This window comes from Lemur catta, chromosome 8, assembly GCF_020740605.2.
Source record: "Lemur catta isolate mLemCat1 chromosome 8, mLemCat1.pri, whole genome shotgun sequence".
NCBI classification, from domain to species: domain Eukaryota; kingdom Metazoa; phylum Chordata; class Mammalia; order Primates; family Lemuridae; genus Lemur; species Lemur catta.
Genome location: NC_059135.1, coordinates 33,214,161 through 33,286,249, shown reverse-complemented (window position 1 = coordinate 33,286,249; position 72,089 = coordinate 33,214,161).

The window sequence follows — 72,089 nt, the reverse complement described above, 5'->3', positions numbered from 1 at the left end:
TGTATTACGAGTTCCTTTTTGTACTATTTAACTTTTCTCTTTGATTCTGATTTTGAACTCATGGTCTTTTATAGATCAAATCATTCCCATTAATCATAGTACTGCTAATAATTTAATATTTAAATATAATTTAATAATAAGTATTAATATTTGAATTATCACAACTTTTCAATGAGAGCCCCTTAAATAGGATTCTGTGACCTTTTATCACTGTCCCTATTATTCATCACATTATCCTTATTTCCTGGTACCTATAGGATGTTCCCAACCCATCCACAGTGTTTTCCTCCAGCCCATCAGCTCTGAGTTCTCCCTCCTTCCTATCTCATGCTGAGCTACTGACCACACTTGCACATAATCTCTCTGGTCACCCTCGTGGCTGTGGGCAGTCCCACTCTGCTTGCTGTCTGTCCAGCCACCTTCCAGGGCAGGATGTGGAATGGCTTTGCCTGCAAATCCCGCAGCTCTCCAAAGTCATTTTCACTGGCTCTGTGGGAGCCTGCATCTTTTGCAAGACTTGCATTTCCCTTTGCAATCCATTTGCAGTATTTAGCGCTATATTGTGCAACATTTATAACAGCAGACTAACCGGGGCAAAACCAATGAACAAAGACTTGACTTTATGTTCATGGATGGACCCAGCCGGAAGGGCTACTGGTAGTGGGGACTACTTTTCATAAGATATCAGATTACTATAATAGTAAACCTTTCATGTTATGATGACTTTTGCTTTCCTAAGCAATCTGGCATCTTCAGAAAATCACACAATTAATGCTGGGGTAACAAAAAACTGTTATATTAAATAAATCTAGTGGACTAAATTTCAAGACTTCCAACCTAACCCACTACTCAAAATATAAAATGAATAATTGACCTGACTGGTCACTGGAAGGGGGTGAGCAGCATCCTTTGCTTCTTCGGTCTGAGACTGGCTGTTGCCCTGATTGTGAACCTGGAAGGCTCACGACCTTCTGGGGTTTCCCATCTACACCTGGGCTCTCCCTGCTGGCGCTCACCCTTTACTGCAGACGGTAACTCTTGACCTTTGCATCTTCTGAAGCACGTGACCCACTGAGTAAGATGTCAGCTATAGGAGCTATCAGGTTCTTTTTGCTTCCTGGTATTGTACCGGGCCTGCTGCCAGTCATTACACAGAAAATGTTACTTTTTTGCCTTGTAAAAGGGGAATTGGGAGGAAGGTTTCCATGAGAGGAGGAAGTGGAAACAGGCTACATTGCCCAAAAGACTTTCACCTTCAGAAGTTCCGATGGACCCTAGTGCAAACTTCCTACCTCTCTTGGTAGGTAGTTTGGGCTTTGATAATCTGAAGAGCAACTGAGCTGTGCCCCAGTGCTGGAGTTCCTAGAGAGAGAATGTTCCCTCTCTGGAGACTATGTTTTTCCCGTAGCTCATGGCAAAGTGGTCCCCCATGGGTTTCTTCTTGGCAACCATCTCCAAACTCTGCATCCCATTGGTTTTGCCCTAATTGTTACTTATTTAAGATACAAGAAAATGTAATCCTTATGCACCATATTCCATAAATTTAACTTAACAAAAATGTTGTTTTGTAAGAGCCTTTTGAAGTCCAAGTAAACTTTGGAATTATTTTTATGAGACTTTAAAAATCTTTCTTCTTAGGGGCAGGAAGTTACATTTTGCCAAGAATAAATGAATTCAAATAGCAAAGGGATTGGGCTTGACTTGAGATGCCAAACCCACAGTGTTTCAGTGGCTTCTTAGCTGGGCCAAGTGCATTTCCCAAGTCCTGAGAGTGAGGGCTGGTATCTAAAGTTTCAGACTAACGTGTTATTACTTATAAATAATTATTTTAGTATGCTGGTTGCTCTTAATGTAACAGATTTGGCTTCTTTTTTGAACCAATTTGATTTTACAGGCAAAGAGACTATTGATTCATAAGTCATATCTTTATTAGTGTTTGTTCAAGTCACCTGATTAAATTAATTAATTGAATTGAATTTCCACTCTGGTATTTCCTTGAATATGCTTACCTTCTTCCCTCATATTAATTTAAAATAATGTAATGGTCTTTTTTTTCCATAACCACATTCTGAAACATTTTCTAGGCGTGTTTCCAAAAAGGAAAATTATGATAAGCAATATGATTAATGTTGGGAGCCATGAAAAATTCATGGAAACTTCAAAGAAAGCATCAAAATTATGTCATATGAGGGCTCATCATTTCCAAAGAAGTTTTTGTAAAAGATGAATGTAAAGTAAAATTAATAGCAAATTCTGTAACCATTTTAAGACAAGTAATTGACATAAAAACAAAAAGCATTTCACCTGCCACCCTTTCCTCCACGTGCTAGCCCTTCATCGCCCAGCAATAGAAGCTTCTCCAGTTTTATCTGCTTGTTCATCGTCTCTTACTGCTAGCCCTGAATTCCCACCATTCGTTCTGTTTCAGTCTTGGTTACTGTTGCTGTTGTTGTCTTCACCATTATTTTGTGTTACCACTGCCCAGGCTCTGTGATACCCAGGCCCTTGCTCTCCAAAGCTTAGGCCCAATGGCCCATGTTTTTCTTGAGCCCTCTCCCTCCATCAGTCCATGGCATCCTGTCCTCTTCCATGTCACCTCATTCTAGCCCTACACACTCCTCAGGCACTGCCTTCCTCAGGTCCCACCTTGTCCCAGCCAAGTGGCCACCAGATCACTAGCTCCAGATCTCCTGACCACCCACACGGAAAGATGGGAGATCTCACCTTTGGCTCCAGCTAGGGGTGTGCACAGATATCTTCCCTCTCCCCTGCAGCCTTTCCACTGGTCAGTGGTCAGGGTGGCAGCTGGAACCTAGGCATCTGATACATGAAAAACCACTTCTCTCGAGGTATCACTCAGGGAGGGCCCACCCTGTGCCAGGCGCTGGAACCAGGTGCTTGGTAGGCAAAGATGAATAAAAAAGGGATTGATCATTATAATGGGGTGCAGTGCAAAGAGGCCTCTTAGAAGAGACAGTGGTGAATACTGCTGCACGCGGTTGGCTGGGAGGCTTCCCAGAGGAGGTGATGCTTACACTGGGTTTGCATGAGATGGACAGAGGAAGACAGCAGGAGAAGATCACTCCAGGAAGAGGTAGCCACCTATGCAAAGGTGTGCAGTAGGATACAACGAGGGTGTGGTTGAGGAAATATAAGTAATTATGTCTTGAAAAAATGTTAATGGCAAAGAGAAGTCACAGTGAGGGCTACCCAAAGGTTTAAAGCAAGGGAGTGATGTGATTCCTCCGGTAGGAGGATGCGGAATCAGGCTGGAATCAGGCTGACCAGAGAGGAGACTGCCATAGGCAGGCAGGGGGGACACAGGCTGGGGAGTGACAATGAGGAGATAGAACAAGGCAAGTTCGGTGTAATGAGTGGTGAGTGACCCACACTGACCTTGTACCTTGCAGGGAGCAGAGGGTGAGTACAAGCTCCTGTGGAATTAGATGATCCCATGCAGAGATTTATCCAGACCTGGAGACGATTGTAACCTCTTAATCCTCATCTAACTACTGCTTCCCCAGAACACCATATCCTGTCTCCTTGTCAAGGGTATTTTGACTTAACTCTATGAGAAATACACACATATATACATAAAGCACATACCTACATATGCATACAGAATATATGTGGAACATATGTAAATATATATACACACACAAACACACACACACATATATATATATATATATAGAGAGAGAGAGAGAGAGAGATCAGAATGTCAGGATTCTCCAGAGAAAGAGAACGAATAGCATATATACATTAATATGCAGAGACAGATAGAGAGATTTATAACTTATCTCAAGGAATTAGCTCATGCTACTATGGATATTGGCATGTTCAAAACAAGCTGTAGAATTCACTCTTGCTTGGGGGAGGTCTGTCATTTTGTTCTATTCAGGGCTTCAACTGATTATATGAGGCCCACCCACATTACAGAGGGTAATCTGCTTTATTCAGTATATTGATGTAAATGTAAATCACATTTCAAAAATACCTTCACAGCTACGTTTAGATTGGTGTTTGACCAAAAAACTGGGCACTGTAGCCTAACCAAGTTGACACATAAAATTAACCATCACAGACCCTTTGCTTTATTTTTTCTGTGCTCCTGCACAAAAAAATGGATTCTGAGTTTACCTTGGTAATTTTGGACTTACTTCCAATTTCAGACTCTCGGATTCTAAAAGAATAAAGATGTTTTCCCAAGAATGAAGAGATTATTTGTGTATTTGCTTATAGCCCTATATTAAATATCTAAACTGCACTGATTAATCACAGGCATTTTTTATCCACACTCTTTTCTTTACATATTTATTATGTGCTATCCCATTAATAATTAATGAAGTAAGAATTGTCCCCATTTGAGTGGTGGTGATATGACCAAGGTCCCTGGCTAGTCCGTGGCAGCATGTAATAGAGACACTGGTTCCCTGCCTTTCTGACAAATGCTCTTACTCTACCTCACAGCTGCTTCTGCTGCTTCTAGCTTCAAATTGCTTCTCTTTGTTCTCAACCATTGTCAGTCTTTCTTATGACTTATGAGGTATTTATTTTGTCTTTGTGTCTTCTGGAAGCTTTTGAAATAGCCCTTATTTGTCAGTTTGCCAGTCTTCTTGTCTTTAGAGTTAAGTTTAGTGAATTCACTTGGGGAATTTAATGATGCTTTTGGGAGAAATAAAGTCCATGCCCCAGATGAACATGGTGATTTATCTGAGTACAGTGTGAATATAAATCGGGTGGTTAGATTTTGATGTATGGTATTTGAACTAAATGTCAGTAATGAGAGATAGGGATAGGCTCAGATGGTTTGTGATATAGATGCCAATTCATATTTTATGATATCTACACCAAACAAGGAAATAATCAAGGTGGATGCCTTGTTAGATCTGAATTGGGGAAATTAACTTTAATGTGCAATGTGACCTTTTGTACTGTAATTGCCAATATACTAAACTAGCCTGCATGAGGTCATGTTTCGGCAATTTGCTTATATTCATTCATTTTTTTGATGGAAATAGCAATGATGGTATTAACAATTAGTACATCAAAAAACTGTACAGATATAGTCATTGCAGATGACATACTTTATGGTTTGATTTGTAAAAATATTTTACATGATTTTTTTTCAGTGAAAATCTGCATAAAAATTTCTTAAAGCGTACTTGGGAAGAGAGACCTTTTAGAACTAAAATTCTGGGAGATTAACAAGTTAATATGAATAACTATTGGTTATGAAAGCAAAACAAAAAACTTTGTCTATAATCTGCAGGGAAAACAGCTCAAATATTCAAGGAGTCAAATGGGTATTAACATGTTTATTTAACATTTGAAATTTCATAACATAATATATATTTTAACCAAGTGTTATTTTTATGTAACCAAGTGGTATAATTTATGTAGCAAACGGGAGTTTGATTTCTGTTGAGTGGTCTCTTTCAATTGTCAGGGATTGAATGAGACGCCATGGGGTGGATTTCTAAAAAATTCCTTCAACAAACTTATCCCAAAGTGGACACAAGAGGGCGCCAAGCATGCAGTAGCTGATGGAGATTTAATGGACGAAATAAACTCTGGCACTTAAAAATGAAGCCATGTTTATTTTATTCTGGATAATATATTATGCACCTGCTTGTTTTATTTTTTAGACTGATTCGTGTCAAATGACTTTCCAGAAATATGACATGTGTACTGGATCCAGGCAGAACTAATCTTTCAACGTAGAAGTAGGACTATTTTGTACAAACTATATTCCATGATATAATGAAGTTTTACTTTATTGTACTCACTCTAAAGGGAATTAAGAGACTGTAACAAGATATGGCACATACTTTTTCATGCCTTTTGGCTCTGTAACTCACTAAGAAATAGTTTTTGGTCATGGGATAGTTACTATACATGTGTGCATAAGTGCACACACACTAAAATTCCTTTGTTAGAGACAAAGAGTAGTGAATTTGTTTAGAGGGCCCGAGACTTCTGGAAAAAAGAGGACACAAAATGGTACCTGAAGAAACTAGAATTTGCAATGGCAGAGGGGGCACTTAGGCATTTTTGCCTTCCTGTTTGGCTTGTATATTAGTTTGCTAGGGCCGCCATAATGAAGTATCACAGGCTGGGTCACTTAAACAACAGAATCTATTTGCTCACAGTTTTGGAAATGAGAAGTCCAAGATCTGGGTGTTGGCAGGATTGGTTTCTCCTGAGGCCTCTCTCCCTGGCTCACAGATGGTCACCTTTGTCCTAAGTCCTCACACGGTCTTTCTTCTGTGTGTGAGCAATCCTGGCATCTCTTTATGTGCCCACGTTTTCTCCTCTTACAAGGACACCAGATAGATTGGATAAAGGCTCCCCCTAAAGGCCTTAATTTAACTTAATCACCTCTTTGAAGGTCCTGTCTCCAAATACAGTCACATTCTGAGGTAATGAGGGTTAATTCTTCAACATATGAATTTTTGGGGGACATGATCAAATCCTTAACACCTTGGTTTCTTGTGTGAGTTTAATACGGCGCTGGGAGGGTGGTAATGGTCTCCCTTCTGAGTGTGTTTTTTGACCAGGTTGCAGTGAAACAACCACCGTGCCCTGCACACATCAGATATTCAATATACATTTGTTGAATGAGTGAATTTCTGCGTTGAGAAGCTTACACGTTTTAGTCTGCTTAGGCTTTCCCGCTATCTCCAATTGCCTGACAGGTAGTAATTAACTGCTGAAAGAAAGGCATAAATACTTCCTTTTAAACATTGACGTTATGTCCATCTGGTGAAAGAAAAGGATAGAGGCAAATAAGGAGAGTTCAGGAAATGCTAAAATTTCTTTGAAATAATTTCATTGAAAATTAACAAGTTGATTATTGTGAACACAGATTCCAATTTACACATAATGGCCAATCATCTAGCTTTCCTGGCCTTTGATGAAACTCTTCCTACGCACAGTGATCTGCTTCTTACTCCACCGTAATGGTTATCGAGGGCTTCTTAGGTTAATTTGCCTTTCAGACTTTCACCGCTGAAAGATAATACATTTAACTCAATTATAGGCGTTCGTCTGGTTCACGGTGCAATTTCTCCTGCCCCGGCAGCGCCCCCCCAGCACTTCTGCTGCGGGGCCCACCCCCCATTTGGGGTGCGATCGCCGAGGCCGTTACAATTGGTCAACTCCCACAGGGTCTCCAAAACTCGAGCCAGAGGCCAGCAGGGACAGTTAAAAATCGGGGACTCCTGTTCCCAGGAGTTGCTCTGCTATATCAGGAAGAATTTCTGGCCCCAGGAGACAGAGGGAGGTGCCCTGCGTGGGCCGGCTGCGAGTGGGTCAGGGGGCCGGCCTCAGTTTCCACCTCGGCTGCCTTGCAGGAGCCCCCGGACAGCAGGCAGGTGGCTCAGCTCCTCTGGGCTCCAAGGGCCTGACTGGCGGCGCAGAGGGGAATGAGGGACCCCCAGCTTGCTCACTCCTGATAATAATGTTCCCTCCCTTGAAGCATATTTTCGTTTTTCCAAGCAACTGATGAATTATCTATTGATTTTTCTCGATCTCACCTTCTTCCATTGGGGGCTGTGAGCTAAAATATCAGGCATTTAGTTGCCTTTGGCTTTAAAACAAACACCTCACCCTTCCTGCGTCTTCAACTTCATCCTAACCTTTCGAAAAAGATTGTTTCTTCCTCTTGTCTCTTGGACTTCTCTTTTTCAGGCTGCTGTGATAAAGTTCTTGATACTTTCTTTTCTCAAAAGACTTTTTAAAAATCCTTTATGTTGGCAGGGAATTAACTCATGAATAAATGGATAATAATAACGGCTGACATTTTTGGAGCGTTGACTATTTGGCAGGCACGAAGCGGAGGGATTTGCTCGCATTATCTCACTTGATCCTCTCAACAGCTTTGTGAGAAAGCCCACTTCACAAACGAAGAAACCAAAGCTGCGAGAGTGAAGTAGCTCGTCCCAGGTCATAGGATTAGGAAGCAGAAATGTTTGACTTTCAAGTACAGGAGAAAGGAAATGGGTTTGGAATGAAAGTCCGTGCCTGAAACACACACACAAAGGTGGAGGGTCAAAAGCGAATGTTTATTACTTTCCCTTAACAAAGGTTAAGTACCCGTTGTATGCTAATACCCTGAGGGTAACAAAAGGGGCTGGAGCTACAGACCCTGCCCTTGGGGACATTCTTAGTCTGGTTCAGCGGCTCCCGAATTCTGCTGCACATTGGAACGGTCTGGAGATCTGTAAATATGTATATTATGAATGCCTGCTAGACCCCAGAGATTCATATTTATACAGTGCACATGGGAGTGGGATGTGGACATAGGGGGCTTCAAAGCTCCCCAAATGATTCTAGTGTGCAAAGTTTGGGAATCGCTGGTCTGGCTGGAGAGTGAAGCTGTAATACATTGAGGTTCGTGAAGCAGGAGGTAAGTCCATGTGGCATCGTGTGGCTGAGTTATAATTTCCACAGGAATTTTCATAATTCCTTTGAAGTCAGGTCAGCAAGCCCTCCAATCTGCTCTTTTTTTTTTGTTTGTTTGTTTTCCTCACTTTGGTCTGGAGAGCACATTACTTTGATTTACAGCCCCCACCCGCACCCCCGTAGTAATCGGTGTTTTGGTTCCTTTTCTTCTAGCACAAAGTTAAATACTCAGCTTCAGTTCACCTGGGTTTCTGGGGCCCCATCCTCTGTGCTCCCCATCCTTCCCCTGTATTCCCTCACCAGCAGCCTCTTTCCCTGTTCCAGCTTTTGTTCTCCATTTTCACTTCTTTTTTTGTTCACTTAAATTTTCTAGTCATTTACTATCCCTAATCTGTCACTCATCTATCTTCCTGATTAAAATTTGACAAGCTCAGTACTTAAAAAAACAAAACAAAACTATTTTTTGAAGGGGAAAAAAAAGCTCCAATATGTTTTGTGCACTGATTTGATTAGGAAATTTACACACACTCTGCCCTCCTTTCTGCAAACTTCTCTTCCATTCACCTGTGTCATTTCCTGTGCCTTTGTTCAGAGCCGATCACCAAATTATTTTCAATTAGTATCCGTTGATCACCCACCTACCTTGTCCAAAGCACTACCATTTCTCTTTCTGTGGTAGTTTTTACATCATTCCGAAGATGCAGAATTCCCTCTGCATGTTACCATTACTCCATTTGGTGTTTAACTGTACTGAACATATTGAAAGGTTGAAAGAGACATTACTATTTTGGTTATTTATCTGTTGCCGAATGTACATGAAAAGATGTAGCTTTTCTTCCAACATTCATCAACAGCAGATAGTATTTTATGGCTATAGAGATTTTTCAAAGCAATTACAGCTATTCATTTCCATTTTACTAATTGTTAAATTTTACTAATTTGGATAACATTAGAAATATATAATGGTGGTTTAAATAAGAAGCCATGAGGAGATACTGAGGGAAAAAGAAATACTAGAAAGGGAGTATAGAATTAAAGTATGAAATGAATTCCAAGTAAATGTCACCAATAGAGCTGGGAGCACAAATACAAGAGGAGTAGAGGCACATACATAGAACTATGTACATATAGAGAAACAATTCTTAGGATAAGACAAGTCGTCAGGCATAGGCTAAGATTAAGATAAAGTACCAGAAATTAAGATAGGAATGAAGAGTGGGAAAGAGAAATAACAGCTAGAAACAAAGAGTTTACTATTTACAAAGGTGTGTACATCAAAGGAAAAGAAACACAGGAGTTAAGTTGTCCTGATCCTAGTTATAAAGGCACAACCTTTCACTTGTTAATAAAAACCACTGTAATTTGAAAACCTGGCTGAAGATTATTCATTCTCCGTATTATGAACTTTCAGCAGTTTGACAAAAGTAGAATGTAGGAATTGCTTCATTGGAGCCAGAAGATGGCACTATTGTCAATGTTTGCAGGCAAAATACATTCTGTCTTGTTTTTCAAGCTGGTTTCTGTATGGTTCAGCCCAACAGAATGTACTTAAAGGAGAATTATGTGTAGATTTTTGTTATATGGGTTTTCTATAAAATGCAACAAAATATCCCAACCAATCTGAAACTCAAGGAAGATTATACATGGTCGATGTTTTCAATCCATATACCTGTTACTTACCTTATGGCCAACATGGTTGATATTGGCCTTCTATTTTGGTTGGGTGTTTAGTTCATTTTCCCCTTAAAGAGCAAAATCCATTTCTAACTGATTAAGGGTGAGTGATAGACTAATTGTATTACATTTCTAAGTTAGTGTATTGGAAATCCATAGAAATAATTGTGTTGTTGTTTCAGGATGTTAAAAACCTCTGCTCTGGTTGGACATCCCCATGTTTTCCAGCTGTGGTTGCTTACCTTACTATAGGAGGATGTATGCATTTATTATCACCACGTTTCAGACAACAAAGAACTGTACAGGGAAAAACAATTTGATTTCATTTAGAATAAATTCGAAATAAACATATTTCTTGGTTTGTTCTTTCCAAAATTTTGAAATAAATAAGTATCAAGCAAGTTAGACTTGAAGAATAATTGCTGGACCTAAACGGGAGACAACAGTGAAACTCTCACACTAAATCTTTTCTTTCTTCTAAGTGTGTGTGTTGGGGATGCTGGTAAGGAAGAAAAGAGGAGTGAGGCCAAGGTCAGGAGTGGGAAAGTGGAAAGACCGTTTAGCTTTTGGCTATTTTAATTTTATACCCAATCCTGAATTTAACCACATTCTTTGATTAAATGGCATTCAAAAGCTATATTCTTAAAAATCACATGTTGCTTAAAAAGAATATATTTGAATATAACTTTAAGAATTAGCCAGTAATTAAAAAATAAAGATATATTATGCCATGTTTTTTAAAAAACTTCTTAAAAACTGTATTTGGTATTCTGTAAAATTATTAATCCAGGTAAATTTCCTGCATTTATTCACACAGGTGGGTACATTTCATCACAACCACATATGACTCAGACTTCTAAAAAGTAAAAACATGACATTTTTGGTTAATAATTATTTCAGCAACATTTCCCAAGCATCTTTTATATCATAAACAACGTGGATCCTGATTCAGCTCTTCTGGATTCCATAATAACAGATGGATTGCGAGACTGTTTACTGCTGCTTCCCACAAACTTCCTCTTTGTAAACTACTATATTATTTATGAATCAGAAAAGTTTCAAAGAAGCCTCCTATCTGATTACTGCTTGCTGATGAACTTGCATCAGAGAAACTTTTAGTCCAATTATACCAGTTTGTTACAAAGAACTGTTATTATTTCAAAGTCTGAATTTGTTAACTGGTTACTGTGCCTGCTTCTCTGTGCCATTTACTCACAAAGACCTTGTCAGACAGATTACAGTGACCCTATCCTCAGAAAACAGGTAATAGTGAATATATCAGCACTAAAAATGTTTTATAAATGGTATTTATAAAACCAGACACTTTGAGATATATTTAAAATGTCCTTTACAAATTATTGTAAATAATTTTGGTTTAGAATAGTTTATATTTGTCTTCATGGAAAGTTGTGTCTACTTTTCTGCAAAAATGCAGTAATGGAGTTTATAGACATTTTTGGTCACTGAACTTGACACTTAGAATTGTTGGTTTGAGTGTAATGCAGGAATAAATGTGGAAAAATGATGAAACTGAAATGTACCTCTTTAAAGTTTAATTGATCCTTCCTGATTTTACAATTTACTTTAGCAATAGAAGCAATTTTCTTTTCTGTGTGTGTGTGAAGTGGGCACAAACATACTGACACCGATAGGCTTTTAATTAGACGCAAAAGAAGATGAGACAAAATGAAACCAAACAAAGCAAAAATGTCCCCTAAAATGAAGCCCTGCAGATAACCCTAACCTTGCCTTATGATTTCCACCCTCTGTGCTACATAACGCTGTGCAACATGATTATGATGAATTCATCATGACTTTGATAAGAAACATATTTACAGAAAAGTGTGGTCAATTACAATTGTTCTTGGGCTGAATCTGAGCTAGGGATGTGTGTGTGTGTGTGTGTGTGTGTGTGTGTGTGTGAGTGACAGGGCCGGTTGGTTATGTCATCATCCTATCAAAAATATAATTGTAAATATGCCGATTGTGAACTGAGCAAGTTCTCGCCCTGCCCCTAGATGCCGTCCTCGCTGGGGACTCTCGCCGCCTGCATGGGAACCTAGTGCCGAAGCAGACCAGCTGCAGGATCCCTGGGTGCCGAACTCAACCAGGAAGAAGCCTGTGACAGATGCTTCTGCATTTTATGCAAATAGCAACTTCATGGATCAGTTTTCCTCCCCTCTGTGGAATATAAGCATCTGGAAAATAGAATTCCAAGAGCCTTAGCACATTAACAAATGAACAGAAATGACCAAACAACACAGGTAACAGGACTGAACTAGAATGTCATGGAAGAATATGTTCATTACAGCCCTAGTTTTATTGTAATTTTTTCCTACTCACACTATGTGCTTTTATCACTTCCTAGTACTTTTCTTTCCATAAATTTGTAGTAACTGAAAAGTATATTTATTGTCTATAGCTATTTCCCAGCTACTGTATCATAGTTTTAGAGTACCATGGGGTATGTAGTCAGAATAAAGAAAGCAACACGTTGGCTGAAGATATGTTTAAAACAATTCTAAACAAAAGGAAAAACAAAACCAGAACATTCTTTCCCAGAAAAGTTTTTTTTTCCCCCAAAGTAGAACTAAGTTTCAAAGCTTAAGCTGTAGATATATTTGCAGTCAAATAATTACTGTATTTTTATATTACTGTGCCACTTAACATCTACTTATGAAAAATCATAAGCTTTATGATTTAAGATGTAGCAAACATTTATATATATTCTGACATTCAGCTTCAGCTTCTAAATGGAGATTACTACTATTTCAATAGATAAATAATTTTATAGTACTCATACATTTCTAAGAAGGCTTTCACATTATACCTAATTTTATGTAAATGTTATTCAGATTTCAATCCAAGAGTTTTGTAGGGGAGGTTAAAGGGTGTTTATCTTGATTTGTTAAAATGTACCATTAAAATTAAGCAGTGACAAATATTATGACTTTTTAAATTGTTCTAAATGGTTATATTTGTTTATTAGGTTTGTGTTTATACAAAATATTTTAACTCTTTAAATGTAACCTAATTTGATGGATTGTTCATACAGGAGCTGTAATCAGGAAATAGATCTGGTAACCTCATGAATTCAAAAATTAGCTTATATTCTTAATAAACTCCCTTTTATTGTTTAATAGAATAAAATAGTATGTATCACATTTATAAAAATTAGTGAAGGTAAAAATTAATACAAAAAGAAAGTTTAAATTCTTTTATTTTCTAAGATGCTATCCTTTAAGTAATTATCATAAAGATTTATGCTTAAAATATATTTCTTGGATGCACAGTTTAATGTTTGGGAAAAACATTCTTTAGAATAATTATAATAAAAATACATGCAAATTGACAAAGAACATTTCATTCGTTTGTTTAAAAAATACTTCTGAAAATGATATTTTAAGGAGGAAAAGAAAGCAATCAAAAATGTCTTTTCATAAGAGTAGGACAGTTATATTCCTCTATATTACTTATTAAAAGTAATCAGCTAAGATAGAGTATAGATAAGGCATGGCTCTAAATGAAACCTTAACTGAAAATTCAAAAACATATTTCAGAATCAAGTATTAATAGAATAAACTTAATTTTAGTTTCTCATAAGTGCAGCTGCCTTTCTATTTAATTATAGGTTTTCAACAGTAGTGATTTTTCCTTGACCTACCTACTCATTCTCAAAAGTCAGAAAATTGCTTCTTTTTAAAAACTGACAATGGCACGGTATGTTTCCAAAGAAAAAAGACAAATTGCAGAAAACCATTAGTTTAAGCATATTTAAATAGCCAGGAAGAAGTTCTAATAGAAAACTTGGTGAAATATGAGGAAAAGTTATCAGTTGCTTTTATTGCATGGTATAACACAAATGTTAAGAAATTATATTATTGTTTTCTTCTTCTCTAAAAGTAAAATAAAAATGTGTTGTATAATTATAAAAAGCCCAATGCATTAAAGATGACTTGTTTCTTGCTCTTTGGTAAAAGGAATTCTTTACAATTGTAAATTTATGGAGATTTCATCTGCAGCCTGTATAGCAGACGAACAGAACAAGGTATTTTAAAAGAGAAAAATTTAGCTTATTAAGAGATGTGAAATAGGATAGTAAGATAAGTCAGGAGCAGAGACTTGGCCTTTGAAAATGTAATGAGATTGACGCTCAAAAATTACCGACAAATAGAATAAGAAAACATATTTTTTGATTTAAATTGTTAAATCACAGTGAAGAGTGTAAACACTCAGGTTTTTTCTGAGTGAAAAGATAATCTTTCTGATTTAATAAGTAGACCTCTCAACCACAGAAGAGAGAGGATGGGATTTTTTGTTTATTTGATACAGAGATTTTATATACTATGTTTTTAACAAACCGTTTAGCCTCCTTTTGTGGCCTGTGAAGAATTGGTGAATTAGAGCCCTGAGTCATTGATTGATTACAGAAAGAAAGATTTAATAACCAATAGACAATTATTCACTACTCAATTTTCTTTTGTCAGACTCAAAAACTTTCTTGTATGTATGTTTTGAGATTCCCCCTGATTCTTTAGATGGAATTAAGAGCAAATTACATAGAAATGAATTAAACCTGGCACAGAATATTCTTTCTAAATTTCAGTTATTAATAATTTCCTTTTCACTATTTGTGGTACCAGCACAGATTATGTCTTCACAGCCAAAACGTGGTTTCCATACTCAGGTTAATTAAAAGGGCCAGGTTATAGAATCTGAACCACTGGTACCACCAGGGTCTGTTGAGAACAGTACCTCCAGCCAGGAAGTCAAAGGAAACTTTCAATAAAAATCAGAGATGTCAAGACATTCAGTGCTTTGATCTCTGCTAATTTTGATAGATTTGACATCAATTGGATGACCTAAAACCGCCTTCCAAATGCAAAAACTCGGGTTGCCCTGGAAGTCAGAGGCTCACATTACTGTAAACTTTATGTGGGGATACCATTGAGGTTTAGCTTAATTTTTTTCCCCCACGGTTTCAAATGATTGTTATATTTTGTAATTTACTTAGTAAAATGTCTCTTTTACAATCTATTGTTGCTTATGAGCAAGGTCCAAATAAGGGTGGTATTCAAGCGCTCAACAGCTTCCTCATAGGCTATGAATTAAAAACAAAAACTTGTGGCTAAAAAAAGGAGACGGCTTAACATTGAGGGAGAATTAAGATTTAGTCAGGTGAGCAGTGGTGAGTCTGCCTGTGACAGGTCATCATGACATTCATTCCTGGGAAAAAGGATCCTTTGGAGTAAAGGAGACCATGAAAATCTAAATTAAAAAAATATACATTTACACCCAAATTCTTGTAAATTATCGACTCATAAAAGGCTGACCCTATGTGTCATAGTCAGTGACTACAAATATTCTTACCAGTGGATGACAATATATTTTATTGTTCTTATGAACAGTTGAGCCATAAAACAAAGGCATAATAATTTTATACACTTTTTATGATGTCAGGAATTTTATAAAGGAAGTCCTCACAAAGCAAGGTAACCATGGACTTAATGCAGTAATGTTTACTTAATTTGTCAAGGTATAATAAAATGAAAATGAAAAATAAGCCATAGGTCTACTAGACAGAGTATTAGAATGTATTTTAAGGATCCAGGGAACCAGTTCCAGGTCTGACAGAACTCTCTGTGTCTTAGTTTCCTCAGGTGTAAAATGAGAATTTAGGGTTAAATGATCTCTTGGGTCTTGGAAAGCTCTAAAATTCTACAACTTTGAAAGTAAGGAATAAAGTGCCCTTTGAGTTCCCTTTTTATTTAAAAAGTGTTGCTCATAATTTTCAGTTAATAGATACTATATTAGCTTTCTGTGATATATGCCCAAATTTTTGTAAAAAATTTTAGAGAATGCATTTTGCAATGCACAAAGGATGCAAATTAAATGTCACCTAGAGAATTAAGAGTAAAATGACTATTGAGAATAATGGAATTGCTGGAATGAAATTTATAGTTATTACCACAAAAACAGATAAATGTTAAGAAGTCATCACTCACTGAACAACAGGGATTCCAAAGGAAGGATACACTGCCTCCTTTTTCCTCTCCTACCAAATAAAGGCCAAAGAGACAAGAGAAGACAATGAAGGGGAAGGTGAGAGAGCGACCAAGGCGGCCTTTTATCTCTCCATACAAGATTGACCACAGGTGTCCCATTTAGGATCCAGGGGATTGTCACCTCTTGCATGCTATATTTTGTGACCACTAAAAATATATAAGCACATTATTAAAATGGCAAGACAATGAGGTAAGAATTTGAGTGAGTATGTGCACAAGCAGTTAAGTCAGGGAAATGCACAGGTCGCAGAGACTGAGAGTCGGAGCCAGAAGGTAAAGAGGAAGTTGGGTGGTAATGAACAGAAAAAGGTGAGCCGGGCAAAAGGGCTGTGTCATAGAAATTACTCAAGCAGTAATTCATCACAGTGACATCTTAACTCTCCTTGCCTTTAGTCTTCTTTAAAAAAAATTATCCATAGCCACTAAAGAAACCTAATTTTACAGATGTAGTCCTGCTGTGAAAGCCATAGTTGCTTAGGAATATCCCAATTGACTTCTGTGCCTGGTACTGTAAACTATTAAGACCTGTACTGTGACATCATTGGCTGTTGGTGTCTGGTGGGCAGCTAGACGTTAGTAGATCTGCACCATCAGCTTTCATTACTATCTTCTTTGTTTGCTGGGAAACACTGGCTGTCAACTGAGTGCTCTGGTGGACCATTGTAGCTGAAGTCTAGCTATGATGGATTGCCTTAAACCCTTTCCATTGGAGCAGATGTTTTACAACAAGGCTGTAAGCCTGGACTAGAATTCTTGGTAGCCAGTGTGTACTTTGCTGACTCATCCAACGAAAAACGCTCTAATGAAGGGCTCTCAATTCAGCAGTCTGATAAAGGCACCATGCAAGGGTGAGATTCCAAAAATTTACCAATCAAGAAAGCAGGGACCTTGATTATTAAGGAAGATGGGTTCTCTAGACTGGATAGTAGACTTCAGCAGTATGGGCTAGTAGCCAGCATCAAAATCTATTTATTTCTAAAGAATGTAACCTCAAAAGTTAAATATGAGATCTTGGAAGAATCCTTTAATTTTAGGAACAGCTATTATTATTATCATTATTACTATTATTTAGGTTAATATTTATCTTGATACAGTAGTCTCACAGATGGTTTTCTTATAAAAAAATCAGAATTTGGGGTTAATTTCTGAGCCATGTAGGAATATTTCAATTTATAATTCTATTCTTCTGTTATTTATTTATTTGTTTAGACTTTATCATGCTTAGAAAATTAGGAGCAAATGCTGCCATCTCCTCTCTCTCTTCTCTGAAGCTGCTCTTGTCCTTCCCTCAGCCTCAAAGTCACTTGCTCATTGCTGGCCATGTATGGTGTGTTTGCCAACTGGCTGTGTGATCTAGAGATGTAGGTGTTTAACTTCCCTCATCTTTCCAAGTTATTCCCTTATTTGTCTAAGCTTTCATCAGTTTGGGGTTCAGAATATACTTTATTTTCAGGAGTCTTTTAAAAGCAGACGCAGAGGTTTGGATTAACTTTATAAAGGGAAAGAAAAGGATATTATTTGGTGGTGGTAAAATTTTTGTGAATTAGGTCTCATTTACCCGTTTGTTTGAATTACAATTTCAAAAAAGCTTTAGGTTCATTTCAAAATTTTTTTTAGATTGAAAAATTTCTGTACATTAAGCTTTTATGTTTTTCCCTCTAATCCATCCTCCTCCTCTATTATTGACCTATAAACTAAACCAGCACTTAAAGGCAAAAGCACAGCAACTATGTCTCATGCAGTTGTCACCTTGGAGACAAACAATTTAGTTTCTATTATATAAAATTTTATAAAGTTTAATACTTTATCATCATGACATAGTAGCTTTAATTTTTTACACATTTTATGATATTGGCTCAATTTTTAATTAAGAAATAAATATGAGAAAATCAATTTTGTTCTTTCATAGTATCCAAATATTTGTAGAATCATAATTAGGATGTGAAAAAATAGCTTTTTAATTTGAAGTTTCTTCAGGAGTCAGAGTGGGTTAAAAAACTAACTTATTCTTATATGTTACATTAACCATAGAAATGTGGCTTTGAGGACTGGACACAATGAATCTTTCCTAGATGGTAAAACTGTAATTAGGAAAATAATAAAATGCTTTTAACAGCATGAGCTATTTCTGGTTTTCTCTATTTGATAAAGCTTCTTTAAACTCCAGGTTGCTTTGCTCATGATTGAGATCATCTTTAATGTCACTGAGATGACCTTTTAATAAATCTGTAAAAATTTGTTAAAAATAGCAACAAAATTTTGTGAAATTTAGTGGGCATTCTGTGATATTCATATGCACATTATATGTTTTTATAAATATAAAAGTAAGACATAATCAATACTTCTGGACTTTAATCATGATTTACAATATAATTTCCTTTTGTGGATAGAAAAAACATTGGCAAAATTTAGTGTAGGAATTTGGGGAGGAGGCATAGGGTCTATAAAACTGGGATCTTGGATATAGGATTATATTAAAATTGCCATTCTCATTTTAGTCAAGGACTTAACTTTTTATTAAATTTGATATACACTCTTATTTTCTCTGGTATTAAACACTGCTAGGTAAGGTAAAAATGGTCCTCAAAATAAACTCCTAAATGCAGTTGCCTTACACCTACATGATAAATCTTGAAAGAGAAAAGTGGCCCAGAGACCTCTTTGTGTGAAGTATCTCAACATATTGCTGCCTGTTATATTGTACCGAACACATGCACTTCTGTTTAGTAATATTTTGGGGAGCTGAGATTTAGGGAAGAAAAGACTGCAGCATCTTTGCAACTAATTCTAAAGTTTTATAGGGTTATTTATTTATTGGTACTGTGATGAACATGCATTATTTGTAATAACATTTTCAGTTTAACATTCCTTTTTTATTTAACTCTGATTTTCAGACCTTCGAGTTTTTCTTTGCTTTAGCTTGGGAAAACCAAATAAGTGCAAGTTTCCTCCAAGACACCTCATGAAAACATTTTTTTTTTAAATAAAATCAAGAGTGAAACGAGTCTATATTTATTTGGAAGATCATCTGACTACTGCTAAATGGAGTATCTCAATCTGAAAGTGAAATCTGTTTCACTGCTAAAAATTGCCAAGAGTTTTTTGACTGAGATTTGGGAATCTGCAGAAAATGTAAAAGTTTTTTTTTTCTACAATAATCTGTTCAGTGAACAAGCTGTGAAAAATAGTTCTGTATTTTGTCCATGTGATGCAGCAGACGGTAAATTTCCATTTTAAAGAACGATATGAGTAGCTTCTGGCACCCATATCTATTGCCTTACTCAAATCTACTTACACTGAGTTACAACAATGCAGTTTATTATTTCTTTAAAGCAAAAAATAACAAGGGATCTTATATTCTTTTTTTTTCTGCCATAGTGCAGCTCTGTTCCTTTATCTGGGATCAGTAATGTGAGGACACTTCGAGGCCTTATCAACTATGCCTTAAAATATCACAATCATATTAAGAAGATACCATTTCCCTGCATCTAATGCTTTGCATTTGAAGAGCATTAGAAATAATTTACAATTTCTTTCTAAACATATTCATTTGAAGTAGATGGTCCCATAATGAACAGTTATTATAAACTGTTAAAGGAAAATTTTTTTAAAAAAAGGTATAATTATAATTTTCATGCAAACAAAATGAACATGTGTTAGGGATTTTATTTAACTCATTAATTAATGTGGAAAGCAGTAAGATATTACAACCCACTCCAAGGACAATTCAAATTTGCATTCACATACATAGATGCAGATAAAGAATGCTGAAATAAATTTACAAATAGATACAAAGCTAGTCGATAGTTATAAGGCAATAATGAATTGCATTCTACAGGTCACACCTTATTTGTATGTCTATGGATCAGAATAATTTGCATAATTATTAATTTTCTATAAGTCACAGGGATGCAAAATAGCTCAAAGACAATGAAAGGCAGAGATAGCATGGTAGTATGTGCCAGACAGGACACTTAATAATCTTTTTGGTTTATTTAAAAGTCTTACTTAATTTTTAACCTAAAGAATCATCTAAAAAATACTGTGCACATTTTAAACTCAAATGAATAATTTTGTTTTCTGGTTCACAGTCCCCTTTTAAATCAAGTGCCTACAACAACGTCTAGCACATAGTAGGTGGTCCATACATTTTCTTGAATGGATGGAATTTTTGTTGTGTCTTCTGAGCGTTTTCCTAATAATCCAATAGTCCAAATGAGTATGTCATTTTGTCCCCAAATTTCAAGGATGTCAGAAAGATTCTGAAAGAAACTTGGGGCAGCATCAAGGCTTTGGTACAGACCTTTCTCTTACCTTTGATCTTTTTACAGTTAATAGTGCATCATCTAAGAGAGCATGAGATAAATAAAGGAAACCATGGGTTAAATGTCCACTCTGTTTCCAGTCTCCCAAGGCAAGGATGTGAACTCAGGTGGGCGAAATTAACATCAAACTGGCTGTGGGGTTAGTGGCCTCCCAGGGCCAAGAAGTCTTACCTTTCTGAAGACCCTCGTGTACCATGCTGGCTTCTGATTGTTGCAAATCATATGCTGGTCACTACTTGGATTTTGATAATATTAGATTGTTCCTGGAATTTGTTTTTGTTCAGCCTCAATTTATCCCAACTAGGCAATGACCCAAGGAGTATGGTTTCAGGCTTATTGGGAGGGCTCTGGAGGCCCATACAATCTTTTTCTTCCTTACTGGTCTGATGCTTAAAATTCTGCCATTGCTACCCTTTATCCCATTGTGACTTACCAACTGCAATGATCCCAAAGATGTACATACACATTCTTTTAGGAGAGGTAAAGTTTTCTAATGTTTCAGTGTTCCACACTTCTTTGGGAGGAAGAGTGAAAGACCATGTTGTGATGTGATGGGAAAATGGGAGTGTAAGGCAATGAGGTGCCAAACACAGAGACAAGTCAGAGCAAAGCAAAGTGAGGAATGAGAAGGTGGTGCAATACGGAGGCCAGTTTCTTCAACAAATTGATGGACCTTATCCTCTACTGCTGATGTTTCTAAAATACTTTTTGAAAAATATTCTAGTGTTTTCAGCAGCATTACAAATGTGGAGGATGTTCATTTTCCTATGGAAAATGTTACCCAAACTGAATGATTTCCCATAACTGGCTCTTTTGAATCTTTAACAATTAGATTTCTTTGTTACTTATTAAAATATTCATGAAGGGGTTCTTCTGATAGTTTATCATAATTATTGCAGGTCTATGGCACATCTGAGTATTCTCGTATAGTTTATGAAGAATTCTCATATACATTATCTCATCTAATCTTTACAACAATCCAGTAGTCACTGGCTGTGAAAAGTGAATTTTGACTCCACCAGTGTTTTTTTTCCCCCTACTCAAGGCAGGCTGTTCTGTGTGACAGAAGGGACTGTAACACAATCAGTTTGTTCTCATCAACTGTGTGAATGCTGGATGTTGATTGCCATAATTATTTTGGTTGTGGTCATCCATATCCTGCATGGAGATGACAAAAAAGACAAGGCTCTGGAGCCACAGCCTGATTCATCTGCCATTTATAGGTGTGGTTTAGTCTTTCCTTCCTCCCAGGCCTTGCTGTTACCACTGAAAAAATTAGTTCTATAAACACTTCAAGTCTTGACTCACTGTCACTTTGCACTTTGTCATCCAATATTTTCAGATATTTTCAGATACAATAAAATTTGAATGAGGAAATCCTGGAACATAGGTTACCCATTATTCTCATCTAAACCTCTATTAAATCAGTAGGAGTTATGGAATTACACTTGGACTTTGTAAAATAATGTCACTTTTAAAGATAAGCATAAATGATCTGGTAATTCCTACTCTAAATAGCTAGTGTGACTTCAGACAAGTGACTTAATTTTCTAAAGTGAGAAGAATAATACTTTCAGTTTAGGGCATAGAGGTATTGTGAGGAGTAAGGACAGTGAAGTATTCTTGGTTAAAAGATGTTATTTAAATGCAAAGCATTAGTACTATGAAAAGGAATAAAGGACATGAGTTATGTTATGATTAAATTTGCTTTTAAACTCTCAAACCTGAAAGGCCGAGGAAGTCTGTACTTGTATATCATTGTGTGTAGGATAGCTGTCTATCTCAAAAGTGACTTTGGATGGATTTTTATTAAACGAATGAATAAATTTCATTAAAGGATTCCCAACTGGCTTTATACTTTCTAGATCAGTAGATAGTTTTTATAAGTTTGAATGGCTCTGGCAAGGAGAGAAATAATTTAGGTAACAACAATGAATTCAAATTCATAGGTACCAATTAAAATTCTAGTTTGGAAAATCCTTAACTTTAATGTATTTCAAAACACCTTTCTCCACTCATTCTTTCTTTACAATAAATTTTTATTTTAGACTTTGTCTTATGTACATTGATTCTAACATTTGTCAATTTTTGGCTATCCAGAATCTCTTCTATTTCTTTAAGCACTTTAACCTCCTTTTAAGAAGTTTCATCTCTTCTAGTACTCCTCCCTACTAGTACTGTAAGGTGGTGATTGAGTGTCAGTTTTGGCCAATTAGACACCTTCTTAGAGAACGTTGTGAAGTCTTGAGGAAACAAGTCTGGAGCATGACTAGAGGCTCTGGTAACAGCAGAAGTGGTAGACATGGCGGCTGTAACAGTGGTGGCATCCTGACCAGCATTTCTAACTGTAAGCTGGAGGCTGTGCTTTCTAGTTCCTGTTTCTTAGTCCTTGGGAGCGTCCTTTGATCCTACCCATACCTAAACCCAGTCTTCCAGCTTCCTGTTCATTTTGTGAGCTGCTCAAAAATCTTCCAGTAAATTGAATTTTTACCTAAAGGAGTCAGAGTCAATTTCTGTTGCTTGCATCCAGGAATCCGGACCGAAGCAGTGCACTTGTGCTTCTGAGGAATAGCAAGTTAATACAAGAAAAGTACTGAGAACAGTACCAGTGAGTGTTGGCCACTATTATTACTGTTACATACTCTTCTTTTAGCACTGTCATGTGATATTGTAATTGCCTGTTTAGTTTGTCCGTCTCACAAACTCAAATGCAAGCATTTTGCAAGAACTTTTGTCTTAGTTATTTTTGTAGTTAGCTCAGTCCTTGGAATATAGTTGGTATTCAATAAACACTTATTGGTTGGACTAAAAAAATAGAGCATTATTAAGCACACTATAGGCAATAAGTTATTAAGTTTAATTAAATTCACTGTTAGGTTTATTTGATTCATTAAGCCCTAGTGCGTCTAAGCTACTTTGAGGAATGTAAAGATGAGTAAGTCATGGTCTCTGCCCATTTACCCTTAATAAACTTGTAATTTCATAATGGAGAAAGGATGAAATAAGAAACTCGTATTTACATTCATTCCTCCACATGCAAATTTCCTTTTCATGGATTTGATACTATAGTATTGTACAATAAATTTGAATTCTGCTCTTAAGACTGGCTTCTCCCAACCATGGGTGACCTATTATCTCCATAATCAGGGAAATTTTATTATATTTAATTGACATTCTGTTTTTAATTGATTTTACTGAAAGTAGAAACAGTATTTTGTGCAAGAAGCTTATATTTTTAGTAAATTGACCATGCACAGTGTGATCATTCCTAAAATATTGATAATATCAACTGAATCTAGAAATTGGACCGAGTGCCAGAAATAATTACTTAAGCCTACATGTACACAGCCCTTATCAGAACACCCAGAAAGAAGCCTAGCCATATTTCTGTGTTATATTTTAGGAAGCAGGAAGTAGGACAAGAGTGGGCATCATCCTCAGTGTCTCCATTCTCCAGGGCCTGACTTTATAGTGACATAAAAGAGAAGCTTATTTTATAGGAACTGATAGCTCCACATCTCAATATTCTTAGAGTTGAGTTTTTCCAAATATGGCTATCTACCAGGGATTCCTCAGAGCGTGGAAGGTGCATGAGTTCTGGTCTATAAATCGTTGTTTTTATTTTTATTTTTTTTCTTGGTCAGGACAAGAACCTTGCTCCAGAATGTAAATCATCTTCATCACCAAACACAGTTAAGTTTAGCTACATTTTTTTTTTTTTGCAGGAAGACCTTATTGATGACAAAAGCTGTGCATTGATTTGCAGTCTGACACCAGCTCCTTATTTCATTGCAGTCTGAGAACTAACACTTTAGCCTAGGCACTTTGGGCTGCACTGGCAGATACAACACCACCTGAATTGCTTGTTGAAATGCAGTTTTAGGCCACATAGAACACCTACTAAATAAGGTATTTTGGGAAGAGTCACTAGGAATCTCCATTTTTAATAAGCTCTGAAAGTCATCTTTCTGTTCATTTAAACTTAAGAACTATTGCTTTAAGTAAATAGCAAAATATCCTCAGAGCATTCTCTGGACACAGGGAAAAACTTATTTTTTAATTTTGTAAAAATGTGAAATAATCCTATTTTGTAGATTTCCATTAAAATAAGAGATCTAGTCAATCTCTCCAAAGTGGACACCAATATCCCTATGGTTTAAGCTGCATTTTTTCAGGTTTGTGATTTTATACACATTGAATGTGAATAGCAAAGCTATGTGGACACGTACATTAACTTTTAAATTTTAGGGACATTTTCCTGATCTCTCCCACATTTCCAGTAATTCAAAATTAGACCTTTACTCACAATTAACCTTGGGAAATAATATAAGAGTTTAAATAAGATTCTTATAAAAGCCTTATGAGATGAGGAACTTTCTATAACTTTGAAATGATGTTCAGGGGGTAAGTTTTTAATACAAAAGAACCCCACAAAACATATCTGTTCGTCTTCTTTGAGAGTTGAATCTTCTTGGCTTTTCCTGACAGTAGATGACTATTTGATCAATGTCAGTTAACATGAATTGTGAAAGTCCTTTAATTTTGGGACAGTGTGAAGACAGACCTGTGGTCTGAGAGTCTCAGGTCAAGCTCTTCCCAGCTTTGGAAGGCAGGTAGATCACACTAATTGTTATCCATCCCATGGTTGGCCAGGTACAGACTATGGAAACAGGTAACTTTTCCTTTGTCATGAGGGATTTGAAGTGCTGATTGGATGGCAGGATGTTGAATAGATTTGGCTGACACAGGGTTTCTTAAGACAATTGATATAGGAAGTTGGAGCTATTATTATTATTTTTAACAATTCAAACTGTTTCCTCTATAAAGAGTAGGATTTAACAATTTTATCGATTTTTCTAGCCACCAATGTCTGATTCTTCCCTCCTTGGCACTTGGAAGACTGTATGTCTCGGGTTCCTTGCAATTTTGGGTGACATGTGCCTAGTGCTAGCCAATGGTCTGTGAGTGTAAGTGATGTCACCTTCAGGCTGAAGCATGGAAGAGAGTAGGTGTGACGTCAACATATGCTCTTTTCTTGTGCTTCAGCAACGTATAGGGCCTCCTATTGAGACGGTTGGAGCCATAAAATCAAAGTAGCGTAGATTCTCCAAGTTACTGCACAGAAGACGTTTGCCCTGGAGTGCTGTCTGCACTCAGACCAGAATTTACCTAAATGAGAAATAAACCTTGGTGGTGCTGAGCCCCTGAGGTTGTGGCACTATTTGTTACCACAGCATATCTTAGTTGAACTTACTAGTAAAATAATCTAACAATTGGATGCCTTGGATACCTTGATTTTATACTTGAAATAATTCAGATTATAAAAAGTCTGGGTAAGTCAGTAGAGATAAACTGTTTCTTTGTATGCATTCATTAATTTGTTCAACTGCTAAGCAAAATATGGAGTATAGATTGTATGCCAATCCCTGTGCTATGCTGAGAGAAGCCTACTATTATGGTTTATATAGCGTGTGCTCTGGAATCACTTCCTGAGTTTAAGTACTCATTCTACCATGTGTGATTATTATCACGTTTTAAACCTTCCTTTGCTTTAGTTTCTTTATTTCTTCACTAGTAAAATAGTGATTATAATAGTACCCACCTTATAGAGTTTTGTGAGGATAAAAGGAGATGATATATGTAAAACACTTAGCATTGTGCCCCACTAAATAAATGCTCAAAGATGTTAGTATTATTATTTGATAACATTCCTGTCTTCCAGCAGCTGTTATTCCAACTGAGACTATCACAATCTAGTAGTAAAACCCATTTACATTAGTAATTCTTATATTAGTTTTTTATTACTGTCATAACGAATTACCACAAACTTCAAAGAACACAAATTTATTATTGCACATTCTACAGATCAGAAGCCTGGGTTGGCATGGATGCTTTCTCTGCTCCCATGTTCACAAGGCTGAAATCAAGGTGCCAACCAGCGGATCGTAATTGGGAGTGTTTGGGAAGAACTGGCTTCCAAGCTCATTCAGGTTGTTGGCCAAATTTAGTTTCTTGCAGCTGTGGGGCTAATATTTTTGTTTCCTTGCTGGATGTCAGCAGGGACCAGTCTTGGCTCCTAGAGGCCTCATTGTGCATGTGGGCACCTACATCGCAGATCCAGGAGCAGTGCGGCAAACCTTTCTCATGCTTATAATCTCCCTGACTTTTCCTTCCACCTCATTGCTCTTCTGCCTCCAGCTGGAGAAAGTTCTCTGCTTTTAAGGGCTCGTGTGATTAGATTGGGTCCACCCAGATAACCCAGAGTAATTTCCCTGTTTCAAGGTTTTAACCTCAATTACATCTGCAAAGTCCCTCATGCTATGGAATGTGACATCTTCACAGGTTCTAGGGACTGAGGTATGGACATTTTGGGGAGACCAACACTCACCCTACCCAATTCCCCTGGGTCCATAATCTACCTTTTTCTGATTTTAGTAATAATACTACTATCTATTGAGTGCTTTCTGCTTGCTAGGAAATAAAACATATTTCTCTATCTCTACCTCTATAACTTTCTATCTGATCTTCCACAACATTGAAAACAAGTTATAATTATTATTTTTCATTTTAAAGATAAGAAACTGAAGCTTAGAAAGATTGTTGAATTTGACCAAGTAAAAGACTTACATAACTGACCAATGGCTGTGGAAGGATTCCAAACCAGGTCTTTCTGTCTGCCCCCGCTGACAGAACTTCTACCACACTTCATGTCCATAAACGGCGACTGGGCCCCTCTCGACATCTCAGCTTAGTTCATTATGAAAGACCAATGGGTTCCCCAGTTGGCAGTGGTTCAATAAATAAAAGTTATGTTCTATTCTCTAGAGCCACCTAAATGCTCGTATGTGTCCAGAGACACAAACTTATTTTGGCAGTCTCTGGTGCTTTGGGTCAACATGGGGAGGTGAGGTGGGGTAGCGCTAGTGTTCGGGGCATAGACAGTGTTCATATTACAATAATGATACAAGAGCTGATACTTATAGAAAACCTATTATGTGCTGGGCATTCTGCTAAGTACTTTACATGGAGCCCTAGCACTCATTCAATTCTCAAAGCAAGTTTGTGAGCTAGCTGCTGTCATCATATCCATTTTACAGAGCAGGAAATTGAAGTGTGAAGAGCTTGTGTAACTTACTTAAGGCCTCACAGCTAGAAAGTGGCAACACTAGGTTTGCACCCAAGCCCTAGAGCTCCCTTATATTTTAATATTACCAAGAAATAGTAGTCTCTAGATGCTTTGCTTTAGGCTGTACTATAACAATTTGTCATTCTTTCTCTTCCTCTCTGTCCTCTAGGAATGTTGATAACAGAGGCCTGTAGTCAAAACTGGGACTGATACTAGGGGCTGGGTACAGTGAGAAGATAAATCAGAGCTTATATAGTGGCCTTGCCTCTTGATTAGAAGATCGCATTGAGCTGCCGGCTCCTCTCCCCGGCGTGGGAGTGAATGATCCCCTGTGGGTGGCACAGCTTGGGCTGCTATTAATACACCCTAGAATGAAGAAGAGAGGCCCCTCTCTCATTCTACCCTGACACCACATTCAGCAACCATTTCAGATGGTCACCCTTCCCAAACTCAGAACACTTCATCTGTGTGGATGAGTTTTGTGTCATTATAAGTGACACTTCTCTTCCTTTCCAGATTGTTGTGCTGAGCAACTGCTTTTCCCGACCTTTATTCTTTTCTCTTTCAAAAGTGGTGATGTCGTAAAACATATTCCTAAGAGTCTGTGTGTACTTTTACTTATTTATTTATTTTTTGTTCTGATTTAGGCTCCTTCCACAAATATCTTGAAAACAAAGTCTTTCATACTTGACTGTTTTAAAATGCTTTGAAGGAAGTTGTAAAAAGTGATAAAGAGGTGTGTGTGTGTGTGTGTGTGTGTGTGTGTGTGGTTGCAACACTAAAAGCCCTCAGCCATGAATTAATAGAACAAAAAAGGAAATGAAATATGTTTTTGAAATTATTATACTCTAGAGAAAAAGGATGTGTAGCTATTTTAAAAGGAATGTTATATCATCTACAGCTTTTTCAAATTTTATTGAATTTGAAATTCCACAATTTAGAAGGATATATGTCATGAAGACAATGACAAGTTTATTCATAATGACAGAAGTGACTTGATTTATTTATGCCATAGATGAAATATGTAATGGTGATATTTGGGCTGACTTGAGTATTTGTTGTGATTTTTCTATAGTGATACCTGAACAACTTGGTGGAAATGCAAGTGACTTCACATCCTTATGTGGACTAACATTCCCTTCAAAAGATGTTTCCACTTAGCATTAAAAAACAATGACAATTAAAATGTGTTCTTAATTATTGGGCTAGAGACATAAATATGTTACCATTATATTTACTTTCTTTTTTCTTTAAGAGCTTGCAGATATCTTGAAAGATACATTTTGTAGGACTAAATGTTACTGCCTTTAATCTGAATTGCAGTACTTTTATTCTGAAAGTTTCCCATGGCTAGAACAGATATTATTTAATTTAACATTATGCAGGAAAATATGAACTTCAAATTGATAGAAGATGATCTTGCAAGATTTTATTTGTTTTCATTAATTTAAAAGGGAACTCTTTATGATATAAAAATGTTTCTTAAGCTCCTACCAATTAAAGAAACACACTAGAAAACTCATCTCACATATAATCGAAATGTAACGCTCAACAGCTGAAGGCTGCCATTTGGAGAACTTTGATGAGGCTGTAGAGGTGGAGTCAATTTCACCTTTTGACAGCAACAGAAATCCGGCTCAGAAGTTTTCAAGTTGTAAGGTATGCTCTGGTTGCATTCTGAAATGAAAAGCTGTCACCTTATTTAGAGCTGACTCATATTCAGTTTAAAATTCTTTGTCTAATAATTTTAAGCTGTGATCCAGATGCTACGTTTTTTCCAATTTTTCTAACTTTTATGATGAATTATTAGATCAGCAAAGGCTTGCCTAATAATTGCACAAAATCTTAAAGCACTACTTGGAAAATAGCATATTTGGGATTCTTAATAGACTTTTGGGTTTTGATGAGCATTTGTTCAATCTTGCTGCATTCTTCATGAAATGAAAAGTTTGAATTTGCTGTTTATAAAACAATTACAGGCTGAGAATACTGTTGCAGTTTTCAGCAAAGCTTAATACCATTTTAGGACTTAGCAACTTGATCACAGGGACTTTAAAGAGGTCCTAAAACTATCTAGCAAGCTATTTTGAGACAAAATCCTCCCATCTCACTTTCTTCATGTTTTTAGCTCCATATTTAATATGGCACTAGATGCTTAACACTTATTGCATTAATACTTTATTAAAGACCAATGGTTGATAGAAATACCACCAAGAGAAAACTAAATCATTCAGTCATCCGTCCAACAAATAATAATTGTGTGAAATACTGGTTGAGGTCTGGATGTGCAGCAATAAGCCAAACAGGATCTTTGCTATTATGGAATTTACAGGCAAAGAAACCAAACCTCCTCTCTTTATGGGTAACACTTTCCACTGGGTTAATGGTGGTAATTTTAAAAATAAAATGTCCTGTTATAAGATAAATTCTCTCAGCTGATTTCAAGCTGTGGTATATTTTTGACATGCCAAATACTGACTGGTAATAGCCATATACTGCTATTTATTTAATTTGCTCTACTGAAGTTCTTTGAAAATGACCTGATTATAAAACACTATGTGTATGCTGCCTCGTACGTTATGTCTGAGATTAGCTCTCCTTTGGTGCAATCTTTTTAGCATTACCTGTTTAACAAACAAAATCAAAACCATAAGTCTTGGTGTCCACTTATGTTTAGGAGGAAATGGTGAAATATTCTTAAATTCTCTCTTTCTGGCCTCTGTTGGTGTAGTTTACTTGATTATATAAGCTTCATGTGGGAAGGACTCCTGCCCTGATCAATGCTAACAGCCCCATAGTGAGTAGCATAATTGCTAGAACACACATAAAATTACATAAGACACAATTACATAACAATAAATTGCATTGTTATTTATTATGTGCTTTGCATTGTGCTAAGCATTTCACATGCATTATTACATTTAACTCTTATGACATTTCTATGAGGTAGTTATTCTCACTCACATTTTACAGATGAGAAAATTGAGCACAGAGAGGTAGCATGACCAAGATCACAAAGCTAGAAAAAGTTGGAAAAAGACTTGAACTCCAGAGGTGATGCTCACAATCACCAAGATTAAAGATTTGTTGAAGAAAAACCCTGCTTTTACAACTCTGGAACTTCTGGGACGCAGGAATATAGGCAGAGCACATGAAAGAAGAATAAATGAATGACTCTCAGCTGCGGCCTGGCACATTCTGTGGCCCTCCTCCTCTGGGGGGAGCAAGACTTAGGGAAGGCTCCTCTCATTATCTGTTGAACATACTAATTCCAGCATTCTCCAAAAAAGTCATTTTAGAGTTGTTTTCTTTCTCTCCTCTCTCATTATAGCTCCAACAGATCAAGCAAGGTTAAAATTCAACTCACTAAACTTTGAAATCAGCCATTTTTTAAATAGGAAGCTAATACAGCAATAATAGTTAAAGAGTAAAAGCCTATCAAAATAAGTACAGGAGTAACAGTATAAAATTATATTACAGGGATAACTAACATAGCCACCTCAAATAATCGTGAGATAGAAATAAAAACAAAGGAAATTTGAACATTTTTTTTTCTTTACTCCTCTGTCCCTCTCTAAGCTTTTAAGTGACTTCTGACTTTTTGTTTTGGTGCAAATGGGTAGTTCTGTGCACAAAACTTGAGTATTTAGGTCCTTGTGCTGTGAAGGTGGAAAGCTAGCTATGATTTTCTTCCTAAGAATTTTACAATGGTATGAAAATGTAACAAACCTTGAAAAGAATGTCTCTTCTTGATTTCAATAAGCTGTATTTGTGAGAAGCATAATAATGTCTTCATTTGCTGGAGAGATATGTTCAAATATAATGGCATAACGAGTTGTGAATCTGGCTATAAAGATAGACAAATCTATTATAGTGGTGTCATGCCCTGATAATATGGCTCTGCCTCTAGACACACTCATTACCTGCATCTGTGACCAAACTATTGTACAAAAGGAAATTTTTAGAAGTTTTAACTTGATATGTGGGATAGTGGGATAGTGGGTATCCTCTTACTGGTTTTTTTTTTTTTTTTTGTTGGGGAAGGCAGTGAATGATTCCCAGGTAAAGCTGCTTCAGGTTCTTAGAGATGGGTACATTACAACTCTGCTGGCCTAGAAGGGTCCCTTGGAAATGAGCAAAACAAGCAGGATGCTGCTCTGCAGTAAAGATAGGCTTGACTCAAATGGAGATAACCTATTAACTCATGCTAGAAGTGCCGAAGACTATGATTTTAAATTGTAGCTTGTCCTGGGAATAAGGAGCTCTGTGGCCAAAGGACTTTACAAATGCCAAGTATGGGTGCTGATCAATGCCAATACTTTTACAGTGACAGTTTGTGCTTTCCCTCCTAGAGAACGGAGTTGCATTTAATTAGGTATTATCTGGTGGTGGGGAGGGGGAGGCAGCTTTTTGACTAGGAGAACTTTTCAGATAGATGCAGGCAGAATTGGGATGAAACAATTGTAGTAAAACCTATAGTATTGCCCAAGGTTCAGGGTAAGAGATTATTTCTGAACACAAGCCCCAGAGGTCTCCTGTGGCCCCACACAGAAGCTCTTGGGCTGGTGATACTATTTGCCCTTTTGTGGTGAAGCTTGATCTTTATATGAGCGAAACATAACTGCAGCTTCTTGTCTTGCTTTAGACCAAACTTCGGGACATATTAATATCAGAGACTGTTTAAATAGAGCAATAAAACGACAACACTATACTTTAACTAAACCCAGCTTGCAAGCTAATTTTAAGGCAGCCCAGTTGGAGGAAGCCCATGCATTAATTTACTCTAATAGCAAGGGGGAAGGGGAGGGGAAAGAGGTTGAAAAGGCATTGTTAAAAAAAAAAAAAAAAAAAGACCAAAGAACTCGTGCTCAATTTCTTTCTGTCTTTTTTTTTTAGGTGTTTAACACTTGTACAATTTGGTCAAATTATGGGCAGGACAGCAAGAGAAGCTAGTCAGCTTTAAAAGACAGAGAGCGTTGGAGACAGGACATGATTACTTTGCTGTATCCCCACTTTTTTTCCTTCCAAAAGAGACAAAGGGAAATACTTAAGAACCAATAGTGACGGCAAGGAAGCAATCATTGAGTTGCAGGATACCTTTGTCTCTAGGGGCACGCAGTAATTTTTCCATGTCTGCCACTGAGTGTCAAACCTTTTCTTTTCTTCTTCTTTCCATTCTGGATGGCCAAACTGATTATCTAAAATAGAAAATTAGCACACAATGGGTTTACTCTGCGATACCCCTTATGCAACTAATGGCAAAGCTTGTTAATTGGTTGTAAATGCCAGCAGGTTGCCAGGATAATACTTCAGAAATAAGCGGGTATTCTGATAATTACAGCAATCTTCATCTATAAAAGCTTAAGTAGATGAAGTAGTGGCTGGCTTAAAACCAAGATTTATCCCGCTGCACTCACATTAAAAGAAAAAATAAGATGAAAACAATAATGTAACAAAACAATTATATAGCAGGAAGCTTTGTAGGTTTTAGAGATTGTGAAAACTCAGAAAGTAAAACAGTGCTGTAATAACCAGTTATGGAAAAATAGGCCATTTACATTTGTGTATAATTAAATAGTAGGCTATGCAATTTCACTTTTTAAAGTAAACTGCCTTTTCCTTTTTTTATAGGGCAACGTAGCCATAATTGCTGCATTAAAGCTTTAATGAAAGAAAAAAGCAGCAGATCAAGATGACATGTAACGTCTACATTTGTACCGTGGCGCTTTGCTTGTTTAGTAATGGGAAGCTACTGAGGAGATTAAAATTGCAGAATTCTTCATAGTTTGTGCTAAAATTGCTATAGGAAGATCATTCAGGGTCTAAAATATACACAATTTATTTTTCCACCTTCAATCTGCAAGAATTTAATGACTTTCATAACTAGTAGGTGGTTGGAGATATGTTTTATATTAGAGAGAAAACTACTTTACATCATAAAAATTATCAAAATTGAGTGGATCAGAATTTAAACCTTAAGGGAGTTCCTTAGCCCATTAGAATATTGCCCCAATGTTATATTATAGTGAGTGTTTAACTTGGTGTGGTATAAGGAGTTTTCTTGATCAAAATATCAACAGGTTGGTTTGTAATACTGTTTCTTTATATTTTGCAGTTTCTTTTTCCCTCCCATTAACATCAGGAACTGCAGCAAAAGGTAGCTAATTCATATAAGGAGGTACCGTCCCAGGGAACTGTTAATTGGCACGTGGGATGATTTAGTTTTTTAGAAAAAGCAATAGTCTCCCTGTGAGCTTCTTTTTCCTAAGTTTGAACCATTCTTCAGATGTTATGCACCATATAGGTTGGCTATGTTTTCTGTAAGCCATGCTTGGCAAATAAGGTAGGCAAAGATTGGAAACCTTCATTATGTGTTACAGTACTGAGCACAGGGCATGAAAACATGCTAAAACACACCAGGCAAGAGAGCTAGCAGAGGAATACCAAGGATATTAGTGCCAATGGCTAGAGATACAGTAGTCCTAAGAGAGTTTTTTTTTTGACATTTATATAAAATCTATATGATCTTATTCCTCCTTTTGTAAAAAATAAAAATGCAAAAGCAACTACTAGTAAAAGACATCCTATGAATGGACACTATAAAGGCCTAGAATTTTGGCTTTTTGGGTTCTCATTTTAAGAAAGGGACTCAATTGCTCCAGGGTTTTTTTTTTTGGTATTAGTTTCTCACTGGGCGGATGAAATTCATCTTTATCTATGTGCAGTTCTTCTGCTATGAAAAACTTTAAAAACAGCCTCCTGGAGTCACTGGCTTCCTCACAGAAATCAGAATACGGTATTGGCATCGGGGCTGGAAGTAAGCTCTGCGGGTAAGCGGAGCTCCTGAAGGGCGGTGGTGCCCAGGCAGGAGCCAGTGCCAGGCAGAGCAGCCTCCTTGGGTGGGGCAGGGATGTCACCCTCTCGCAGAGGGCATCTGCAGCTGCGTTTTGTGAGAATGCTACCTGAAAAGGAGGCGAGGGGAAGGGGAAGGAGAAAGAAGGGTTTTTAGAATACACATGGAAGTTAGAAGGGATCCTCTTCTACCCCCAAGTCCTTGGGGTAAGAGAAGTTAGTATGTTGCCTGTGCTCTGCTGCTTTCTCCCCCCTGTGCAGATGGGACGCGGGAGGACTGGCCTCTTCACCCCCTGACCAATGTTGCTCGTCTCTTCCAGGCTGGCAGTTGTTGCTGAGCTTAGGACAGGGCACATAAGGCACTTTGCTTTAGGCTGACTGATCTGAGTTGTTCTCTGTAATCTACATCTTTACATGTGATTTGAATGAGCAGAGAAAACAGCAGAAAGAAGAGAGAGGCCTTCTTCCAGACTAGCTTGAAACTGGCAGATTTTTGGGAGCTGGGTTGGGGGGAGGTAGGAGGTAAACTTTCAGGGGAAGAAAAAACTAAGCAAATACAGCAAACTATTCAGGATAAGACATGGTGGGGACATAATCTAGGACTGTCTTTTCTTTGACTACCTGAGACCTTGAACTCCCCTCATTCAGTGTTGAAACCGCATTGAGAGGTCTGGGCTAAAGGGTGTCCTCAAATGAATCACATTTACACATTCACAGAGAGAAAAACTTTTTGAAAAAAATAAAATACATATTTAAAGAAATCAAATGATACAAAGGCACATGAAATAATTTTTGCCAATGTGAGAATTTGTGGAAATTACACATCTAATATATTTTTACTGTTTCTGAAAGAAGAAAATTGTTTCTTTTAAATCTGCTTTGTGCTTGGCCTAAATTCTTTATTATTGTTAATGGTAGGACGTAGTTTTCCACATGGTGGTTAAATACTCATGTGATTTTCTTGAAGAACAAATAAAAATGAAATAGGTGGGGAATTCAGTGCTTTGCAGTTTTGTCTTTCAGATATACGATGAGTACTATCTTTTTCTCTAATGCTTTAATTTTATCTTGGTCTAAGTTACTCATTCTTAAAGGGTTGTCTGATAGTCCTGACATTTTTTGACAACTTTGTGAATGTTCAATATATAAGTAGTATACATAATTTGATCAACTTACATTTGAACTTCTTTATGCTACCAGTATATGTTTTTTCTGCCTTTTTTTTTTTTTTTTTTTTTGCTTTTTATGGTTTAGAGAAGTACACACTGCAGAGAATAGATATTTGGGAAATATTTGTGAATGAATTATTTTTAACTAAAAAGTGGAATGTTTTTGCTACTTTTTAAGGTTTAATGATGAACATATTAAATTGATAGGCAGTCTTGAAGAAATGTTTCCAAGTCAGTTTGAGTACTTGAAAGGCAAAGTTCTTTGACTACAATTTTCTCCTAGAAGAGGAACATACTTTACGTACATACGAAAAGTGTAGTGTGCCATCCTGATAGCATTTCTTGTGAATCGTGTGTTCATCCTAACAGTGAACATTTTCTCTGTTTCTGTGTCAGTTGTCACTAATCAGTTATACATCTGATGTGCAGATCCATCAGGGAATAGAATTTAAGTCATTTTGGCTTTAGCACATATGATATGCTTGTACAGGAGTTTACCAAAGCCCCTTTTGATACATTTTCAGAAGGGGACGTGCATATGTTATGGTACCTCTACAGCAGCAGTGACTGAACTAGCTGACAAGTGACAGGAGGGTTTTTTCCCTCTTTGGTATTTCATGAAAGTGTGCACAAATCATAACAAGTTGCCTCTCTTTCATGAGACAGGGAACATTTCCCTTAAAGCACACATGGCTATATGGTGTGTTTGTGTACATGAAAATTCATGCTGCTATCAATTTTAATTTTGCCATTTTTGTTGTTTTTAAATTTCAGGTTTGAAATTTTTGAAGAGGCTTAAATAATTGCTTTAAATTTTGTCTTGACTGATATTTTAAGAACTCTGTCAGTGTCTTAATGGAAAAGTAAAGTTCTTCACCACTGAGAGGAACTATGATGTACAGGTGACCCACTTCCATTGGGCTGTTGCATTCTTTATTTGTCAAGAAAGCTCAATAAATAATAAACACCTACTGTATGCCAGGAAATCCTATATTAGATGTCATGTAGCAGGCCATGAGTCACAATAATCTGCCTGAATTTTCATCCGTGCTTTAAAGCAGTATTAACAGCAGCAACAGTAAACATAAAAGCCCTTGTTTTTTTTTTTTTTTTTTTAATAAATAGAGATGGGGTCTCGCTCTTGCTCAGGCTGGTCTTGAACTCCTGACCTCGAGCGATCCACCCCGATCCTCCCGCCTCGGCCTCCCAGAGTGCTAGGATTACAGGTGTGAGCCACTGCGCCCGGCCAAAAGCCCTTGCTTTGATGTTTCCTCGTTGGGTGCAGCCTACTGAGCTCTGTGCTGTAAGACATTTTGTGATAACTATTATAGGCACATCCCCAAACAAATGCAATTAAAGCAGACTGGTGGAGTGGAGAGGAAGTGGGTTTTGGAGTCAGCAAGATCTGGGTTCAAATCCAGCCTTTAGCACTTAGGAACTATGTTTTTGCTCTAGGTCTCAAGATCCTCACCTCTAAAGTAAGGATACTGTTGTGAGGACCAATGCTCAAATTTCTTACTGTATTACCTGCCCATAATAGATACTTAATAAATTTTGTTCTTTTGAGCTTCCTCTTTCTTCATAATCTGAGAATATAACAAGCAACTCCATATAATTCTAAATAATCTCCAATCTAACTATTTATCTTTTACATAAACTAAGATCTTTAGTAAATGAGTTCCTGGACATATAGAAGTTGACTGTGGCTGTGATATCCAAGGTAGTGCCAGTAAAATGATCCACTCCAAATAGCTAGTTAGCTACTATGTATGTTGTACAGTCAGGCACTGCATAATATTTCAGTCAATGACAGACTGTATATACAACAGTGGTCCCATAAGATTATAATGGTGTTGAAAAATCACCTAGTGATGTCATAACCATCATAACATTGTAGAGCAAGGCGTCACCTTTTCTATGTTCACATAGGTTTAGATACACAAATATTTACCATTGTGTTACAATTGCCTACAATATTCAGTACAGTTACATGCTGTGCAGATTTATAGCCCAGGAGCAATAGGTCATAACATATAGCCTAGGTGTGTAATAGGCTACACCATCTAGGTTTGTGTAAGTCCGCTCTGTGATGTTCACACAATGATTAAATCACCTAATGATACATTTCTCAGAACATATTTCCATTGTTAGGCCACTCATGATGAAAAAAGGAATGAATATATACATATATATTCCTTTTTTTCTTGTCAGCAAATGTATTCTTTTTAAATTACTCAACCTCTCTGTGAGACAGTAGACATACCCCAAGCAGTGAATAATAGCCTTCAACTACCAGTGGATGAAGGGACCATCATTCGAAACCATGAATTCAAGCTACAAAAGGAGATGAAGCTGAAGGGAGAATTTGCATGAGTCCATTCTGAATGCATTATGAATCTCATGGTTCTGACTTCAGATTTCAGTGCAGAATGGCGCTCGTGTCTGTGACAGGAACCACTGATACCGCCACATGACAAGAGGGGCGTGAGAGGTTGAGCTATTATTTCTGAAGGAAAGCCCATTTACACCTGCATCAGGAACAGAGTACGTGATCATTTCCTTTCCTTTCCTAACTAAAATGAGAGCAGCCTCACTGGGCCTGTCGAATCCACGTGTGTAGACTCTACCGTAGGGTCCCTACCGTGAAATCATCTGCGGTGTCTGCTCCCCTGTGAGTATTTCCTTCCTCTCTCCCTTCATACCTTCTCTGCTGCTCACCTCACTCTTCCCTCTGAGGCCTGTAAGTGTGAATCTGAGCTTTTGAGATCTTGAGGAAGAGTGCTCTTCCTTTTTCTTTCGATATGAAGTGGCTTCTTTTTCTGTTTATATCTTCATGTGAACATTCTGGATGGTGAGAATGACAGATTATTGGCTCAGTCACAATTTGCCTTACACATAACCTCACTGCCAATTTTATTAAAAAAAAAAGATGTCTTCTTTCATGGAAGAAATAAGCATATCTTTGTTGTGGTAAAAAAAAAAAAAACCACCCCCAAAACTGTTTTGTGAACCAAAATCTTTCATAAAAGCAGATATACCTGATTTCTATTGTGAGCCCCAGAAAGCAGACACTGGAACCTTAATTAACCAACTTCTTGCTCTAGCCTCTCATGCTGTAATCCTCATTTGAGATCATTTCAGTTTGGTCTCTAACCTAATGTGAGAGAACTTGTTCGAAGCAAAATGATATTAATCATAATCATCATCTTACATGGTGCTTTTCACTTTATCTTCCAGGCTGAGTGGTGTTAGAGGGTGTGAGCAGAGATAATACTGCACACTTAATCTGTTCGTGCATTATTTCAACCTCAACAGGCTTAATTAACACACACTTGTCCCACCTTTTTTTTTTTTTAAGTAAAGACTCTGAATGAGGACAGTTTATAATTTGCTAAGACCCCAGAGGAGAACACAGTAGAAAAGGAAAGAATTTTAATTCAGGTGGTTTGGTCTCATTCTTATGCTTATTTAATGAGAATCTATTGAGAACCTTTTTAAACCACAAAAATCCAATTGGATAAAGAGGAAATTTCAGTTAAATTTCTGTATTATTTTAAAGGTTTTAGGGAGAAAACCAAATAAATAGCTTATCCATGATTAATAGGGGACAAAGTGAATAATAATTAGTTATTTTGTGGTATGTCTGTCTTCTTCCCAGGTTAATTTGATCTAGACAGAAAGATTAAATGTTCTTTAATAGATTTCAGATTCCCTAGGGTAAATTTTACTTTATAACCCTATTGTGCACTTAATAAGACTTTTATCACTGTGACAGTGTGCTATCCCTTAACAGACTGCTGTATTTAAGTGACTGCTTCCCACTATGATTTGGGGTCTTATTCTAGTTCTCTTACATCTATGCAGAAAGTTGAACTAAAATTTCATTCTCAAAAGTTTTGAAGACATTTTGCTTTTCTAAAGAGGCAAATGTCTTAAAAATAATAATAAAGAGAAGAAAAGATTTTTTTAAAAAAAATTATTACTCTGGTTCATATTGCACTAAAGAAAGCATATGTGATACCACAGAATTTGTAGAGTTCGTGTTTTCATGTAGTTTTAGGCCCTGCTTTGTTAGGTCACTTTAGGAACAGAGGAAGAGGGTATTTAGGATGAAAGAAGCATTTAGCTTTAGATGGCAGTCATTGTACATACCTTGCAAATTACCGCACTTTTCATCTTGGGTATGCATTGAGAAGTTAATATGCTGCTGTCACTCATACAACCGTTAAAACCATTGTGTCATGGGAGATTTTTATGGCTTACTTATAAAATGAGAGGGGTTATTCTGGAGGACACACCATGCAGTATGGGATGATGTGCATTAGAAGGATGTGCAGAGGATCTGTGAAAACATAGTGATCTGCTCAAGGCTATACAGAGTGTCAGGTATACAGTACTTAACTCTGGTGGGTGGTGTGTTTCTTTAAGGCACTAAAGCCTTTAAGAGGTTTGAGAGTTATGATGTCATTAATTAATAACCGACTGCATGCTAATCAATACAATAGGTACACACTGTAATGGCTTATAAGCATGATAGCTTTTTAATGGCTCATGTATAAATGTTAATTGATTTGAAAAAAAGGGAAATTTCTGTCTATTGGGTCAATAGTTTATGGATTATGACTACCTTTTAGTTTGAGATTGCTAACGAATGCCTCTTCCTCACCCCTCCCACTATATAGCTTGTTTTTCTGTTTTTAATCAAGAGTGCCTGTAAAGAAGATACATTAAGCCTATTATTGGTACTGGAATCCAATAACACTTGCAAGGTCCCAAAGGCTTCTACAAGATCCACACTGGGGCTTCATGGTATATGTCCTACATCATGAAATATATAGGAGTCTATGGAAAGTTCCGTGTTTACTTCTTTCATAATATTGCATTTTATGTAAAAGATATGTGTCATATAAACATGAAATCCTTGATATGATATATTATCAAGGATTTCATGTTTGGATTTTTTTAATGCATAATGCATGTAAAGAGATACAGAGTGGATGTATTATTTGCCAGGATAAGTGACCTAAAAGATAAGGGTAAACATTTATTTATCCTAACATCTAAATTAAAAATCCAAATAGATTTAGAATAGATTTAATATCAGAAACAAGAATTGGCAGATAGAATTTTACCTAGGAGACTCCTATTGGCAAGTGTGGGAGTTGCTTATAACAGAAATATTATGAAGACTGAGGAGGTGGTTATTGCAATACAGTTTTGTGCTTAATAGAAGAGGAGTATGCAGTTAATTCTTTATCATTCCATACGGCAGTTCTCGCTTCATCTCCTCCTTCAACTGCCATGCTAGCACTTTTTTTTTTTCTGTTTTATTGCTCCATTCTTGGAGGTCTGCTTTGGAACAGTGCCAGTTATCTTTTTTCATTTAGGCAAATTTTACATCAAAATACTGATTTTATATTTGAAGAAACTGGCGGCTTTGGAATAGTATTCTTGTCAGCTTTTATATGAATGTGCATGAAGTTTAAAATGCCAAATGGTATTATAAGGGGTCTTGTGAAAAACAGCAGTCCTTTGCCCAACAGACCTTGAACTCTCCCACAATTCTCCCTGCTCAGAGAAACACTTTGAAGGCGTCTAGCTGACTTTTTGTTTTCCTGGTGTTTACCTCCACGTTTAAGACAAGTTTCTTATACTACAGATGCCTCATCTTTCAGTTTCAGATATTATCTCTGATTTCTTTGTGTGGAAGATAGGAACTTAACACCTTTATACCTTCCCCTTCCCAATAGCCTTCTTAGAAAGTTTCTTCAACTGCAACCTTGTAAGAAAAGTTCTGAGAAAGAACCTTCTTAAAAAGTTCCAGTGTTTACACTTCTCTCCTTACTATTAGTCCATACCCAGACTTTGCATAGGAAATATAAATATCCTCTTGGTATGTTCAAACACTTCAGGTAATCTGCCCAAGGATAGCAGAGAAAGTAAGGAAAGAAATCTGTTTTCCCAGGTGTGTGTGTGTGTGTGTGTGTGTGTGTGTGTGTGTATGTGTATGTGTATGCTGGGGGGGAGGCGGTGCAGGGTGGGAGGATAATCTTAAAAGGCAAATGGAAAAGAACTAATGATGGAGACCGAGAAGGAATGGTCAAAGATGTGGGGGGAAAACCAGGAGAAAAGGGAAGTCAAAGGAGAGAATGTCAAGAAGGAGGAGGTGGTGAATAGAGGTCAAAAGCCACAGAGACATCAACCAAGGGAAGACTAAAAAGCACCCATCCATGGCTGCCAGAGTACTGGGGTCCAATGGGGTACTGGCCTCAATGCAGTGGGAGACAGTAAAGAATTTTAGATTATTCACTTGAGAAACTTGGCTCTGAGATAAGTGAGATAGAAGGCAATTCAAAAATAGCTAGATATCAATGAAAAATTAAATTCAAAAAAAATTTTAAGATGAAACAGACTTTGGCATATTTCTATATGATGGTGTAAATTGGAAAACATATAGATGATCAGCAATCTTTTAAAACCATGGTTCTTTGATAATTGTATTATGGTTTAATGGTTATTTTATATTGTATTATCTATGTACTATATATATACATATACGCTATGTAGTAGTACAACAGTACTATGTAATATTGTACTATGTACTATGACAATTTTGTATTATACCAGAGCACTATGTAGTAATTTCGTATTGTACAATGTTTAAGTGGCTGTAAAAGAGTTATCTTATTTTGTCCACACACACAGATACACGCACACACAGACACACACACACACACGCACACTGGGAGCGTGTGTGTTTAGAGGAGGGTTTGCTTGCTTTACAGACTGGAGCCAGGACACAAACCTGCCCCCCACTCCTAGTCCAGAGCCCTTGCTACCATCCTGCAACTCTCCTCTGAATCACCTTTTATCTTCCTTTGCTTCTTGGTTGATCTTTGCTGTTAAGAATTTCCCTTATTCTTACTTTTTTTGGCCAGGCTTATCTGTCCGTCTGCCTGCTGCTTTTATTTCCTTCAAATCCACAGCTATATCATGTGTTGACTAACTTCATAACACCATAAAGCTGCTGTTACTATTCAAATCATACACAGATCCAGACACTTTGCAATGGAAAGAGATTCCCTCCAGTTTAGTAACCTATTTTGAGGACATCTTTCTGTGTGACTGTCACTAGAAACACCATTATCTTAAACAACATGTAGACTTACAGCCATACATCAGGGTAGATGACACAACCATTTTATGTATGTGGAGTTTAACCTGAATACCCATGGTGTTTTGGTGCTGAACTCTACCTGCAAATCTCACTAGGAATATATCTGCTTCTCATTTCACTTTTTTAAAAAACAACTTTGGTCAACCAGAGGACCAAAGGTTGGTTTATTAAATGGGTGGTGAAAATCAGTGATGGTTTTCTTTCTTTCTTTCTTTTTTTTTTTTTGAAACAGAATCTTGCTCTGTTACCCAGGCTGGAATACTGTGGCATCATCATAGCTCACAGCAACCTCAAACTCCTGGGCTCAAGTGATCCTACTGCCTCAGCCTCCCAAGTAGCTGGGACTATCGGTGCACACCACCACGCCTGGCTAATTTTTTCTATTTTTAGCAGAGACAGGGTCTTGCTATTGCTCAGGCTGGTCTTGAACTCCTAAGTTCAAGGGATCCTCCTGCCTTGGCCTCCCAGAACTAGGATTACAGGCGTGAGCCATTGCACCTGGCCAGTGATGGCTTTCATTTCTACATTGTCAATGAAAATATTTGATCATGTGTAAGTTTCCAGGGTACAGGGTGATGCATTCCTCAGTGAAACTCTATTCATTCAGTCAGTCAGTCCACAAACATTTCCTGAGAGATTACTATGTGCCAAGAACTACACCAGGCATATTTCTGCCTTCAAGGGGGTCTCAGTCTTGTAAGAGAAACAAAAGAAAGTGAATAAGCAGTTCAAAGAATGCTTTCTGGAGGAAATGACACCCACCTGAGCTGGTAGGCTGAGTAAGAAGAGTCCGACAGGCAGAAAGGAAAGGAAGGCTGCCAGGCAGAAGGAACAAGGTGTGCAGGAGCAAGCATAAGGAAGCCTGGCGCCTTCTGGGAGGAGCAAGCATGTGCTATGTCTGGAATCAAGGGTGCATATGGAAAGGGTGGCAAGTGGCCATGCTGAGGAGGTAAGCAGGGCCCGATGCACAAGGCCTTGCTTTTTAAGGAAGTTGGATTTTAGGAGAGTTGGGTATTCACAGAAGGGTTTTGAGCAAGGGAGTCCTGTAATCTAATCAGTCTTTTAGAAATGGTTAGAAGTAAGACTGGGGTCGTGAGACTGGAAAGCCAGGTGAGGAACTGTTCTGGCCTGACCTGACATTATGGATGTGGATGAATAGGAGGAAAGATGAGAGAGACATTAAGAAGGTAGAATCACCCGAGCTTGATGACAAATTTGGTGTAATGTGAATGAGAGAGAGGCCTATTGTGAATTCCTAGATTCCTAGAACTGATGTGCTAGGATGTACTCTCTGGTGATCTAAACAGCTGTATTGTATGCAAGGAAGCATATATTAAATATATATGTATATAAATATCTCTCTACATATATATATGCATATAGATATCTCTATATATCTATATATCTAGGATCCAAGAATTTCTGAATGTCAGCGTCCAGTTAGCTAAAATATCTTAAATCCAGTATATACAAAATTCCCAAATCACTAAGTGTTACTTAATGATATCTTTAGCACTGCTGGATGCCTGGATTAAGAATATCCCAGGCCTGCATCTATATTCCATGGCTAATGATGAACCATATGCAAATGCTGATGTAATTCTGAAATGAACTTTCTTGCTGTTTTGTCTGAAGAAACAATGCTTTGAATACTCAAGGACACTTTGCCTCACGTTTTTGAAAAGAATGTGAAGATATGTTAAAATACATGTTGGCATTTCCTTTCTTTTTCCAGGTATGATAGTTGATCCTAGGAATTTGAAAGTTGACAATGTGAATACTTCAAACTCACCAAAAAGCCAAATAACCTCACTTTCTAAACTCCAGGCAATTGACCTTGGCATCCTGAAAACTGAACCAATTATATTTAGTTTCTGTGTCTTTGAGAATAGAATGGCTTTTTAATTTTTTAAAAGAAAAAGTATTTTTTGTTTGCAAACTTAATGCTCATTACAAACAATAGAGAATTAATAAAGAAATGTATAAAATGGAAAATGAAAAGTGCCTTACAATTTACCATAATCCCATCACTAGAAAAAATGGTTAAAGTTTAGGGTGTATCTTTCAGATATGAAAACATGTATTTTTTTAATAGTATCAAATTATACATAGTTGTTTTTTATATCTGCCTTTCTTTGACAATGTGTCATGGATATCTTTCCATGCAAATATATAGAGAGTTGTCCTTCAATTGTGTTTTTATTTTACAGATGGATAATTTATTTAACCAGTCCCTTATTAATTTTTTCCCCTAAGTTTTCAACTAACAAATAATGTTGCTGTGAATATCCTTGTATGTAAATCCCCCTGTATGCATTTTTTCATTCTTTCTCTTTGATAAATTTCTGAAGCAAAACCATTAAATTAAAAATTGCATATATTTTAAATTTTAATAAATGTTTTCAAATGAACACTTAGAAGTTGTACTACCAGCTAAGAACCAGAGTACATCTCTCCACGTACTATTACCTACCTTGGTATAATCAATTTTTGATTTTTCTTTCTATCAGAAATCTTCCATGTTTAATTTGGATTTATTTTTATTTTTAATAATGCTATATAGCTTATGTTTATTGTCCTTTTAAATTTTCTCTTTTATAAATTACTTGTTAAAGTTCTTTGCTAATTTTTCCATTATGTTATTTATCATTTGATTATTGTTTACAGAAAGCTCTTCATATATTCAAGTCAAACTTTTCCTTATAATTTATGATTTGGAGATTTGCTAAGACACACTCCCCTCAAGATTATCAGCAGAGTAATTTTAATTAAAAAAACTGGGGATAAAAGGGCGAGTGAAAAATTAAAAAATACAGAGTTCATTGCTTAACATAGGCAATTGGAACAGATTGTGGGATGGCCTCTAGAAAAGGAAAAACTTGTTTAATTTCACAACAAAATAGAAGTAAGAACTAGAGTGTGAATTGCATGCGGGCAGTAATTTCTGTCTTCTTCACTGCTCTGTCCCCTCTAGAGCAGCACTTGGAATGCAGAAGTTGTACAATAGTGCTTTTGGAATTAATGAATGAATGCATGTGTCCAAGCTTGCATGGATGAACACATGAAAACTTGAATTAAGAAAGCTCTAAAACTCAGTATTATTTCTACAAGTACTGAGAGGATAGACAACACTACCATTACAATGGCAACTTTCATTTAAGCTTTAAAGTTGCTTTGTGTATTAAGACTTTTTTCTTGACTGAAGTCCCAAATCTTCCCGTTTGTGAGGACATTAAATTTGTGCCCTTTATGAACTTCATCTTAGAATAGTAGAAACCCTAAGGACAATTAGAGAACTAAAAAAGTATTGACACTATGCTACTATAAAGTCAGGAAAAAACTAAGCTGACCATTAGAATGTTTATTATTTAGTGATTTATTCCCAAATGAATGACAAAAGACATTTGGAATTGTCCTCTTTAGGGATTCTTGAACAAGTCTCAATGTCTGACAAAAATGTAAAGTGCACTAGGAGAAACGTACACATTAATCTAAAGAACTAACTCCGTTTAAGAAAAGACAAGTGAAAAATGACTTAATTTTTAAAAAAATTTTAAAGAATTGTTTGATCATTTCAAGATTATTATACATACACTTATCTAAATTCTGAGTTCCAACTTATAGAAAAATATAATAACCTTTCTTTTCTTATAATTTTCTTGAATGATTGAAAATAGCTTTTTATAGGTGGTGTTTTATAGGCATTTTTTTCCCTGGAAGAATAATCTTTTTTTATTAGTATAATAGCTAATTTTAATTCTATGTGACACAAACCTCCTTTACTTTATATGGTATTTTATATAGTAATGTTTATTTTCCATACAAACTCTCTAGGATGTTTTATCTGTTTTATATCCCATTGAATTCTCCCTGAAACTGCACTAGTTTACAATAATTTTATTACTTTATTAATTAAACGTTTTCCAACAAGCTAGCTATGGCATTTCTTATCATCAAGGGTTCCATTAGTTTTTAATGGTGTGAGACAAAATTACCATTTACCCACATGCAATTTAAGAAGCATCATTAACACAGGAAAAGCACCAGGTGGGATTTCTAATAGTTACTGTTTCTCATTTTTGTTTTTATTTAAAAGGAAAACTGGTTTTGAGATTTTTTTTGCTACTATATTGCCAAATCTTCACTTGGATTTTATGATCGAGATAATTTAAAATAATGTTCTTCTATTTCCTTAGGCACTATTCAACAATATTTTACTTATGTGCACACAGCTCCAGTCTAGCACTTTTTTCCACACAGTCGGATGAGTGTTGTCTGCACAGACAACAGAACAAAGAGGGATCCTCGTGGACTCTGGCAGGGTATTTGGCCAAGGGCTTGGCAGTGCCAGTGGTTTGGTCACAGACTGTCTCTGTCATTATAGAAGCAGGTACACTAGGACTAAAAAGATCCAGGGGTCCTGAAAACCAAAAGAAATTTTAGCACTTTTGCAAAGTGAACACTGTTTATTTTTTCCTGCAGATCATACGAACTCCTGAAAAGAGTTCACATGCCATAGGTTAGATAATGCTTGCCCTCTTGTAGAGTGGGAAAGTACTTATTCATTCCTATAATATGAATGCAAGAGAATCAATCAGGAATATTCAGGCAGTGAGGTTTGTAACAACATACTCTCAGAAGATTGGGAAAATACAGATATCTTGTAATTCAGTGTATTGTAAAACATATAGAACATAATACAAACCTCAGTTCCCTATAAACCCTGACTACAAGTAGAGGTTTATTCATTCAAGTGTTTAGCAAAGTGCTTATCAGCCGTCAACAAAAGGCTAAACAAAACAAAAATTAGATATGCAAAAGGGGTGTTATATTATAAAACAATTTGGGGAAATTCAGCTTTTGCTTTTATTGGACAGTTACTATTCTGGTATATAAAGGAATTAGAATAAGAAAGGAAAATCAGTTTCACAAAGTCAGGGTATGGGCAATACCTAAACTCTTTGACTCAAAATAAATAAAATTTACTAAAATTGACCTATATCCAGGATAATTTTCCACCAAAGGTAGGATGCATTAAATAATAGTGTACTCGCTTGGCTCAGGCAAAGCAGATTAAAAATCTCTAAAATCTTCTAGAAAATATTCTATAAATTTTATTATAGTTGAATAATCTTTTGAAAAAAATGAAGGAAGGAAATTATTGGCCTGATGTCTAGTCTAACTGTCCTTTCTTTCAAGTAGTTTGTAAATGAATGGATGAATAGTTTGAACTTTAGCACATTGCAGGGGTATACTGTTTAATCTATCTTCAAATAGAGTGGTCTATTCTGGGGGACTTTTATGTAAAAATATTAAATGTAACCAATTCAATAAATATTTATTGATAATTTATTATAGGTTTATCATGTGATCCATATTATATCTTTGTTAGTATACCACATTATATGAGAAATATTTGTTTCATTCCAAAGGGAATTTCTGTAATAAAGGAGTTTTATGCAAAAAGTGGAGAGGAAAAATGTGAATAAAATAAAGTCTTCTAAATGTGGAAGTTTTGACCCCAGAAAATAAATAATTTACTTTTTAAGATTAAAATATTTTTAATTAAGCCAAATCTACACTTCCTTCTTATAGCAATCTATATTTTAAGTCATTTTCTCAATAAATATGTGTCTATATACAGAAAGCACCCAAGCTTATTCACAACAGTATTGTATATGTGGCTATGTTTTTTTGTTTGCACAATGGTCATGTTGTAGATCCTGTTAGTACGGTATATCAATTCTATATTTGTGTTGCCTATGAAAGAAAAAAATCAGCAAAGTTATCAGTGAGCTTCTGGGCTGTATTTGCTCTGTAACATTCCTCTATTTTGAATTTGACCTACATCAGTCATTGCATTTAAATGTGTCACTTTTTCTATCACTTTGAATGAGAAATGTTATTTGGATCGATGTCTTTTACCAGTGGTATATAGGAAAAATCACTCTATAATTCTTCTCTGGAGCAATGGACTCTTATAGAGTTTATTGGGGCAAAGTTATACTTTATTTGGGCTGACACTTATTAACACTAGATTTCCAGGGATCCAGTGAAACGTTTTTGGTGTTGCTGGATTCCTAGTGTTTGTTCTGTCTCTATTCAGTGTGCTTTTATTGTGCTTGAAGCTGACAGAAAATTGCTATAGCCAATCACCAAAAAGTGCTTATTTTTTTATGATGTTTTATTTTCATTGCTCAACATTAACATAATGAAACTTTAGATTTTTCTATTAAAACAATGCAGTACATGTGAAGTGTCATGATGAATGACAATTTCTTGTGGATATACATTTTGGTGCTTGTAAAATAAAAGATTGACATTAGAGCTTCCTGGATTAGATACTCTCCAATTTTATTTAGAGACTGTATATAAAGCAAACACATACTAGACACGCACATACATACACATGTGTGTTTAAGTAGTGTTCCTCACCAAAATAAAAATTATTAGAGGCATTGTTATTTCTATCAATATTATCATTCAGCATCTCTTAACCTTCCAATGCTAGGAAAAAAATCCAGGCCTTATTCTTTTAAACTGACATTTTCCATAGAATGGGATGCCTACAATATGTGATTATGTGTCAGTGTAGATTCTCAAAGGCAGTACATGTGGTATGAGAGAGATTTTTGTGGAAGCAGCGAGCCATTAAGAAAATGCTTTAATTTTCTTTTGTGTGGATATCATAAGGTTGGTGAACTTTAAAAAATAATTCTTGACTTTTCCTATAATGGGCTTTGAATATTTTTGTTTTGAATCATTTTTAATAAAATGACACATAAGTTATAATAACAGTTATATGATTAGGCAGGAAGAGACACGTCATGAAAGTCTGAAATTAAAATCCAAACTTTGTGGAATTCATGTGCTACGACAAACAAGAGGCAGATGGCAAAAGTCCAGTTCTTTGGCAACTGAGTGAGGAAAAGAAGCAGAAGAGTTAGAGGGATGCAGACCTTCAACGTCTGCTGGCGTATGGCTTATCCCTTGTTCTCTGTGTGCATAGGTTGGGAACATGATTGCACACTCTGCAGGGCTGGGCACATTCTAGGGAAGGAAAAACCAAAGTGGTTTAGACAGAAAAGGCTTTGAGATCAGAAACCTCTTGTTTCCTGTCTTGTCTCTAGAATCTCGTCTTTAAGTGATCTTGGGAAAGTTACTTCATCTCTCTGACTTGATTAAGTTTTCCCATCTGCAAACAAAAAAATGGGGTTGGAACTATGGAGAACAGTATGGAAGTTCCTCAGAAAACTAAAAATAGAACCACCATATAAGCCAGCAATCCCACTGCTAGGTATATATCCAAAAGAAAAGAAATCAGTATATGGAAAAGATATCTGCATTCCATGTTTATGGCAGCACTATTCGCAATAGCCAAGATTTGGAGTCAACCTCACTGTCCCTCAATGGATTAATGAAAAAAGAAAATGTGGTGCATATACACAACGGAATATTATACAGCCACCAAAGAATGGAATCCTGGCATTTGCAACAACATGGATGGAACTAGAGAATATGCTAAGTGAAATAAGTCAAGCACAGAAAGACAAATCTCGCATGTTCTCACTCATCTATGGGAGCTAAATATTAAGGCAATTGATCTCATAGAGACAGAGAGTAAAATGAGGGTTACCAGAGGCTGGGAGAGGGGAGGGACAGTGGGGGTACACTAACTAATGGGTACAAGCATATAGTTAGATAGAATGAACAATATTTGATAGCACAACAAAGTGACTACAGTCAATAGTAAGTTATGGTATACTTTAAAATAAATAAAAGAGTGGAACTGGAATGTTCCTAACACAAAGAAATGATAAATGTTTGAGGTGATGGATACCCCAATTAGCCTGATTTGATTATTACGTGTTGCATTCCTATATCAAAGTATCACATGTACTCTATAAAGATAGGCAACTATTATGTACCCATAATAATTAAAAATAAAAATTTTAAAAAAAGAAAAATGGGCTTGGACTGTGGTAAGATGAAAATGGGACAAAACAACAGCATTTCGTACTACAGGGCTTGTCACAAAGTTCTAGTCAAAGAACAGTTACTATTCCACACATTATGTTTGTGTTATTCCAACTCCCAGCTAAGGCATATCAACCCATTAGGGGGGTTTAGTTTGTGACATATTTATTTACTAAATTTAATTACATAATCAGGATTTTGATAATTAAATATACTATTCTTGGAAATAGCAGCTGCCATTTATTGAGCATTTACTATATACCTGACATGGTGCTAAGAATGTATGCCTTGATGCGCATGGTGCACACACACTTACATGTGGAATCTCATTTTATTCTCCAAACACCTATGAGGTAGTTACAACTAATATTACTATGTTAAAGATGAGGAAATGAAGGCTAGAGAGATTAAGACCCTTGTTCTACATTTCTTTCTTATTAAGTGATGAAAGTGGGATTCAAATCCAGGTAGTCCCAGAGCCCACATATTTAACACTAAAAAGGAGGCTGCAGACTAAGTGTTAAACAAACACAAATAATTCCTTTCAACTATGAGTCACTGAGAAAGAAGAGTCAACAGCAGAAGGAAAAAAACAGAAAACAGAGAAGATGGTACTTGGTGTATTAGAATGTAAGATAACCTGCAGAAGGTAAATTCACAGGGGAGATGTTCATCATTTGTATGTACTCACAATTACCATGATGATTTATACTGAAGTGTCTCTTCTCTGATGCTCTGTTTTTACAGCTGAAAATGAGCTCATCGGACAAAATGAATTCTAAGGTACCTCCTCTGGTTCTGGCCTACATTTCTTCATGAGTTCTTAGCTACAAATAACACTTTCCACACTTTCCCCTTTTCTAAGCATGGCTCAGAGGCAGTCCCAAATAATATTTGGCCACCTGTAGTTAGAGCCCGGAGGCTGTAAGTTGATAATTGACTCCACTACCTAGGTATCCATTCACCAAGACCTTACGGGAAGTGTGGTGGTGGTGGAGAGGGAACAAGGATGGGGACCATGGAGACCAAGGGGACCCCTCATTGTAGGGGAATCCAATATCAACAACTATTGTCAGAATTCTCTTACACCCATATGTTTCTGTGAAAATCCAAAAAGAAATCTGTCTAAATAGAATCTTGTCACATTTAATATCTTTAAACCAGCAACCTAACTTTTCCTACTGAAAAATGATGGATAGGCTAAAACAGTCTTTTACCTCCATGTGAATGGGGCTGTCCAGTAAAGGTGTGGTAATTAAAATCTTGTCCATTGAGGTGGCCTATTTTTTTCCAGCTTTAACAGCAGTCTCAGAAATGGGGCATTTAATGTGGCCTACATGAAAGGTGCCATGTGAGATGGAGACACAGTGATGAACCTCGTGGGTGTGGAGCCTGGGCTCAAGGAGCAAGAGCCACCAGGTGTATTCGCCACAATCAGGTAGGCAGTGTGGGGTAATAGACCCAGAATCACACAACTTGAGTGAACGATCTGGTTCCAGAGCTCAAGAGCATCTCTAAGCCAGTTTCCCAACATGGTGAAAATTCCTGACACGTGCTATGAGGTAACACATGGTATCACAGGACTGTCCTGAAGAGTGAGATGATATCATGGAAGCACTTTGTAAACTATAAATCTCAGCTGTGAAGTGGTTCTGTGGCTGGCTTCCTTGTGAAAGGGCTTAGTTGAAGGCGCTCTTACACAATGATAGCAGCATCACCAAAATAAAATCTGCATAAAAGCAGGATAAGTGTTCACAGAGACCCACAGGCATAAATAACAAAACAAGTAATCAGAGTGGAGTGGAATTTAAGTGCTGGAGAAGTTATATGGTATTAAAGAGGAAAGTTAGCAATGAAGTCAGCCAGGGTAAATTTCTATATCTACCAAGTTATCTTCACATTTTAATAGCTTGTAACTGTGAAGAATGTACTGGTTAATGGAATTTTGAAAAATAGAAACTTAGAAAACACAATTACCCCAGAAAATGTTGGACATTTAAATACCTGAAATTCCAAATGCTTAACTACATACTTATCCAAATTGCCATGAATATGACTTTCAATTGTGGTAGAAATTACCCTAGAAAATTCTAGTGTCTTCTTTGTACCTTGAATAACTGCCGTAAGCACTCAAATGAAAATCAGGTAATGTATTAGCTCATCTCATCATTGGGGAACTTTAGTGGTCAATTATCTTATATAATATTAAGCAAAGAACTCAAGTAACTTTATAGCAGGGTTTCTTAATCTTGCCAGCACTACTGCCATTTTGGACCACATAATTTTTTGTTGTAGAGGGATTTCCTGTGCATCGTAGGATGTTTGGCATATCCCTGGCCTCTACTCACTAGACGCCAGTAGCACCTCTCAGTTGTGACAACCCAAAATGTTCCTAGATATTGATATTTGTCCCCTGGGGGACAAAACCATCCTTATTCCAAAGCCACTGCTATACAGCGGTGGCTTTAGTTCTCATGACGCAGAATTCCAAACATTCTAAAATAGCAAAATTAATTAGAGATATGATAGAGAATAAATGTGTACATATTTAAATGCTTTGTTTTACTAACACATTCTACATGTTAGTTCTTACTAACTCATACTAACTTTCTCTGTTTTTTTGGGGGGGTTTGTTATGAAGGTGCATAATTCTCTTTATGATTAGACAATGTACTTCTAAAGGGAGAGACTACATTGTACGTCAAAGGATCTCTTTTTCTTTTCTAGTTCTGCAGTCTCCTATGTTTTTATCTACTACTTATGTTTTGTTGTTACATTTTCTCTGATGACTCCCAAAGTAAGATAGAAATACGGTTGTGCTTGGCTGTCTGTCCAGCACTGAAATGGTTATGTCTCCACTGAGCTCATCTGCGCTTGCAGCTGCACCTTCTTCTCTCTCTCTCTCTCTCTCTCTCTCTCTCTCTCTGTTGTTGCCAGCTCATTGTCTTCAAGGCATCCAGGCACCTCTTAGGGTCAACTTTATCTTCTTTCCCTCTTTGCATCCTGTGCTTAATTACAAGTCTTATTATTTTTAACCCTGCAACATCTCTTCTAATTCTCCATCTCAACCAACTCTCTCTCTTAAGACGTGCACTCCACCACTCTAGCCTTTACTTGGATAATTACTACTTTTTTTAACTGTCCTTCCTGCCTCCAGTCTTTCTACAGAAGGTACATTTTATATAATTAAATTAATATCCCTGAAGCAGTCTCACCCAAACAAATTCTTTAGCTTTCTAAGGACAGACCCTAACTTATTTCTTCAACTCTATTTCTTACCACTGGAGCTAAAAATAATTTCTCCATATCCTGCACTTATCTCTTAATTTCGTCTAATATTGTCATTTGCTCCAAACAATTTTTTCTTTTGTGTTTTTGATAACTTGGATTGACATTTGAGAAAGAAACACAAATCCCTTTTAAACTTTGAGCTATGTACAGGAATTTAAGAATCTACTTCCACTTAAGTACTCTGAAGTTACTTTAAAGATTTTAGAGAACTACAATATGCAGATGGTTATAAAATACTTTACATGGAATTCATGCATCCCTGATGTTGATACTGTTTATTTTGCTTCTTGGAATTTAACATACAGCAGGCCTTCTTTACCTCCTCATCTTATGGTGGGACATGAATATGTAAATTTAGTTTCCATACTTTAAAAAGTTGTGCATAAATTTTAATCTGCATTCCTGGACTTCAATAGGTCTTAAAAATATTTGCTTAGGAGAGGCTGACTCTACAAAGTTCAAATATAGAAGTAACATAGGGAATGAGAGAGAGAGAGAGAGAGAGAGAGAGAGAGAGAGAGAGAGAGAGAAAGAAATGATTATTTAGTGGTACTTATTTCCACAGTCACTGGTTCATTTACTGGAGCGAGGTGAGCACACATTGAACTTCTGTTTGTCATCAAGAATGCTGAAGCAGCTCCATGGGAGAAGGCCTTGGCTTGAGCCCAGGTTGGTAGTAAATGTAGGCCATTACTAGTTGATGTTGTCTGATAGTCTGTGTGAAATGAATCGGTGGTCTCAGTCCAGTTATTAGAAGACAGGTGTCTACATCTCAAAGCATCATGACAATTGGCACTAATTGGCACCTTTGTTGGGAGTCTCAGCAGAGAAGCCAAGGAATGAACAGGGGACAATGAGAATTTGTTGCTGCCTAAGATAAAGAAGTCTTAGGGTATCTAAGCAGAACGTGATACCTACTGCTAGAACAGTATTTTCAGAAGATCAAGACATTTCCAACAGTGAAAGGACTTTTTTCAGTTATTTGTCTATCATCTATCTCTCATTTTCCTTTCCTTTCTCACATCCCCTTACATTTTAGAACTGGATATTTTGGTCCCATGTTCTCCATCCTTAACTCAGGGAACATGTTGTGAGATGGAAAAACATCTGCTTGGGTATCTACCACATTGTTTCATCAGTTCAACTTCAGACTTCTTTGTGTTCCTGGCTTTCTCCTTAGGTTTATGATACCTCAGTTTTCATGTACATTAAAGAGCTGAACATATAGGTTCAATTACCCCCATTAATGGTTTTTTCCCCATGGCATACTTTACTTGGTGGTACTGGGTGCAGGCCTCTTACACTCCGTTTCCCCACTGTTCTGAGGTCCTTTAGGATAGGGCCCTTGCTTGATGCATTGTAGCATTCCTGCAGCGCACATATCAGGTACTCAGTAAATGAATAAAATAAAGAAACAATGAATGAATGAATGAACCAATGCATTCTTAGGCTGTTGGAGACATATATCCATACCTAGGAGTGAAGTGGGAGTAAATATGAAAGAGGCAGAGTCTAAGAAGCTGAGTGGCAGGAATTCATCACTCTGTTCTACTTTGTGTCTTTGAAATTCTCCCACTCTCATTTTGAATGGTTGCTTAGTGTTCCAATCCATGCAAGCCATCTTATACAATTGCTTTGTAATCGGCATAATTTAGCTTTCTAACTGATGAGCGTGCTCCAATTTGTGTTTTTAAGGGGGAATTTCTATGTTCTCTGTTAGAGTATAATCTTACCACTGCTAAATCCGATGTTTTTCATTTCATGTGAAGTAATAATTTAATGAATGTGGTTTTGATTATCTTAACCGATAATTATTTAACACAAAGGGGAGAATTTCATGAATGTGAAAAACCATGACTACGATTTAGTACTGCAAATAAATATATTAGAACTGTTTCACCCCCATATATTAGAACTGCATAAATGTTTTGGAGTGTTTTCTTATTTTTCAAAATATAAATTATCATTAGAATTCAAAAAATACTGTTTTTAAATTATAAAACTAAAAACAACTGTCAAAATATGTCTAAAAGAAAGCTTAATTTGATTCTTATTTTGATTATTTAATTGAATAAATTACTAATGTTTAAAATAGGACTATTAAATGTAGCAAAGGGTGAATATAAATTAGTATATGTTGACAAAAATATGTGATAAATAAAGCACATGGCACATAAATTTTAAAATTCTAAAATTATTTGTCAAGATTTTTGACTAGTATAATGCTTTCTCTATATCTAAATCCATATATGAATTTTCACTAGAGTACTTCCCTAGAGATTTTTTTTTAAAGAAAACATGTCACCTGAATATTAATTAGAAACAACTTCACAAATGTGACAATTTTAATGCTGCAATTTGTCAAGATATATTTCCTAAGTTCAACATTACATGTTTGTTTTGAAGGTTAGACTGCCAAGTAAATAAACAGCAAATCTTTACAAATCCTTTTAGTATTAGAACCAAGTAACCCTTGTATTAGTTGTCAGGACTGTGCTGAGTATTCCTTGGAATTACTATTGCAAGGTATTTTAAAAAGGCAAGGACAAATCCAGATGCTCAGGTTTGTGACATAGGATTATATACATTTGAAACCAAGGTAAATAAATTCAGATATTGCAGTTTTTAATAGTAGATCAAGAAACAAAGATATACCATTGCAGTCATTCACCTTTTAATTTTATATTTAAAATACATGTTTAAATTATATTTAAAATATTTTGAGTTTTTAAAGTATGAGCTAAATGTTACATGCCAGCTAAGGTTATTACTAAGATTATAGTTTAGTGCAGAGTTCACATGCATATTAGTGCTGTTAGGTAATTCAGAGCAGTTTCAAGAAGCCAGTTTCTGCTAAGCACTTACCAAAAATTATTTCCAGTAAAGCACATGACGTTTCAGAGCAACATAGAATTTCTATTAACAATAATCAATTTGTAAGCTGATCAATGTAGGATTCACTAAGGCCTCTCAATATGTTATGCTTTCATGCCTCTTGATATCATCACTAGAAAACACTTTGTATTTATTTCCTTGATGTTCATTGTAACAGTCTCTAGAAAGCATAGCTCATAGAATGGTTTTAAATTTCATCCCTTAATTCAGTTTATGGGGCCACACCTTCAAAGTTTTCACGTTCCCTTAAGACATATTTGTGCTCGCCTTTCTTTTTGATGGAGTTGTAATTAGTCCTGGGGAGCAGTTGTTTCCAATTAACCAGGAGGAGAAAATCACAACTGAAGTTTTATAACAAATCATTAAACATTCTGATATCAGACCAGTATATTGTACTATGAATTTCTGTGATAAAAATCTGTTATGTATTTTTTAAATAAGTCTGGCTATTTTTGTTTATTTGTGATCATTACATTTTGGTACTTATTGGCATTTCCTGAGAAGGTAAATATCTTGTTTTTTTGAGCTGCCCAGAGGGATATAATTTCTACCCTGCACATACACAGCATTTTGCTGTAACTCATTTTATATCACACAAACAATAAAATGCAAAATACCCATTCTAACACTGTAGCTTGTATTGAATGGTCACAGCATTAATTTATTTTCAGTGAATACATTTTTAAATGAAAGAAATCAAAGTTCTTTTTTAAAAAGACAAAGAAGGTGACTATTTTAATGAAATAAGTATCTGATTTTATCTCACAGTTGATGACTTCATGTAACAGTTTTGAATAGTGGTGGTCTCCGCCCTGTTAATTAAAAAAAATGTATTACAATGACAAAAGTTTTGGATCCTAACATTTAGAATTAAGAGGTCTAATTTTTGTGTGTGTGATTCCTTTTCTATATGACAAATAGCTTATGTAATAACAGTAAATGTACCCAGGTAGTAAAAACGTGCTAAAATTTATCTTTGGTAATGGTAGACTTTAAGAGGAAGAAAAGTGAAAAGTCCTATTTTGTATAATAATATAGCTTTTGACAAGATACTGCAAAATATATAGATATTTCTTGTAGGTTATTTTTCTTGTATAGTTAAAAAATACACAGATGTAGAAAATATATATTTGCTATGCAGCTCACATTGATAGTAATGGAACATATGTGGGCATGTCCAGGTCTAAAGGCTGGCTTCTTGGGATTTTTAAAAATTCTGCTAAATCTGGGGAGGGAAGCTCATGTTTCCTTGACCTTAGAAGTCAGTTCTGATTTTTATAGTGCAAAAAGCCGGCATTATATGTAATGAAAATATATCAGTAAATTCTATCAATAAGCATGTATTTTTCATGTTCAGGCTCTAAGTAAAACTGAACCACTTTTGGTTGAAGAAGATGGATTTAAACTGTAACTTTCATAGAACACTGTAAGATAGGTTAAATAATTCCTTTGCTATTTGGAAACCAGATAAAAAAGTTTTTGTAGAGCCCCTCGTTAAGTGTGTGTTTGTGCATCTCCCTTCGTCTGTGTTGTGTGTCTGGGGCAGGGGGTGAGAAATAGAATTGAGGGAGTTGTCAATCAGCTGTTTTTGCAATATGCATATATGATTAAAAAATTTATGTGGAATGTGACACTGTTGTTTTTCAGAAATATTTTCCCTCCAGATGCAGCAAAAAAGTTTGCTTGATGTCTAATCATTCAATGCTGCTTCTTCAGAATTGAAGGAGAACTCAGAAAGTTAGTTTTTTTTTATTCTTCTTCATTTAAGTATTATTTTTTAATTGCAGCATATTAAACATAAAATCTGGTACAATCTTTAAAAATAAATAGGACCTAACTATAAATGGGCCCTGTTGTGTTTTTATCTTTGACAAGCAAGTAATTGCTTCTCAAATTTATCAGTTTGTTTATGCAAAAACCATTTACCAAGCCTAGCTCAAAAGCATCAATTTCATCATTATCATCTTATTAATTTAGCCAAGCTATAACACAGCTGATTATTCCTGAGTAATATCCTCTGCAGCACATCATGTGTGGCAAAACCATCTGTACAGTACCTATTTAATAAATAAACCCTCGGCTAAATGTCTCTGTTTATTGAGAACTAATGTTTATAGAAAATATAATGGAACTCAATAAATAACTCAGCTTCATCAACCTGCATATGAATCAGTGCGAAGAACGCTGACATCATCACCTTTCAAGTACCAGAGAAAGCAAAATTACCCAAAAGAGCTATAGAGTCAATATTAAGGCATTAAAACTGCAATGAAGGCATATTAATGCTTAAAACTTCATTGTTGGCAGTGGAATTGGCACAATGGACATATTTTATAACTCTAGGAATACTTAGGCTTTATGGCTGCTTCTTTGTTGACTGCCTTGCACTTAATGTAGTTTTCCACTTTAAATAAAAAAAACCCTCAAGATCTTTAAAAAAAAAAACCCAAGAAAATTGCTGATTGTAAGCATTCATTTTTAAAATAATGCAAACTGCTGATTCCAATTGTTCAGATTTAAGGGAAAAAAAAAGCCAACTTCTTTAACTCCATGTTTCCTGAATTCATATTAGTAGCAACTAGATATTCTGAGGCAAAGGCTTTTTAAAAAAAAATCCCAAGTTTTTTTTTTCTTTAAGGAGATTATTCTGAGTGACTTCATTAGTATTGAGAGTATGAGAATGATTTAGTCATTTTGCAAAGAAAAGCCAACTTAGCAGGTTTTGAACCATTAGTACTATTCATGCCCAATATTTAAAGGTGCACATCACATTAACTCTCATCGCTAGAATAGTAAAAATATTCACATTAATAACTTGAATTTTTAAGCTGGTATGAGTCCAGTGAAGCAAAGTGGGTTGTTTTGAAATAGACGAAGAAATTGGGTCCATTTCTTACAACTTGTTTTAAAAGTCTATCTGTCTGCACCTTGCTTTCTAGAAATAAAAGTTAATTGAGAAGAGAAAAACAATTGTCTTCATTCATATGCAAGGAATGGCCCTCCCTGATCTTTGAATGCAACTCTACTTTTGTGCATCAATATGGGCCACTTCCAATTGTTTGTCATGTAACTTAAAATCTCTCCTTCTCCCAGTGCCCACAGGATTTCAGATTTTTACCAAGGTCCAACGCTGATGTAATTTAAATCTTGGGAAGTAGCAGACACTGACCTGTTGCTAGGGACATGTGAGCTCATTCTGGAGGCCTTGCTTCTACTTCTATTCATATAGCTCTGAGACCCACCCGTCTTCCTCTTTTCCACATGAAGACTTGTATGTTCACACTTCGAAGCTATTTTCCTATGGCCACGAGATCTCTGTACAGTTTGAACCATCAGGGCACAGAGCTTTTCAATGTCAATCAAAAAGCAATGTTTTTTGTTTTGTTTGCTGCTATTGTTGTTGTTCAACAGATTATTTGCCCCCAGAGAAGGAGGCAAAGTGTGATAAGCCAAGAAGGGTAAGGTTCTATCATCTGTAGACAACAGCTTTATTTTCTAGATGCTGGTTCCATTATACTAGATGTACTTTTTTTTTTTTTTTTTTTAAGCGTTTCAATTTATGCAGTGGGCTCTGTGGTTTGCAAAGACTACCCATTCCCCAAACCTAGGAGGGCTTGGAGGGTAATCTTAACAGAATCCCTGTACCTCGTAAATTAGGCAAATGCCTCAGACAAAATGAATACCACATCAAAAGAGCAGAAAGATAGTGAAATGTTGCCAGTAATTGCCTTGTGGGGCAATTCAGCTTAAACAACTTAAAGCTTGCAAACACTGCACCCACACTACCCAGAAGAATACTTTTGTTGGAGGGTTTAAATTGCAAGCTAGGGAGCCAACAACTCTTAACCCCCTGCTTGGGAGCCAGAGCACGCAGTGAGCCTCTGACATATGTCTATAAGTAAACCTGCGTCTGGCACATCAGCAGTTTTGAATAGCTCGGGTTTGGTGACCAAAGTCAACTCCCCACATATTTTGTCACAATCAGGCCCAGATCAGCAAAAAGGCTGTTGGATTTACTGAGTGGGTATATCTACTTTAAGATGATCTGTGGTTTAAAGGAGCAAAAATTTAAGAATTCTAGCAAACCAGCCACGTATTGTCAAGTGGCTCATACCCAGAGGGCTCCTGAGATTAAGCAAAGTAAATTTTTATCTATTTGTTCTGAGTCTGCTTCAGTGTCTAGCCTCCCATTGTGTAATCCATAAAGTCACTTTCATCCCATTTTAAGAAATCAATTTTAGATATTTTTGATGAGAAGTGATGTCAGGCCTTCCCATTTTGAGGCAAGAAATCAAAATACCAATTCCAGTCAACCACCCTGAGATGGGTAACAGCGAGGCAGACGTTTCTCTGTTATGCGCGGAAGACAGGGAGAGTGTGCCTCCCACGAAACATGAGCAATTTCGATGTTTTTGAATGTATTGGCATGACATAGCTCTTAAGCAAATCCACCTTGGTCTGGTCCTTAGGACCCATTTTTAAAGGAGTAGTAATTTATCTTATATCTACTAAGAACCAATACTGGGAACCACTGAATATGACAGACTACAATTCAAAGTTACAACGCCAAAGCCATAGATGAAAAGACAGGCCTTTCCCAGGGACTAGACATATTCTTGGAAAAATCCAGGAACTGGTAATCTGATGTATATCTGTGGAAATTTCTTGGCTTGCTAAAGGTGAAAAATTATGAAGTAGGTGGCACATTTTTGGTTTTCTTTTATTCTATGGTGATAGCATCTTTACAAAGAATAGAAACATTTATAGTTCCAAAGACAGCGTTACAATAAATACCAGTAAGAAGATGATAGTTTAGTTGGGCAATTTTAGCCACAGTAAAATATATCCATTTTTTTCAGTCATCTAGTCATGCAACAATATTTCTCGGGTGCCTACATTGTGCTAGGCCGTGGGATACCATAGGGAGCACAATGAGATTTTGTCCTAGTTTTATGGATTGCACAATCTGGTGGGGAATTGAAAGGTTATAGAAATAAATGCAAAACTCAACTTTGAGAAGAAATGAAGGACAGACACAAGATGTTTCAACAAAATGTGTTGAGAACATTTTAAGCAAAGGAAATAGTCCCTTAAAACAGCCATGGCAGTAAAGGGATCCATGGTGCATGCAAAGAACTGAAAGAATAGGGTGATCGGATAGTAGACAGCAAGAGAAATCTGGTGTAAGACAAACCTGGAAAAGTTGGTAGGCTTTGATGTTAAAAATTGTGATCTTTAAAGCTAAATTATAGTTAATCTATATCATCCATGGCACTATTGTTCATTGTTTGGAGAACTTACTACTCAGTCTCATGGCAGAAAATCTTTGCCATCAGCTGGCACTAAAATATTTATTTACTACTTCAATTGATATTTATTTTATTAAACAACTACTCCATGAAAGGAACAGGCATTGGAAATATAGTGATGACCCACATAAACATGGTCCATGCTCTCTTGAAACTTGCAGTCTATCAGAAAAGATAAACTTTGAATAAATACAGGTATAACAAGTGTTATAAAAGACAAAGTGCAGGACTTATGACAGGAGAGTCATTTTGATGGTATGAGCTGGGGACGCCTCCCTGCAGAAGTGATTTCAGCTGACGTGTGAAGGATGTAAGATGGTTGTGATTGACAGTGAGGAAGAAAGTGGTAGGAGGTGAAGTTTAAAAGAGAGAGAATGCTGGGCTTAAGGACCTTGTAACTATTTATAGCTGAAAGTGAGAACTAATGTGATTTTGCTCAATACTGAACATGGTAGTTGTCTTTTTTATACTTTCCCTCTGACCCTGAAGGAATACATGAGTTTTGAGGAGTGAGGACGTCTTTGTGAAATGGCTCATCATAACACGTACAGTTTAAACTGGATCAGGTCCCCCAAGCACACTGCTGTGCAAGGGCCACTCTTCTCCAGGATCCTGTAGTAGTAGGTATGGATGCTGAAACTTGAGACTGTGCTCTTTTTTGATGAGCCATCTTTTGTCCTTGGATCCTAGTCAGAGCAGTGTGCGTCTTGCCTCTGGGTCAGGATGATCTTTCGTGGGGGTGGAATGGTGGGGCAGATGGTTATGACTACCTCTCATGTTCTCCTTTGTTCTTATCATTTCTCTTTTGAGGAAACTCATATGGAAATACACAAGACCTCTTTCTCCCATTATCCTTCCAGGAAACAAAGAAAAAGAAAAGGATTGGAAATCCTGTGCTGAAGTAGAGAGAAAGGTGGACTGAGCCGAAATAGCACTCACTGGTTTATAGACTTACAAAATTTTCCAGTTCTCTTCACTATTCTGACAAGGAGTAAATTGCTCTGAAATTGTCTGCAATCCCCATCCCTCCTGGGCTGCAGCTTTATTTTATACCAGGGCTCAGACTAAACACAATAGCCATGGAAGGAGGTATTGGAATAACTGAAAATCAATCCAATACTGCAGAGTCATGAGCACTTTGTGTATGATGTGACTTAGACACTACTATACAAAATGTAGGGTTTGTCTTGTGTTCCATATCATCCTTCTAAGGGGAATTACCCTGTATTTCACACATGGACGTGTTTATGGCCTAAAATGTTACACTGTACTTGGCCTATGTCTTAATATGTTACATTCATTGTTTCTGCTTTCTACCTGTTGTATAGAAAGAGATAATTATATTAATGCATATAGTAGATTGATTGTGGCTCAGGAAATCAAAAATCTTGAAAAAATAATTTTAAGAAAAAAACACATTTTACATGACTTCTTTTATATTCAGATTCCCTTAGTTTAGTAAATGCTATTTACTACTTTTAGAAAGTTTTCTAATTCATACAACTGTTCGTACTGCTGAGCTAAATCACCCGGATGTCACTTGTCTTGTGGAAAGGAAAATGTAAGATTTACAAATATTTTCTTACATTTTTTGTAAAATTTACGAGATAGTTTGGTCCAAAGAGGCATTTCCTACTTAATGCATTTTAAATTATTTGTGTTTATTTTTACCTTTTTTCTGTAAATCTGTAGTCATTTTGGCAGGCTAAGTAATCCTGATGGTTGTTGCTTATTAAAAGAGGGACACAAGTCAGACTTGAGGGAGAGGGCTTAGGTGGGAAGGGCCATTCCTTATACAGTGATGGTCTTCACACAGCATGGTGATAAAAAGCTTGCTGAAACTACACTGGGTCATTCCATCATCATCATTCGGTGTGTTGTTTTTGCCTCTTCCTTTGCTGATAGGGTGTATCTTCCGATGCCAAAGATTGGCTACTGCCTCTGTACCTGAATGTGCAAATACGGGACCTATATCAGGTGCCATTTTCACACTGTCAATGTATATCAGAGTAAGATGAGTATTTAAAGATTTTGCAGTCATGATCATTCATATAAATAATGATTTATATGAATCATTAATGTCCCTATGATTTAATATTCCAATGAAGAAAAGAACTCCTGAGGTCTAGAAATATTATTGCTTTTTAATAGCATATGAGTAATTTTCATTTCTTTACTTTGTCCTTTGAGTAAAGATCAAGAATGTGCCTACTTGTGGTATAAATCTCACCTACTTTAGTTTTTTCTTATTTTTGCTTGCTTCCTTTGGAATAAGCAGAGGCTATTTAATATAGCTACATTAGTATGAACAGTTTGATTCTTTGAAAAGTCATTTAGAGAATGGTCACCACCTAGTTGGTCAGAATGTCTTCAGGATGACAGAGTAAGTGCTAACCATAGCTAACTTAACTAAGCCGACTAACCAAGAATACTTTTGGTCATCTACAGTCACGCAGACATAATATTAAACTGCAGGCCACTAATGCATGTACCTGAAAACTATGTGGAAGCTTTTATTAACTAAACGAAAGTTTACAGCAGGGTCAGGAGGTCCTTGGTGAAATTATATTACTTAATCCATTATGTTTTTTTATTAAGCAAATACATTTTAGATATCACTCTGGTTAGTGCTAAGGAAATCTTCAAGTTAATGTTAAAAAAAAATTCACCAGGTCAGTGTTTTCAACCATATTAGAACTAATGCTCCATTTTGATAATGCATAATTTATAATGCCTAATTTAGTCATCTTAAGTGGAATTTATAGATAGTACCTCCCTACCTATGCACATCATTAAAAAAATCTATGATGTTGTAATTATAATATATAGAAAATACAAAAGAAAAGCATTTAATAAAACACTATGTATGTAATCTGTAAATGCTCTGATATCATTATTCTAGTAGATTAAAACACCCACCCCAAAATCCAAGTCACTGACTGGCTAGGAAGCATGGTTATCCCTCATGAGAACTGTTCCAGCAGTCCAGAAATATACCTGTTTTATTCTTCCCTCTATGTCCAGTTCTAAACATGGTACTTGGAGTAAGTGCTCAATAAATATTTATGCAATAAATGTTGAATGAGCAAAAGAAACAAAGCAAAACAAAACTTTCCTCTATAGGAATTTATCATCTGGTTGGAATGGCAGGTCAGTTCAGTAACACACAAAGCAAGGCGTGGGTCCCCATGCATCCCAAGAACTGTGTGCACGGTGCATGCTGTGGGAATTTGAGGACACACGGGCACTTGCCCTGCGCAGCTGTGAATCTCAGGTCATCAGGGCAGTGGGCCAGTTATGCATTTCAGCTGCACTCTGCTCAGATCACCTCTGTGCCTGGTGCAGGTCCAGGTGCTGAGGACAGAGGCTCTGTGCTCCTGAGGCTGTCATCCTAAGGCATTTCCAACACCTGGGTGTGTCAGAAGTCCTTTAGGAATGGTTAAATGCATATCCCCAGGCCCAACCTCAGCAACTCCGATGTGAACTTTAAGCAAGTTCCAGGGATAAATTTTGATGTTAGTGATTCATGGGCCTCACATTAAGAAACCCCAGATGAACTAGACAAAGAATCTAATGTTTCTTCGTGAGAATTTTCAATATTTGGAAAATGGATGGTAACCCTTGGGTCAATTTTGAGAATTTCTTTGAAAGGAAATTTCTTAGATTCATTTTATAAATAAGGTGAATGCAAAAGATGAGAGTGTATATTTTTAAGACTTCATTTATAAGGTTGGTGCTGTTCGTAAACATCATTCCTTTAACATTCATGTGACAGTAAAAATGGTCTTGAGATTATAGGTGGTGCAATTGTATTTATTTTCTTTTGCTAGTATTGTAAAGGGAAAGATATTAAAGATGGAACTATGTTGAGGAGAGAAAAGGTTGTTCTGACATGCAAGATGTATTGTTTTGTGGTGGTGGAGGGGGAGGGAGATCTTTAAATATCCAATATCATGTTGTATTTTGTTTTTTCTTTGTTTCGTACTCCTTGCTATTTTTATAAAAGCTATTTTGACTTAAACAGTGATGTGAGGCATAATGTAATAAAAAATTAATTGCAATTTATCTTTCATCAGAAACTTTAAAAGCTGCCTTATAACACCATCTTTTTTATTTTTAATTTGTTTTTAGAAATACCATCTTATACTAAAATTATTTCTAGGAAATGTTTTTTTTTTGTATTGCTCTACAAGTCATTTTTAAGAAACACCTTAGGAAAAACCAAAAGTGTTTACAGTTTGTCGCATTAGTCAATATTTTATTTTTATATGCCTTGTCTGAAGTTTTTAACCATAGTTAAAACCACAGTATCCATTGACAATATCTACCATTTTAGTACTGTGTATCTGATGATATTTTAAATATAGAGTAGCTTCCCTGGTTGCAAATAGAGCAGCTCACTTCTCCATATATTCAAAGACTGATACAATACATACATTTTGACTTTATATATTTGAATATAGTTTTTAAAAAGATAATTGGGTTAAAGCAGAATAAAAGACTTTACAAGTTTTATTATATATTACATAGCTCAATAAGAAGGGGAGAATGGGCAGGTATTGTGGCAAATGAAGACCTGTAGCTGTGGATAATTCCATTCCATCTGCCTCTGGGCGAGGGGGTGGTCCTACCCCTAGTAACGCCTCCATACACCCCAAGCTTCATCCCCATGAAAACAAATCAACTCACCAAAAGAACCCTAATTTTGAATCACAGATCATCAGCATTGTTTATAACCATATTCAAATTAATCGCAAATTCACAATTTACAAAAAAACATCAATTGATAGCTTGATTAATAGCTTTGTCTGCATGATGCCAAACAATGCATTTTATTAATTTTTGTGAACTAAATTTTTTCTTTTTAAAACTAGTTTTAGTGCCACAAGTACCCAGCCTTGTTTTTAAGGAAAGAGAATTTACAGGGCTCTGAAAGTGGTAATTTTTTTCTTTTAAAATTAGTAATTCCCTTCGCACATTTAAAGTAAAAAGAACGATTGAAAAACAAATGTTCAGTTTATTGTCTCAAGCTTGTGAATGATAAAAAAGTTGCTGTTTTATTCTTCAGAGTACCACTGCAGGTTATTAAGATAAACTTAGCGGACCTGATGCATCTTCAGTGGGACACATTTTTATAGAGAGGTTTCCAAACATAATTTCTATGTGGGAAATCCTTCGCTTAGATATGCTGTTTTGAGTGTGTAAACTCAACTGGGTAGAGAGTATTTTGAACAATTCCTGATTTTCAGTTTTGTTTCCTCGTTTTATTTTATATGTGACCACTGAAAAAACTACAAAATTCGATTTAATTTCCATTTAGACCCTTTCCAAGGACACTCACTTGCACAAGTGAGCAAAGGTCACATTTTGAGAGGGCCCCTCTCTTCTCTACGTATTCTCAAAGTGTGGATAACATTTATAAAAATGACCCAACACATGTTATATTCAAATAGAAAAATGATGATTAACACCAACGTGTGTAGATTGCCATACATTTGCGATGTTCACATAATGAGTAAATACTGAAGAAATTCGGTGCAACCACACACACACAGGCAGACACAAAGGACTGAAGCAGAGCAGAATCACAGGCAATAGACAGTTGTGTACGAGACCAACTCAAACTAAACTGATAAGGTGGAAATGTGCGAGGAGGCTATGCTTGGTGAGATCGGCCCATGGTTACACCAGATACACTAATAGGATATAGGCGAAGATCCCTTCTGCCTTGTGTTTCACTGAGAGTCCAAGAAAGTTTGGCAAGTAGACCCTAAAGTCCTGTCCAGAGAATCCAAAATCATCACCCGTGGAGCTTAATTTTGAATTTCCGGCCCAGACAAAACTCCGATTAAATTCAATGAGTGTTTCTCATTTTAGAAAGTTGTGCATGTGCATGCCATATTCTTTTCTTAGATAAAAACATACCCACAGCTCCTTCCATACAAAACGAAACCAAACACATTTAGAACACATGTAAGCCATTTCTCTATGGGAAAGGCCATTTGTGGTTAACACAGAAAGTATTTATGGTTTCACTGTTAATTGTGGTTTCTTTGTATTAGCCAAAAAAGGTAGCATTTTTCATGGTAGGAACAGTATGAAAGCAATAGCCTTTCTAAAAAATGTCCACATTTTCTGGGGCACAAGGAAGTGACTGAATTTGTATTATCTTCTAAACACCAAAGGAGTATATGCAACCTAAAATTGTTTTCAATTTGAATAAAAGTTTATTCAAAATCATCTTAATTGTACTTTTGTACATTTCCACAAGTCAAGACTGTATAATCAACATAATATTTAAAGCTTGGGCACATTTTATTTTTTATTCATATTTGTTATCTAGGGATAGTAGAATTTCTTTCTGGACCAGTGCTGTATTTGGAAATTGTTAATTCCTTTTTTGGGGGAAATTGTTAATTTGTCAATGTTGATTCATTTATCCAAACCAGTGGGCTGGCTTGCCTAATTTCTTCCTTCTAGCCTTCTATCCACACCTGTCTCCCTTTCTCCCTCTTTCTCTCCCGGCCTTCTTTCCTTCCTTCCTTTCTTCTTTCCTTCTTTCCTTTCCTTTTCTGGGATTAAAAATTGAAGAATTATTAAGGTATTGAAATATTTTATTTCATATTACTAAAAGTATAATTTCAATTTTGGAAAAGATTCTATAATGTGGGTGAGTACATTCAGAAGGTTAATTAAATATGACCACAGCTAGATTCATTAATTTGAATGTACTGTACACTTATGGGGCCTATGCACTAATGTATTTTTTAGCGGGCATTTCCACAAGTGCTGCATCTGAATGCATCACATACATATTATTAGAAAGTGGAAAGAAGAGACAATTGTGATTATTAGGTCAATAAGCAGACCACTTAGGAAGATTAACATAGCAAGTAGTTTTTCTTAAGTATGCTAGCTTTTGTTACCTACAAGAAATAAGATATTTTTTAATTTCATTATTATGTAATTTAAAACATTTTAGAAGCAATATATATAAATATTAGATTATATCACATTAAAATCCATAAAAATGAAGTCATCAAACCATGCCCCTAATTACATCTTTCTGAGTGTGAAAAACATTCTTTATGAAAATGTTTGAAAGTATAATTTATCAATTTAATCACATACATTTATGTATACTCATGAATTATATGTGAAATTGAGTCTGAATTAACATTTTATGATGTTAAATGTAGTTTTCCAAAGATCTGCATTTATTCAAAGATCATGTAAAAGACTATTAACTTAGATAAATATTATTGTGTCCATTGCTAAACATTTATATAATTCTGAGTTTTAATTTAATAGTTAGACACCAAATACATTGATACATTTAAATTGTGCTACTATTAATATTTAAAATCTTTCCAATAAAAATTTTAAAGATTTGGTGTGTATTTTGTCTTTCCTTTCTCTTACAAACAGAAAATTAAACTGAAATATATTTTTATATATGAAATTTATTAAATTTAATTAGCTGATATACTATAAAATTTTCTGCCTCTCAAATTATTATAACATTTCATACAGTGTATAATATTGAATATCAGTGTAGTAATATATTTTGACATATTTATAAGTATATTTCTATATTACATTAAAATTCATTGATAATCATAGGATATGTTTTTCATGCTTCTTGTAATTTTTATTTTGAAAATCATTAATATTTTAAGTGATAACATTCATAGAAACCAATATTTCTTTGTGGAGTCTTTACTAAAAGGAATAAAAAAACCCTTAAGTTAGAATCCATCTAACTTCATTTTAATAAATATGTTGCATTTTCTTTTTATGTTACTAACATTCAATGCAAATCATTTCTGCTCCCAGATCGTTTTTCTTTGCATAGCAGAATAAGATGTTTCTTTTTACTATTATTTTCATGTATATTCAAATACTGATGTGAAGTAACCAAAGAATGAAAACAGACTTTACTAATACATTGTTTTCTTTAGTTGTAGGCAATAGATGATGATAGTCAAATAGAAGAAAATCCATGCAAGTAGTTTTCATTTCTTGCTGTTCACAAATATGTAAAAATAGCAATTCATAGTGTCCACATATTTCCTAGGCTTTAATGTCACATTTTTCAGCGAAGTTTTCTTACCTTTCTTTCTTTGATGCCTTATTGAGAATCCTGAAACTCTGCTGCTCAGTTCCTTCCTCGTCATCTGCTTGCGCTGTGCACATCAGACTGTAGGGGGCACTCCTCAGCTACCGCAGAGAGACTCTTGCGCTGAGTCCTTTCTGTGACTCTAAGATGTATTTAATATTCATTATTTTATCAAGGCACTTAGTTCCAAAAAGAATTCATAGTTTATCTTTAAAGCAAATATCGTCATAATTTATTAAAAAAATTCTCTCAGGTATCCAGGTGGACATTTGATTCCTGAGGATGTGAATAAAAAATGTACAAAACTGCACTGTACCTGGGTAAATTAGTACTTTTCAGAGCTCTCTTCTTGTTAGCCTTTTCTTCTTGGAGCTCAGGGTGGATTTTATAATACCCAGACTTTTTATTACCATACCTCGTGTCCTGTTGTCTCTTTGCCTCGAGGACTCCCAGAGAGCAGAGTGTAGAATGATCATGATTTATGATTTATGTTTGGGAAGAGGAACCACAGAGTTTTTACATAGAATTATATGCCCTCCACTGAAGCTTATAAACAGCTTATCTTTAATGGGAGTGAAATATTGAATTTAAGATTGTGTGTGGCCTTCTCCTCTCCCTTCCCTCCCCTTTCACTTTCCTTCCCTCACCCCGTCCCCAACAGAATCTACTTGGGTGGCAATTCTAAGAATCCCTTTCATAATAATGACGTGGTCCTCTCACATGGCTACACCTTCTAGGTTCACATCAGCTGCTCCTGCAGCTGCTTTGGCTTTTTATAGCTTTTCATCGTTACCTCTCAGAGAGACCAGTAGCATTAACTAGTCTGACATGTTGGAAATTGGCTTTCTTTCCACATTCAACCTCTTACAAGTCTCTGAGCCAGTTCTTCTGCCTTCCTGCTGTTACCATGGCCGTACTCTCCTCCCTGCATCCGAGAGCAGCCCCTCTATTTGGTTGGAGAGCCCCTCACTCCTCCCGAGTCAGAAGCTGGACGCCACAGCAGCGGTGGCTTCATTTCTCTCCTTAGCATCAAACTGCCCCTCTCTCTGTTGTAATTTCTCCTACCTCTCTTCACCCCACGTCTCCAACCTGCTATTTCTTCATTGCTCAGTCCATTTTGTTTTTTAATTAATTTTTTTTGTGTGTGATGGGGTTTTGCTACACTGCCTAGATTGGTCTCAAACTCCTGGGCTCAATGGATCCTCCCACCTCAGTCTCCAGAATAGCTGGGACCACTTCTCAGTCCATTTTAGAACAAAGCCCCTCAGAGGGTTGTCTTTACTTGATGTCCCGGACTCCCCACCTCTCTTCTCTCCCCTCCTGCTCCACTGACACTCTCTTGTTAAAGTCCTCAAGGACCTCCACATTGCTGAACCTAGTATCAGTCCTCAGCCCGCTTCTTGATTGATGGAGAAGCAGCATATTATTTTCCTCACAGGAGATCACTCCCTCCTCCTTAAAATATTTTTCTCATGGCTTCTAGACTCTGTGGCTGTGCTCCTACCTCAGTGGAAGCTCCTTCGCTAGTTCTAGCTCACCTTCCTGAACCTTGAGCAGCTCAGGTCTCTCCTCTCTCTACGCTCACTTTCTAGGTCCGTCTCCTCTCCTCGCAGGCTTTAAATGCTATCTCTATTATGAAAAATCCCAGATTTATATTTCCAGCCAGGACAACTTCCCTGAACTCCTGACATACATATTTAACGT